General features: G+C 46.9%; 1 long non-coding RNA gene and 2 pseudogenes across 1 annotated transcript; 2 read left to right on the plus strand and 1 right to left on the minus strand.

Annotated features, from left to right (window-relative positions):
• Positions 1-21925: 21925 nt before the first annotated feature.
• LOC123149817 (uncharacterized) lies at positions 21926-24604 on the minus strand (annotated as a pseudogene).
• Positions 24605-37185: 12581 nt separating this feature from the next.
• Positions 37186-41831, plus strand: LOC123149818 (putative disease resistance protein RGA4; annotated as a pseudogene).
• Positions 41832-42039: 208 nt separating this feature from the next.
• On the plus strand, positions 42040-43585 carry LOC123149819 (uncharacterized). The gene is made up of 4 exons (XR_006474854.1): positions 42040-42524; positions 42621-42745; positions 42845-42932; positions 43027-43585. It is a non-coding gene; the product is annotated as an uncharacterized lncRNA (long non-coding RNA).
• Positions 43586-72089: the final 28504 nt, after the last annotated feature.

The following is a 72089-nucleotide window of genomic DNA, read 5'->3' on the forward strand; positions in this document are numbered from 1 at the left end:
GTCAGCATCCTTCTCAACGGGGGATATGTATCAACAAGAGACAGTAAAAAAGGTTTACGCAGGGTCTTAATCTAAAAAGAATCCTTGGAGCGGGTCCCTGCTGCACGTCTGTGCCTGTGTCTCCGTTGTGCCGTATCCTGGACGGGTGTAGCACGATGATCGTCTGTAAAAGAGAGGAAGTTAAGTGAAAAAGTTGTCGTGCAAAAAGATAGTTTTTAAAGAAACCATGTATAATTGAAGATGATAAGAAATTGCCACTTGTCTGCGCGCTTGAGCCCCTTGTATTGACAAATAGGGGTGTGACCACTTATTCGGTATAAATAGCGGCACCGGACTCTCAATGAAAGCACCAATGTCGGTGTCAAAACCGGCGGATCTTGGGTAGGGGGTCCCGAACTGTGCGTCTAGGCCGGATGGTAACATGAGGCAAGGGACATGAAGTTTTACCCAGGTTAGGGCCCTCTCGTTGGAGGTAAAACCCTACGTCCTGCTTGATTAATATTGATGATATGGGTATTCCAAGAGTAGATCTACCACGAGATCAAAGAGGCTAAACCCTAGAAGCTAGCCTATGGTATGATTGTTGTTGTGTATGTTGTCCTACGGACTAAAAACCCTCCGGTTTATATAGACACCGGATAGGGTTAGGGTTACATAGAATCGGTTACAATGGTAGGAGATCTACATATCCGTATCGCCAAGCTTGCCTTCCACGCCAAGGAAAGTCCCTTCCGGACACGGGACAGAGTCTTCAATCTTGTGTCTTCATAGTCCAGGAGTCTGGCTGAAGGTATAGTCTGGCTATCCGAACACCCCCTAATCCAGGACTCCCTCAGTCTTCCTCAAATTGCCCTAGGTCTTCATGAGCAAGCGAGTTGGATGCACACCCACTTAGTTTCTTTTTGAGCTTTCATATAATTATAGCTCTAGTGCATCCGTTGCATGGCAATCTCTACTCACTCACATTAATATCTATTGATGGGAATCTCCATAGCCCGTTGATAAGCCTAGTTGATGTGAGACTATCTTCCCTTTTTTCATCTCCTCCACAACCACTATTCTATTCCGTCTAAAGTGCTATGTCCATGGCTCACGCTCATGTATTGCGTGAAGATTGAAAAAGTTTGAGAACACCAAAAGTATGAAACAATTGCTTGGCTTGTCATCGGGGTTGTGCATGATTTAAATACTTTGTGTGGTGAAGATAGAGCATAGCCAGACTATATGATTTTGTAGGGATAACTTTCTTTGGCCATGTTTGTGATGGCCTGGCTTATTAGGGATGATAGACTACTCATATCAATAAGGAATACCTTCTTTTCCGGGAGCCCATTCGGACAAACTCCAAAGTTAAGTGTGCTCAGCTTGGAGTAGTGTCAGGATGGGTGACCGACCGGGAAGTTGCTCCCGGGTGCGCACGAGTGAGGACAAAGTGCGCAGAAAAGACTAGTATTGATCTGTGGGGCCAGTCTAGATCCCGCCAGGAGTAACGACCACCGGCGGGTGTGTCCGGGGTGTTACAAGTTGGTATCAGAGCCGACCCTCGCGGTTACACGGATGGTTGCGGACAGGTGCGTGGTCATGTTGTTCATGACATTTGTGACCCGTCGTGGCACCTGACATGGCACATGTACCGGACTGGAAGCACAGACGTTTGTGCCAAGAGGGAACGTTCCGGTGGCCCGACGAGGACGTCGGTTCCTCTGAGTGGGGGTGTATGTGATGGCCTGGCTTATTAGGGATGATAGACTACTCATATCAATAAGGAATTCCTTCTTTTCCGGGAGCCCATTCGGACAGAACTCCAAAGTTAAGTGTGCTCAGCTTGGAGTAGTGTCAGGATGGGTGACCGACCGGGAAGTTGCTCCTGCGTGCGCACGAGTGAGGACAAAGTGCGCAGAAAAGACTAGTATTGATCTGTGGGGCCAGTCTAGATCCCGCCAGGAGTAACGACCACCGGTGGGTGTGTCCGGGGCGTTACAATGTTATTTTGAAGAGACATAATTGCTTAGTTAGTATGCTTGAAGTATTATTATTTCTATGTCAATATTAAACTTTTATCTTGAATCTTTCGGATCTGAATATTCATGCCATAATTAAGAAGAATTACATTGAAATTATGCCAAGTAGCATTCCACATCAAAAATTCTGTTTTTATCATTTACCTACTCGAGGACGAGCAGGAATTAAGCTTGGGGATGCTTGATACGTCTCCAACGTATCTATAATTTTTTATTGCTCCATGCTATATTATCTTCTGTTTTGGACATTATTGGGCTTTATTATCCACTTTTATATTATTTTTGGGACTAACCTATTAACCGGAGGCCCAGCCCAGAAATGATGTTTTTTGCCTATTTTAGGGTTTCAAAGAAAAGGAATATCAAATGGAGTCCAAACGGAATGAAACCTTCGGGAACGTGATTTTTGGAACGAACAAGATCCAGGAGACTTGGACCCTACGTCAAGCAACCACCAGGGAAGCCATGAGGTAGGGGGGCGCGCCTACACACACACACCCCCAGGTGTGCCCTCCACCCTCGTGGGCCCCCTGTTGCTCCACCGACGTACTTCTTCTTCCTATATATACCTACGTACCCCCAAACGATCAGATACGGAGCCAAAACCCTAATTCCACTGCCGTAACTTTCTGTATCCACGAGATCCCATCTTGGGGCCTGTTTCGGAGCTCCGCCGGAGGGGGCATCGATCACGGAGGGCTTCTACATCAACACCATAGCTTCTCCGATGAAGTGTGAGTAGTTTACCTTAGACCTTCGGGTCCATAGTTATTAGCTAGATGGCTTCTTCTCTTTTTTTGGATCTCAATACAAAGTTCTCCCCCTCTCTTGTGGAGATCTATTCGATGTAATCTTCTTTTGCGGTGTGTTTGTTGAGACCAATGAATTGTGGGTTTATGATCTCTATGAACAATATTTGAATCTTCTCTGAATTCTTTTATGTATGATTGGTTATCTTTGCAAGTCTCTTCGAATTATCAGTTTGGTTTGGCCTACTAGATTGATCTTTCTTGCAATGGGAGAAGTGCTTAGCTTTGGGTTCAATCTTGCGGTGTCCTTTCCCAGTGATAGTAGGGGCAGCAAGGCACGAATTGTATTGTTGCCATCGAGGATAACAAGATGGAGTTTTATCATATTGCATGAGTTTATCCCTCTACATCATGTCATCTTTCTTAAAGTGTTACTCTGTTCTCTTGAACTTAATCCTCTAGATGCATGCTGGATAACGGTTGATGTGTGGAGTAATAGTAGTAGATGCAGGCAGGAGTCGGTCTACTTGTCTGGACGTGATGCCTGTATACATGATCATACCTAGATATTCTCATAACTATGCTCAATTCTGTCAATTGCTCAACAGTAATTTGTTCGCCCACCGTAAAATACTTATGCTCTTGAGAGAAGCCACTAGTGAAACCTATGGCCCCCGGGTCTATCTTCATCATATTAATCTTCCAACACTTAGTTATTTTCATTGCCTTTTATTTTACTTTGCATCTTTATCATAAGAATACCAAAAATATTATCTTATCATATCTATCAGATCTCACTCTCGTAAGTGACCGTGTAGGGATTGACAACCCCTTATCGCGTTGGTTGCAAGGATTTATTTGTTTTGTGTAGGTGCGAGGGACTGGCGCGTAGACTCCTACTGGATTGATACCTTGGTTCTCAAAAACTGAGGGAAATACTTATGCTACTTTGCTGCATCACCCTTTCCTCTTCAAAGGAAAAACAACGCAGTGCTCAAGAGGTAGCAAACTCCGCGGCGTCAGACATACTGCGCAGCAGATCCGCAAACGCCCCTGGAGAACTCCGAATCCGGGTTAGTAAGAAATACTTCTTCGCATATTTGCTTTGCATACTTAATGCCTTACCCGCCGTGATTTTCTTGGCCTCCTGGATCTCCTGGAGGGCGCCCTGGGCCTCAACCCAGGCCTCTTCCGCGCTTTGGCGGGCCTTAGCGAGTTCGGTCTCTTGAGTCGAAACGTCGCGCTCCAAGGATTCGCATTTCTTCACTTCATCCTAGAGCTCTCGCTGGACCTCATCAAGCCTGGCCTCGTGCTTCTCACGGGCGGCTTTTTCCTTGACAGCTCTCTCCCCGGCCTCGACCAGGGCCTCTTTAAGGACCTCGACCGCGGTCGCCGCTCCTACACATATCATGGCACTACGGTCAATACACATCATTTATTCTTTCCAAATATACAACAAATCATATCATACCTTGCCTGTCTTCTAGCTGCTTCCTCGCTTGGCTGAGCTCCTCCTCGGCCCGCTCCAGTCTCTGCTTTAGTCCGGAGACTTCGGCAGTGTGTGAGGTCGCGGCCAGCAACGATGCTTGCTTATTCATATAAGAAATTTAGTTAGTTTCCTGCGAAAATAAATTGATCCTCTATCCGGATCTTCTTTCCAAACAACGGACAGTGTCTCAGGGGCTAGTGTCTATATTGGGACTTTTTCTTTTACGTCGCTTACCTCAAAGCCTGTCAGCAGGCTGCCGCAGGCTTCGGTCAGTCCGCTTTTGATGGACTGAACCCTCTCAATCACCATACCCATAAGGATACGGTGTTCATCCACAATGGAAGCGCCTCATAGCGCTTCCAGCAGACTATTCGGTGCCTCTGGTTGGACAGAAGTCACCGGCGGAATGGGCACACCCCCTTCTTTCGAAGGAGGTTGCTCGCCGGATTCTGGAGCCGCATAGGTCTCTGGAATCGTATTTGGCTGGGGGGCATACTGATCCAGGCCCCCATCCATAGTCGCCATGGGGGTCTGCTCCCCCATGTGTCCAGCAGCCAAGGTTCCGCCCTCTGGCGTCACCCTGGCAGCCTCCTGAACCTCTCCCTGGCCTGGGAAGGTCCTTTGGGACAACACCTCGTCGTCGTCCTTGGCGGGGGAGAGTGAGCGGCCGGCGGTGACTCGCTGGCCATCGCCTTCGAATCCAACGAACCTCTTGATGAGGATCGCTGGGAGCTGTCGTGGGCCGGACTGCAATGGCATCATTTAAACATATTAATATCAAAGCTGTTAATCCAGCTCTGGAGTTGTCGAGATGTTAGCATGCGGAATTGGCCGGCCTTGTGTGATAGAGTCCGTCAGCTTAATAGCCGATGAGGTGTGCGGCTTGACGGGGCCGCTTTGTATTTCGGCCACAATGGCCGCGGTATGCTCCTCAGACGGAGGGAGCGTTCCATGTTTCCATTAATGGTAATGATGCATCATGGACCGGGCATCTTGAGCTTTAGATAGGCATAGTGCGGAACCGCATTAAAGCGGGCAAAAGCGGTTCGTCCAAGCAGTGCATGATATCCGCTACGGAAGGGGACGATATCGAAGATCAAGTCTTCGCTTCGGAAGTTGTCCGGCGAACCGAAGACGACTTCCAGTGTGATTGAGCTCATGCAGCGGGCCTCTACACCAGGTATTACTCCTTTGAAGTTAGTTTTAGTGGGCTTGATTCTTGACGGATCAATGCCCATTTTACGGGCAGTGTCTTGATAAAGTAGATTGAGACTACTGCCGCCATCCATAAGGACTCGCGAGAGATAGAATCCGTCGATGATTGGATCGAGGACTAGAGCTGCCGAACCTCCATGACGGATACTAGTTGGGTGGTCCTTTCGATCGAAAGTGATCGGACAAGCCGACCATGGGTTGAATTTTGGGGCGACCGACTCTATGGCGTAGACGTCCCGTAATGTGCGCTTGCACTCCTTCTTAGGGATATGTGTGACATATATCATGTTCACTATTTTTACCTCGAGGGGAAATTGCTTCTGTCCCCCCGTGTTCGGTTGACGGGGCTCTTGGTCATCGTTGTCGCTGGGCGGCCCTTCCCCCCTGTGTTCGGTTTTGATTTTGCCGGCCTATGTAAAGACCCAACAATTCCTGTTGGTGTGATTGGCGGGTTTATCAGGGGTGCCATGAATCTGGCAAGGCCGATCAAGTATTCGGTCTAAAATGGATGGGCCATCTTTGTTTGCCTTGAATGGCTTCTTCTGTTGACCGGGTTTGGAGCCACTGAATCTGGCGTTGACCGCCATGTCTTGGGTTCCTTCATTATTGTTTTGACACTTATGCTTGTCGTGTTGTGGCTTGCCATTGCCGTCCCTGGTTTCAGAGGTGCCAGGGTCGCTGGTGCTGTTGCTTCTATGAGCAAGCCAGCTATCCTCTCCCGTGCAAAAGCGGGTCATCAGTGTGGTAAGGGTTGCCATGGACTTCGGCTTTTCTTGGCCGAGGTGTCGGGCGACCCACTCGTCTCGGACGCTATGTTTGAAGGCCGCCAGGGCGTCGGCATCTGGACAATCCACAATCTGGTTCTTTTCTATTAGGAACCTAGTCCAGAGCTGCTGGGCCGATTCCCTAGGTTGCTGGATTATATGACTAAGGTCATCGGTATCTGGGGGCCGAACATAGGTACCTTGGAAGTTGTCTCTGAATGCGTCCTCCAAGTCTTCCCAGCTACCGATAGAGTTTTCTGGTAGGCTTTTCAGCCAGTGTCGTGCTGGCCCCTTGAATTTTAGGGGGAGGTACTTCATGGCATGTAGATCATCACCGCGTGCCATGTGAATGTGGAGAAGAAAGTGTTCAATCCATACTGCAGGATCTGTTGTGCCATCGTATGATTCAATGTTCATTGGTTTAAACCCTTCTGGGAACTGGTGCTCCATTACTTCATCGGTGAAGCATAGGGGGTGTGCGAGCGCCTCTGTATAGGGCAACGTCATGGTGCAGTTTGGATGAAGTCCGTATGCGGTTTTCGGCCCTGGTTGGGTTGTGTTTGTCGCGCCAGGCCTGATGGCCGTCTTGTCGCGCTTGGGCACGCCCCCTTGATCCGTAGATTGACCTGGTCTGGCCGGCTCTATTGTCCAGGTCCTGACGTAGGTCATAAGTCTATCCTCGAGCTGTTGTTTCTCTGCTCTTACGGTGAGGTGGCGGAGGCTGGTGTTCGGCTTGAGTTGTCGTTCTGTCCTGGCCATCTGGTGGTCGGTCAGGTCCGCCAGCCGCATTATGTGCGGGTGGTATGGGCTCCAGCGCCTCATCGTCGAATTGGGCTAGCAGTTTATGCTTTGGGTAACTCTTCGTTGGGTGTTCGAGGCCGTATTCTTTGGTTGCCAGGACAATAGTCCATCTGTCGTTGAGCAGATCTTGGTCAACTTGAAGCTGCTGTTGCTTTTTCTTTAGGCTTCTATCAGTGGCTATTAGCTAGCGCTTAGGCGCTCTTGTTCGAGGGGTTCCTCTGGCACGATGAAATCTTCATCGCCGAGGCTCACGTAATCCTCGAAGAGTGGTAGGTAGTTGCTATCCTCCGAGTCTTCGTTCCCTGCTTGATCGTCAGGGTCAATTTGCCCATCCTCCCAGTCATCTTGTTCGGATGTTGGTTCGATGGGGTCTTCTTGGTCTTCGGCGTTCTCTGGAGTGTCATCGTCTCTGGTGCCGGTATTGCTGTTTTTTCCGCGACGAGATTTAGAGCGGCGCCTCTGTCGTCGGCGCTTTGTAGGTATCTCAGGAGGTTCGTCCTCGACTGGATCCTTCTCATCATCGCTGTCGCCCTTTTTAGGTGTGTCCACCATGTACACATCGTATGAGGAAGTGGCCGTCCAGCATCCGGTGAATGGCGGGTTTTGGGTTTGTTCCTCTCCAGCATCGTCGTTCGTACCGTCGATGTCTTGGAGGCATAGTCGAGCATGTCGGTTAGGTCCTTGACAGTGACTATAAAGTGGGTGGTGGGTGGGAAGTAAAATTCGCTATTTTCAGCACCTAGTCCGGGCTGGACGCAATTCGGAAGCGGTTCCTCTGTGATGGCGAGGGATCGCATTAGGTCCAGAGCCTCATTTAAGAGCGAGGTTTGGATGGGGACCGAAGTTCCCGGGCCGAGCTCGCAAGACACAGACTGTGATGGTCCGGAGCTAGTGTCCGGAGAAGAGTCCGGCTTTGTGATGGCTGCCGATGGCGCTATCCTCTCCGGTTCTCCTGCGTTGAGCTCTATAGCCGCAAATAGTCCGGCGGGATCTAGACTCCCATCTTCGGACCTGGTGAGGCGCTCCGGATCTAAGGCCCGAGCAGTGGTTGGAGCCGCGAATCCTTGGAAGATCAAGTCTCCTTAGATGTCGGCGACATAGTTCAGATTTCTGAAATTGATCTGGTGACCAGGGGCGTAGCTGTCGATCTGCTCCAGGTGGCCAACCGAATTGGCCCACAGTGCGAAGCCGCTGAATACGAAGATCTGGCCGGGGAGAAAAATCTCCTTCCCGGCAGCATTGTTGTAGATGATCGATGAAGCCATCGAGCCTTTCGATGACGGCACAGTGGAACTCTCAATGAAAACACCAATGTCGGTGTCAAAACTGGCAGATCTTGGGTAGGGGTTCCCGAACTATGTGTCTAAGGATCGAAGGTAACAGGAGACAGGGACACGGTGTTTACCTCTTGATGGAGGTAATACCCTATGTCCTGCTTGATTGACTTTGATGAGTATAGGGGTTAAAAGAGTTGATCTATGACGAGATCGTAATGGCTAAATCCTAAATGTCTAGCCTATATGATTATGATTGCCTCTATGGACTAAACCCTCTGGTTTATATAGACACCGGAGGGGGCTAGGGTTGTACAAAGTCGGTTTATAGAGAAAGGAATCTTCATATTCGCATGCCAAGCTTGCCATCCATGCAAAGGAGAGTCCCATCCGGACATGGGAAAAAGTCTTTCGTCTTGTATCTTCATGGCCCATCAGTCCGGCCTAGGTCATATAGCCCGGACGCCCGAGGACCCCCTAATCCAGGACTCCCTCAGCGCCTCCTTACGCCCGCTACTCCACGGCTACTTCCTTGACACCGGGTACCCCGACTCGACATCAACTACGACATTCTTCGCACGTCTACCTTGACTACGGCTACACCACCCGCGCTCTTGGCTACCTCGACAAACGACACAAAGGGCTACCGCCTTGCGTGAGCAACCTCGTCGGTTTTCCCTCCAACCACGACATGCGCGATGCATCGATCATTACCACTATGGGCCGGGGGGGGGGGGGTGTTCGTCGGCTTGCCTTCGGATTCTTCTCCAGTCTCACCGTCTGCGTCGCTACCGTTGTTACTGCAGAGGGATGTTGACTATATTGATTATTAGGAAAGACGAGATAGACTAGAATTTGTTCCTTCCTTGATTTATACTCCGAGATGACCATGTACTCCTATATATATGCCCACGAGGCTCAAGCAATACAATCAACTATTCCACCAATCCTCTCTCTCCCTTCTAACAGTGTTTATTGCAATACATACACAACTATAATATTTTGCATTGGGTAATTTGAAAAACTACTAGTTGGGATTGATTTGAATAATGAGTCAGACTCTCCTCGGCGCAATTGGACCAAATGTGGGTTCTTTATTGTGAAATCAATGTAAACACTTATCTTGAGCTCAGTAGTTGACAAACTGACTATAATTGCTTGGGTGACAGAGCCTTCAGCTAGTCTAGGCTTCAAAGCTAGTCTGATGTTCTAGAGGTTTGAAGCTATCATTGTATGGTAGTGAATAACCTGCACTTGAGTTCACATGTAACTAGGCCCCCTAGAGATGCCATGAGCTAGATAATTTTGTGTCGATCTATGTTAAGCATCTTTTCTTATCTTTACAAGATTGGGATCTCGGTCAGATGGTTTTGTCTAGCCAACCCACTGCTGTATAAAGCATATAATTTACTTCATGTGCTTTTATTCCCGACTGCCTACTTAGGAGATCGCTCTTGCTAAATTGCCCTACCTGTAACAAAAAAGCAATCAACCGAACACCAACAGATACTACTACTAACCATGTATCACTCCAGCGGGTAATTAAGGTGCAAGGGGTTCTGGTCGAAGGTGGCCTGGTAATGTAGATGAACGAATTTTACAGAAACATATAATTAAGACACAATAACCATGAGTATCTCCTCACTCATGCACCTCCAATAAAACTGTAATACCGTTATAACAATGATCTGGTAGGAAAGTGAGCACGCAGGTCCGGTAGGAACGTGATTAAGGAGGCTGCAAAGTAAAACATTGCTGCGGCATGATACACATGTCGTGGAGCTCATCGACTAAGAAATTAAGCTCTTAGGCCAACTACAACGGCAGACTCTTGACTAGGTACTTAGAGCATCTACAGCTGACTTCTCATACCCGTCTTAAACGTCCGGGTAGGTCATCCGGTTATTGACCGGTAAAAAAGCATCGACCCAACCGAACCTCTCAAGTCCGGACAAACGCTCGGGCTGACCGACACCCCTCATATCCATCCCAAATATAAATGGGGCAGTCTAGGCCTGCCCGGACGCGTCCGCCTGACAGACCCGGCCCACCACCGACCCCACAACTGCCCCACAAAAACACCAATCCGGGTGCCTTCTCCGATCTCTAGCTCACTCTCTCTCGCTCCATCCTCTCCTCTCCCTCTCCGATTCCGATCCCATACACTACGATGTCCAGCTCCGGCACCGACTACGGCTCCGAGCTTGACTACGAGGAGTTGGCCCTCCGCATTGCGTTGGAGTGGGTCAAGCTGAAGACCGGTGGCAGCTCTGGATCTGGAGCGTGGCCACAGCTCTCGTGCCGGCACAGTGCAGACAATGGAGCCGGACCCTCCCGGTCGTGCCCAGCGACGCTAGGATAGCGCAGTCCGCACCGCCCCCGTGCTGTCTCCTTCCCCTACTGGCCACTCCTCCACGCGGGCAGCGGTGGGTGCAAGTGCCCGTGCCGCCGGCCCGCACGCACACTCCGAAATAGGAGGAACGTGATGCGTGCCGTGAGAGCAGCGTGCACGAGAGAGGGTCGCATCTGAGCAGTCCGCGCGCGGCTCCTCGCATGGGTATACCGCCGGTCCCCCATGACGGCGGAGACGGACGCTCGCCGCCTCCGACGGAAGAATGCCAAGGCGCTCCGGCTTGCTATTGAGCAGTCGGAATGCGAGGCGAAGGAGGCAGTGGCAGAGAAGGCTCGGGCCACTAAAGTTAAGCGGGGGTACAGGGCGGTCCGTTGAATGAAGGGTCATTGTCCTCTCTGACTCCGACTGCGACGACGGGGACCGCGACAGCTGCACCTCCTCCTCGGACGATCAAGACCCTCCACCAGCTGCGGATGCCTACAGCTGCGCCAGCGACCGGAAGGGCAAAGGCCCGGTGGGGAAGTGGTGAAGCTCCGCGGTCTCCGTCTTTAATTACAATTTTTTAGTAATCTAGTTTAAACTTGTCAGTCGTTTATGTGAACTTTGGTGATCTTTTGGAGATCCGTTGGTGATCTTTTGGTGATCGGAATACACATTCCTATGTTTGATTCTATGTCTGTTCGATGATCCAATTGGTTTAGTTCCATGTTGCATGCATAGTATGGATATAGGGTACCGGATATGAGATACACGGACGTGGACGACAGGATGTGAAGAGCGTCCCGTCAGTGCCCGCGGACGCGCCCAGGCGTTTGAGGGCCCGGATTTGCCAATCGGGGTTGTAGATGCTCTTATCGGAGAAAAAGTAAATGTTACTGAAATAATAAAAAAATCTAAGCGGTAATGGCAGACGCTGATAGCTGGAGCTAATTGAACCCTAATTGAACAGCCTACGAGCCTGCGGTAGAAAAAATGACCTAGCGTCTGTTGTCTTTCTTTGCGCCGACATGGCATCTGACGGAACAACTGCCAATCAACAATGAAATTGGTACGAAATCTATCCTCACGCCTCTCCAAGTGCCCAGCGGTAGACACGGCCTTATGATGGCATGCGATGGGTGTTGGGCGTGGTGAGATTCGTAACAAGATATGATCGCAAGTTGATCCTCGACTAGGTATAGTTCAACTTATCTTGCAGGTGAAGCTCAATTTTATCCAGGATCAGAGGCACCCACATTGCAGGACATGTCGGCTCGATCTGACCTCGATGGACGCTGGTATGTTGCTTGATGCATGATGCTAGCTGCAACGATACCAAAAATTGTACTAACTGGTACTACGAAAGATTCTTTGTATGCTTAGATCTGAAACTGAAGTACGAGTCAGCTGCACAGGATGAAGCTCGATTGCAACTACTCCCTCTGTTTCTTTATTTTTTTTTAGAAAAGGAGGATGACCCCCGGCCTCTGCATCTGGAAGATGCATACGGCCACTTTATTAATTATTCTCAAGGACCTTATAAAGTATTACAACAATGTGTCTGAATCCATCATCTTGGCAGCATATGCCACTACTCCTATTCAAAATGATGAAGGGGTGCTAGTTGGGTCACTACCCAAACCACTCACCTAAGCCTAACATCAAAAGCCGGAAGCCGAAACTCATTCGGAAGCCCCAACCAAGCCACATACCGGGTCTGGGACACAATCCGGGCAGACGCACTCGTGTGTCGTCGCCGCCATCTTCCATAGGTCCGTCTTCATATCATATTGAGGCTTCTACCTTGTCTGGCCACTCTGCCATCGACGTCACCATGACGCCAGACAACAACCTCCTCCTGCGCGAGTCCATCTCCATGCATCGGACGCGGAGCCTCCACAGCGCCATGCCGCCGATATCCGCCGCCATCAATGTGTGAGATGAAGCAACGCTCCACCATCCCCCTAGCCAGCACTTACTCCAAAACGATGCCCCCAGGAGGGAAAGCGATAAAACGCCATCATCGTCTGATCCGGAAGACCCAGATCTAGGGTTTCCCCCGGAGCATCCCGAACCTGATGACGCAGACTACAATGACGATGCCTCGACAAGGGAACTACATCTAAGACGCCGCCATCGTCCGCCATGACCGTAGTCGGCGCGATTTTTATCGGCAGTTGCTCCACCAGACGTGCGCCGCCGACGTTGCTGGTCCCTTCAACCGGAGCAAACTCCAAAACAATGCCCTAAAGAGGGACTACGACGCAAAAGCGCCGCCATCGTTCGATCCCAAAGAGATCTAGGTTTTCCCCCGGAGTTGCCCGCCCTGTCAAGGACCAAACAAGGATAGAATCCCGCGGATCTGCCCAGCTGCCGATGAGTCGCACCCACCACCGTGCCGACGGCAGACCAGCGATCAAGGCCCACGCATGGGCATAGATCCGGCCGCGCCGCCGCGAACCGATCCGGTCACGCCGCCGCCGTCCTTGGCGGCCGCGACGCACCAGATCGCGAGACCTCCTGCCGCGGGGAAGCGAGGTCGCCGATGCGCCGCCATCCACAGCCTACCGCGCGGCCGATCTGCCGCCGCCTCGAACCACCGGCGTGCGCCGCGCTGTGGTGCCCCATCGCTGCCGCACCACACCTCGGAGCAGCCACGTCCGCCCGCGAAGAACTGCTGCACGAGGAGGCAAAGGGGGCCCCGCCGCCGCCGGCGCCGGCCGGGCTTCGCCCGGTTGCACCCTGTGGCGGCGGCGAGGGAAGGGACGGGAGACAGGAAGCCTGCCGGCGGGGATTTGGGGGCGCCTCCCGGTCGCCTCGCGGGGGCGACTCGGGAGGGCAGATAAGGTTTAGTTTTCCTCCTTTTCTAAAAAAAAAATCCATCAGAGTTTCAGTTCCAGTTTAGCAGGTTCACGCCTGTTGGCCAACACAAAGTAATGAACTGAGACATTTAAATTTAAATTAGACGATGAGTTCCATTTACCTTAGATAATTTACTCGGATTCTGCAGAACAATCTGTAGCCAGCAGTCGATTCCGAAGCTGGTTGCTCCATCGAGAAAACAAAATTAACAAGTGAGCCGGTGCCTTCATATCTTGACGGAGTGCCGCGTAGTTTTGCATCGACCCTGTCGAAGGTACTGATTACATCACATGTGCTCCGTGTTGCGTGATGAATGATTTGGGTTTTTGGTACTGATTTGTTTCATATATGTGGTGGCATGCATCATGGTGCAGGTGTCTGTCAACCAGGCTCCTTGGTGATGAACCTGAAGTCCTCAACCCTGAGGGTACAGTGACGCAACTGCCCCGGCGCCTTGCTGTCTTCACGTCCCGGGCCGATCATTGCCCTTCAGGCACCCCGTTCGCTCACCGCTGCCGCTGCCGCCGCCGGCCAGCTCCCCACCCAATCCATCTTCCTCCACCTCCTCTCATCTTCCTCCCCTCTCCTTGTTACTGTACATGCTGGCTCAGTCCGTCGTCCGTGGCAGAGTTTGCTAGCTGCACCAGCCTTATCTGCTCAACTTGACGAATAGTCAGTATCCTGTTTGGATTGGATCTCTCAGAAATGTCTCCTTTGTAAAAGCATGCGTGTCTTCCCTAAGTAGTGTAACAAAGTTACTTACTTGAAAGGCTTGAATTTGACTATTGCAGTTCCAGCTTCACCTAGTGAGCAGGAACCTGAGAAGAAATTCTAATTCCAGTCTTGTTGTAACTGCTGCTTGCTTCAGTTCAGTCTGGACATCCTAACTTGTAGTAGTAGTAGTAGCAGTCTGGAGCAGCGCTTCTTGTTCAGATGTGTACTTGTATAATTATTAGTGTGAAGCAGCACACTCTTAATAAATAAATTGTCCATTCTTGGATTGTGCACATGGATTTCATACCCTCTCTTTAGCCTTGTCAGCATTATTCTGTTGCTTTGCTTCCATACGAGAATGTGATTATTTGCAACACAGTAATTCCAGGCTGGGCTGGGCCCCGCAACCTAAGAATCCAGTGTGGTGGGGCTAGTAAAGTCGCGTGGGCTGGACCGTATCATTGCCTTGACAAAAAATTCCTTCCAAGCCATTTTGTTTCGCCGCGGTCGGCCGCCTCCCACACTGGCGACGGTGACCTCCTCCTCGTCGGCGACAGGCTCGCTCCCCCCTCAACCTTGATAGGAGATCTGAGCCCTCCGCCCGCCGCCAGCCGTCTGCATCACATCCCCTGCCCCACTTCCTCTGTACACGGACTAGCGTCATAGCAGTAGTCGGCGCGCAGGACATGGACCGCCGTTGTCTTCTCCGACTCCGGCCTACTCTGTCATTTTCGTCGATCCACAAGATGTGAGGTGAGCACCTGGTGCACTGAAGGTGCCTTCTACAATGCGTAAGCGATCATTCTCCTAGCTAGGGAGCGGGCTTCATGGGAAGGCTGCATCGTGCGTCTCCTTGCCTGCATAATGAGTAACAGAACGATCGCTTCGAGGACCTCATCCTCGGTCAAGCCTTTTTTCCAAGAGGTGTTGGAACATTGTCAAGGCCGACCTCATGCGGGTCATAAACCATTTTGACTCCCTTCACACGTCAAACCTGCAGTGGCTCAATTCTGCCAACGTGGTGCTTTTGCCTAAGAAAGATGGGGCGGAGGGAATTGCCGACTATAGGCCCACTGGCCTACTCCACGCGATCGCGAAGATTATTGCGAAGGTGCTCTCCTTAAGGCTTGGCCCCCACATGACAAAGCTCGTTTCCAACGCCCAAAGCGCCTTCATCAAAACAAGAAGCATCCACAACAACTTTTTATATGTCCGTAACCTCGCTCGGCGCCTGCACAAGAGCAAGACCCCTTCACTTCTCTTCAAGCTTGACATCCACAAAATCTGATATTCTTGATGGTCTTGAACCACATCCTAATCTTCAAACACTTCACATTATAGATGGTGGTCGTAAAACTAGCCCTCCACGTTGGTTGTATGCTAGACATTAGTGCATACAAATGCTTCATTGCCTCCACCTAGAGGGAGTGTCTTGGGGCACTCTTCCACCTTTTGGACAGCTACTGCATCTCAGGGAACTCACATTGATTAGCATTTCTGGACTTCGTCAAATCAATCCTGGCTTTGGCGACCAAATATTTATGCGCTTGAAGCATATTGTTCTTGATGATTTGCCAGAACTTACCGAGTGGGGTGGGGTGCCTGGCACGCGTTCATTTTCAAGGCTTGAATATGCACGATGCAATAATTGTCCTGAACTGTTTGTGTTGCCCTTCCTGAACTCCTCTGGCGGTTCTTACATCAACCTGTCAATGCTTGATATTCTTGGTTGCCCCAAATTGGCTATCCCTCCCATGCCTCACACTCCCACACCAATACATTTTTCTTTGGCATGTGGTGCTGCCTCAAAGTTTTATTATAGTGGGAAGAAGTTGCGGATTGATGGGTATGAAGGTGAGTTGGCATTGCATAACCTGGATAAAATGGAGACTATGAATATTAGAAGGGTGTCACACATTTCATTGACAGAGTTCAACAAGCTTAAAGCCCTGACAAGACTAGATGTTAGCCACTGCAGCATGGTCACGTGCCATGGACTCCAGGACCTCACGTGGCTCGAGTCATTGAGCATATATAGGTAACCGTGGGAACTTCTTCCGGTGGCCCGTGGGAGGCACCATCAAGCCTTTCCCTTCATCCCTCAGGGAGCTTGAGGTTCGAGGAGAGCCAAGCATGCAGTCATTGGCTCTCCTCTCAAACCTCACGTCTCTTGCCACTCTACGACTAGTAGATTGCGTGAATTTAACAGTGGATGGTTTCGATCCTCACATCACGGCCAACCTCAAGGAGCTTGTCGTCTACAGATGGGACGGAGATCATAATCCGCAATCTGTAGTACTCCCTCCATTTTTGTATACGAGGCCACAAACTTGGATTACAGGTACTAATGTAAAATTTAATGCCTGCTTTATAAGTCAACTTTTTTTCTTGTTTACTGGAATCATTAATACTCCGCATACATGCAAAGAAACTGAGTGAAGGAAGTAGCTGACTGTCATTATGACTGGATGCATGCAAGTATTAAACAGGTTGTTAGTACGAGAAAATATCATTAATTTTGTCTCGATTACTGTTGGTGGCCTTGTATAGATGTAAAATGTATATTCCATAGTGGCCTTGTATATAAAAATGGAGGGAGTAGCGAATATTATCTCACAAATATTGCCACCTGCAACAGCTGCAGATTCATTCTTTTTCCAGTTAGAAATACTTGAAGTGGATTGCATGTCGGCAGTGCTTGTTGCTCCCTTCTGCAGCCTCCTTGCAGCTATCCTCCACACATTACGAATCAGTTTTGATCATCAGATAGAAAGCTTCACTGAAGAGCAAGCGAAAGCACTTGAGCTCCTCACCTCCCCCCAGAAGCTAGAATTCCTTTGTTGCTATGCTTTGCAGTCAATCCCTCAAGCGTTACATGGCCTGTCCTCTCTCAGAAAATTACGGGTCAGCGAGTGTCCCAGATTTCGATTGCTGCACGAACAGCACCTTTCGAAATCACTGCAATTGTAGCGCAGAGGTAAATGAGGAATTAGCTGTGGGGATCAAAGAAAGATACCCTGATTTAAGGGTTCACCAAATGACCAACTCAAAGTAATGACCTATATCATGAGTTTCCTTGCATTGCTAAATTTCTGACCTTGCATTCTGCAGAACCATCACAGCCAACTGCCAGTTTTGCGGTTGGAATTCAGAACTATATTGCTGCATCCGAACAATAACTATTAACTGTCTTGATCTCCTGAAGGAGCTGCCCAGTCCTTCATCAACCATCTATGTCAGAGGTCAGTTGGTCGTTCTTTCGCTTCTTTCAGAAAGGGAAAACAAAGATCCGTACTAAAGCGCTGGCTTATTTCAGATATTCCCTGGTGCGTGCACTGGCTTCCCAGCGACTGCCACATCTTGTGTTTCACAAGAATAGCTTTGGGTGGAAGAGCAGTTGACTCTCTGGTATGTTCATCTCTCAGTAGTTAGTTTTGAATGATAAGCATGCTTGTTACTGACCCCTGTATTCTGACTTTCTGAGTAGTTCCTTTGCTCTATTTTTTTGTAGGTTTAAGGCAGGAATGTTTGCTTAGACGTTTTCCTGAATATGTCTCAACTCTCAACAGTCAACCCTACTTATAATACGTTTCGTGAAATATAGGAACATGCTTATTATTTATGCATATAGTCCATGATAGCCTCGACCGCCGACTAGACTCACTGTCAACCTTCACAGTTTTAGTTCGTATTTAGCAGGTTGACCTGTTGACCAACGAGTCAAGGTAAGGACTGAGCAACAAGATCCATGATGGTTTTCGTTAATTACCTTGTTCATCATTTTTTGACCTTACATTCGCGACTTGGATTCTACAAAACAATAACCGCCAACAGTGAATTCAGAAAATTTCATTCAAAGCTCGGCTGTTCAATCCAAACAACAACATTGATGGATGCAGTTGCATCGCCGCCAAAATTACTTCCCATGGTGGATTTGGCATTCAGGACTTAATTGGTTGCCCGAACCAAACAATAGCAATAAGAGTAACATAAGTATCATCAAGAAGAAGCTATGCAGTTCTATTAAGACAGTTCAAAGGTCAGTCGATCATCCTTTCCTTCTTTTCTTCCTCTTATTCTTTAGTTTATCATCTCAGTGGTGGTGCTTGTTGCTCCTATCTGCAGTTTAGTTGCCACCAACTACTCTCCACACTTTGGAGTTTTGGAATAATTATGGGGTGGAAATCTTCACGAAAGAAGAAGGGAAGGCGCTTTGCATATGGTGTAAGCAGCACACCCTATTTGTTCCATTTTTGGTGGCATAATGCAACTATGTTTCCTCACAATTATCTGAACATCTCAATGCTAAAACAGGGTACGCTATTTTACATGCTCTTGGTCATTCCATGGTACCACCCGCTGCCAACTGCATCTTGTGCACATTGTGAAGATTGCATCAATTCTTACTTAGCAGGTTCGCCAACTGGCCAACTCAATGTAATGAATTAAACCAATGAGTTAGCTAACCTTGCTAGTTTTCTGATGTTACATTCATTACTTGGATTCCGCAGAACCATGATAGCTAACTGCCAATTTTGCAGTTGGAATTCAGAACTTGGTTGTTCTGTCCAAACTATATGACAGTAATAGAAGCATGTCTTTCTGTCCTGAAGGAGCTTTTTTCAGACCATCTCAAAAAGGTCAGTTGGTCGTATTTTTCACTTCTTTTAGAAACGGACAAAAATTATCCCTACTAAAGCACTGATTTGTTCCAGGCATGTTCCTGCTATCCACTGCGTGAGTTGGCTTCCCGGTGACTACTGATTTGTTTCACAAGACTAACAGTTTGGGTGGAAGAGCATCTGATCTTCTGGTATGTTTTACTTACTGTATGCTAGGGTGTAGGCAGCACCTTCTTCTCTCCACTTTTGTTGGTTTATTAAAGGGAAAAAATGTTTTCTGAGCTAATCAAAACACGTTTCATGAAACACTGGAACAGGTTGATTATTTGTTCATACAGTCCATGGTACCCGCAGCCGTCGACTACATATTGTGCACATTTGATATATGGTGATGTTTCACTGTCAACCTTCAGAGTTTCAGGTCCGAAATTTCAGATTCATCTATGGACCAACGACTCAACGTAACGACTGAGAGATTGTATCCATGATGATGAATTGATATCCATTACCTTGTTCACCATGCTAGAAATATAATTGAGTTTAAGTTAGAGATAAGGAGATAGAGATAGAATTAGTTTAAACCACATGTAACTTGTCTTGTACTCCAAGTCTCTACCCCTCTTGTACTCCTATATATACCCTACACAAGGGTCAGATCAATACAACATATAATTTTAGGGTTTTCATATTTTCTACATGGTATCAGAGCCAAGAGGTCTTGAGTTCAAGACTCTGCCAAAGCAGTATTAAATAAAAACGATTCTGCGGCGTACATCGATCCCACGTCTAAGGACTAAAATATGCTAGAGTGAGGGGGAGTGTTGAAATATATTGCCCGCCTCCCTCCATCAATTCGGACTTTTGGATGAGTTGGTTGGAGCATGAATTCAATATGAATTTCCAGTAGATTAGTTTCCTGTAGCCACCACCAATAAATCCCTCAACCCTCCAATAAATCCCTCAACCCTCAAATTCGGTGAGAAAGTTGTGTAAAATCCTCGTCCAGATCACTTCAGGCCGCATGCGCGGCTTATACGGCCGCGACTCAAGGCGGCGCTGTCTCGGCACCTACAGAGACCGCTATGGCGAGCTTGTCGTGGAGGTGGATGCACACACGCGCAGTGCTCCATCAACAGATGCACACGCATGTGATTCATGCACTTGGCCATGTGCATGCGCAGTCTCCCAGGACGTGGGACACGAAGCAACCAGCAGCCCGAGGTACGTGCATGCACTCAGATGAAGCTTCAGTCTCGTCTACACGTACGCGTCTACGGACGAGTACTGGCGCCTTCGATCAATCGGAGCTCCGATCCTCGGCCATGCCTCCGGTTGTACACGGATCGTCTCTACATCGACTTCTGCTTCGGGACTACGCCAACAACGATTTGCACCGCGACGGCAAACTGCATCAAGCGATTGAACCATCTGCATCAAGCCCACAAATTACGATCTGCATCGACTACACTGCACGCGCACGGACGCGATCTCCACCAGGCCGACTCCATCGACCTCCTGCGCGCCAACAAGCCGAACTACACCAAGCCGAACACATCTACATCGAGCTGGCCTGCTGCAATTGCATCGACATCTACACCACCGATCGACACCTCTGCATCGACCCCGTGCCACTTCATCGACATGTACGACTAGCCCGTCCGCGAGCCAACATACTTCATTAACCACACCTACGAGAAGCGACCTCAATATGCACTGTTCACACGCCAGGCCGGTGTGAAACGAGATGCAATTCTTCATCGACTTCTTCAGCACGACACGACATCAACACCCCGTCGCCACGAGGGACGCCTCCAAGCGATGCATCATTGTCGACATGTCGCTGCACCGCCGACACTTCATTGCCAAGGTCTTCATCAACATGGTCTTCACCAACATCATCGTCGACACACCGCCACCGCCTCGTCCACAGGATGGACAACTAGCGTCCTCCACAGATTTTTTCTGCAAGACGCGACCACGACGACGGCATCGACCGCGTCATCCACGACAACACAACTGCATCGACACGGCGTCACTACAGTGACGACCCTGCACGGCCACACGGTTCTGGCAAAACCGATGTGTGCTCGATGGGCTTCCTCCGGTCTTGGCAAAACCGGCGGACTCATCGCCGACGGCACCCTCTGACATCCACAAGATGTATCGTCCACGTCTGCAGCCCCGTCATAGCGCATTTTTTTGCGCCTCCGGCTTTGTGCGGCTTCATCATCCACGACGCCCACACCATCGACCACGGCTACATCACCCTGACCGGCTACCTCGACATCGACCACACGGCTACGTCTACAGCAACTCATCGGCAACAACCCCAGTCAACAGCGTCCGCGTCGTCACTAGCGTCCGCGCCACTTCCGCTGTGACTGCGGGAGGGAATAGAGGAGAAGGCATGAAGGCACCAGAAGGGGACGCAGTCACCGCCCTAGGTGCCAACCCATCAGAGACGCAGTTGATGATGGCGCGGCGGAGAAGACGACGAAAGCGCAAGACTTCAAATCCAGTCGTACTCGTCTGCTTCACTCCCGCTACGACTGAGGGGAAATGTTAGAAATATAATTGGGTTTAAGTTAGAGATAAGGAGATAGAGATAGAATTAGTTTAAACCACATGTAACTTGTCTTGTACTCCAAGTCTCTACCTCTCTTGTACTCCTATATATACCCTACACAAGGGTCAGATCAATACAACATATAATTCTAGGGTTTCATATTTTCTAGACACCATTTTCTAATTCTTAGGTTCGTTACTCTGTTTCGGCAGAAAGGTTCACGTCCAACAGTGAATTTTTATAAAATCAGGTTGGTACGCAGAAGTGACCACTCGGAGTGCGCCTCTGTCTTGGTGTCTTGACGGAGGGCTGCGAAATTGTGCATCATCGGCCATTTCAGAGGTAACTCATGGCATCAAGTGGTGGTTAAAGAAGTTACATCTGAAAATTGTGGGTGTTGCATGATGGACGATTCAGATTTTTGGTAGTACTAATCTGTTTATTCCAACTATGTCAGGCCAGGCCTGCTCCCCTCCCCTGTCGATGAACCCCAAACGACCCTGATGATTCAAGATAGAATAGAAGCATAGCGCCTCCCCTCTTGTGCAGATTACCGTTCAAAAAGGAGAGAGAAAACATCATTGAAGTGCGTGATGTTTCACTGGCATCGGTGAGAGCTTGAGTCCCAGTTTAGCAGGTTCACGCCTGTTGGCCAACTCAAAGTAACTAACTGAGGCATTTAAATTTAAATTAGACGACGAGTTCCCTTTGCCTTGTTCGCACTTCTCTGACCTTTGATAATTTCCTCGGATTTTGCAGAACAATTTGCAGCCAGCAGCCAATTTAGAAGTTGGTCGTCCCGTGCAGTGCAGACAACAAAAGTAACCAGTGAGCCTGTGCCTTCAAATTTTTCGACGGAGTGCTGCGTAGTTCTGGATGGATCAAATTGAAGGTACTGATTACATCACATGTAGTCCGTGGGTTGCGTGATCGATGATTCGGGTTTTCGGTGCTGATTTGTTTCATGTTTGCTGCTGTGGCATGCATCGTCGGGCAGGTGTCTGTCTGTCAGCCTGCCTCCTTCATGACGAACCTGAAGACGTGAACCCTGAGGAGGAAGTTACTATGGTTCAGTACTGGAAAGCAGTCTTTCTTCGGCCTCTGCGACTGCATCCTCCTTGGCCACATTCGTCGTCGTCGGGCAAGGCCCGTGCACTGAACTTGGGCCAGCATCGCTGAGTTACCTTCGTCCTCCGCCCCCTGATCATCATGGCAAATCGATCAGAGAGGATCAGCATCTGCAGAACTTGGCACGCAGTAGATAAGAGCGTGTTTGTGGACGATGATGATCAGCACATCAATTCTTCCCTACTGTAAACTTTACTCCATTTCAAAGGCTGGACTTCAACTAGTGCAGTTCAGCTCCGGCAAGCAAGCAACAACCTGAGAAAAACTTGTAGCGTTGCTGCTGCTTCAGTCTGGACAAATTAGCAGTAGCTTGTTAACCCTGACGAAACTGGAGAACTACAACTAGTGCAGTGCAGTTCAGCTCCGGTAAGCAAGCAACAACCTGAGAAAAAATGTGAAGAAGACCTGAGGCTCCAGACCTTCCAGTGCTATTGGGTTGGTTGTTTTCACCATTTCAGCTTTAGATGGAAATCTAGTTGTAACGAGAACCATGTTGCCCTTGGTGTCCCCATTGATGAATGGTGCTAACAAGTTTTCCCAACCTTCACTGTTGCATTCCCATATATCATCAAAGACAATCAAAAACCTTTTGGACTTCAATTTCCTGGTGATAGATTCTTGTAGCCCGTTCAAGTTGGTTGTTTGATTTGCACTTGTGTTGCTTTCTTCTTTTTCAGCTCCAAGCATGCCGTCATAGATACGCTTGGTGAGCTTAAACACATCAAAATCAGTTGATACACACACCCAAACCTTAACATCAAAGTGTTCTTCCATTCTTTTATCACTATAGAGGTGTTGGGTGAAAGTTGTCTTTCCAATACCCCCTGGACCAATTATAGGAAGAACAGAAAGGCTGGTTTCCGAATGATATGTACCAATGGTGATATCATCTAGTGTTTTCTTGAAAATAGTTTCCCTTCCGTAAAGTGTATGTTGGGTACTGATTGATCCCATGGGAGACCGTGTCAGGGTCACACTTGCTATGCTACCATGGTGTGGAATTATGTTGAGCAATTTGGAGACAGGGTCACACACTTGCTATGCTATCACAGACTTAATTTTCTTGGACATGGCCACTCTGTCAAACTGAAGCTTATCAACTGGAACGGGAGCATCATTACCATTGCCAGGGTTGGTTGGTTTATGTGGGTTCTTGGTAACAGCAGCAGAATCATCCACTTCTTTACGGCAACAAGAAAAGCAGGGAATCCAATTACCGACAGTGTGGCGAACACCATGGCCACCGTGTTGTGCTTGACAACGGAGGCCCTCGCCCAGATCCGGCACCGCGTACTGGGTGCCGTCAAGCTGGTCCTGGATGATGAAGTAGTGGAGCTCGTCCAAGGTGTCTTCAGCCTCGTCGGCCTTGCCGCTGAGCTGCTGCACCAGCCCCTGCAGACCAGGATTGTCGCTCACCCCCCTCCTCTGGGCCTCATGCAGCAGCCCTTGCGTCAACATGAGATCCTGTTTTATCTTCTTGTAGTTGAGGCCGAGCTCAGAGCTGGCAACATACGCCTCCACCAACTTATCAGAGAGCTTATTCACCACACTGCCGATGAGCCTGCCTGCGGCCCCAATCGCGGAGCGAACTGCTGCGCCAATAGCCGCCTCCATCATCTCCTCCGGCTCCGGCAGAATTCGTTTGGTGGTGGTGTTTTTAGGCGAGAAAGGCTGTGCAAAGCTGTTTGTTCGTGTGTCTTTGGTGGATGGATCCTTTTATGGAAATAGCTTCGTACTTTCTTCAATCAATAAGGAGTAAGGACAAAAGGTATGTGGTCATTTGCACACTGAGCCATGTCTCTTCTCTGTTATTGGGCATGTTAGGTGCTGAGACACAATGATTTGTGTTGCCTCTTGAATGAAGTATAATATTCAAAAGGCCGGCCATCCTCGACGCTTCGTTCTAAAGAGTAGCTAGGTGTAAAGTTGAGTGTGACAGTCATCGAATTCACAGTAGGACAGCAATGTAAGGGTGGTCAGCAACTTAGAATTAGCAAGGAATGATGAATTAAATATGAAGACTTGATCGATTAATCGGTGACTTATCCAGTTCATAGGGATGGAACTTTAGCTTTTGGTGGCTTGTTGAGCCATTGGAGATTAGAGACCATCATCAAGCTGACGCGGCCAATGATGTACTTGACTTGCACATACGTACACAGTCTTCAGTTACATAGTCGTGTTTAGTTACTAGTTAATGTAATCTTGAACCATTTCTTTTCGTTATTGGTAATCCCTACTGCTAGTACAAAGGTAGGTCTAAAACTCGAGTAGTAGGAGCCAGTTGAGTAATCGAGTCTTCAGTCAAATTAAGGCAGTGGTAAAGTTTGCCGACGAGATTAAAATATGCTAGTACTACGTTCTTCTTTCTTGGTAAGAACTCGGGAGAGACTGACCTGGATTGACTGGGTGTGAGTGTGACCATCCATCCGCGGCCGATTGAGGAACGCCATTGCCGCACCTCCGGCCGGATTGGGGAACGAAGATGAGGAAAGCTCGCGGCGTCCGGCCCCTCTGCTGCCTTTGTCTTATGACTTGTGGACCCGCGCTCGTGGCCCTCCTCTGCCATTGAAATGTGCAAATTTTTTAACACAATTTCTTAAAAGTGCAGCTGCACACTATTATGAAATGGAGCGAGTACTATAAGCAAGATCTGAAAGCGAAGTACGAGCCAGTATAAAAAAAAAACAGGAGCTCGAGGAGGAGACAGTCCCATTTGCAAATTAAGATGTACGTATTCGAGGAGTATTTGCTTAGGAAGAAGAGAGTGACCTGCAATGGCTCAAAGGAAATCGTACTGTTGCGGGCGCTAGTTGATGGTGCCTTAAGATGAGGGTCAATGATATTTCCCATGCCATCGGCGAGCGTCTTAAGTGTGTACCTTTGACGGAGCTCACCCAGCTCCTTGGCGAGGTTCTTTTTTTTTTTTTTGAGGGAGCCTTGGCGAGGTTCTGAGCATTTTGTATGGCGTCAGAGATCTGATGGAGAGCCTTGCCTTTGCTGAACAATTTCTTGGTTCTCTTGAAGAACTTCTTGATTCTGTTCTTCATGTTGTTGAGGCCAAGGTCACCATGGCTGCCATCGTACATGCGGACCATGTAAGAGTCCACGGCATCCTCCACGTCGTAGGAGAGCTCCCTGACCTTACCCGCCCAGATCCGGACCTGCGGGTCCAGGTCGTCCGGTGGCACGTCGCCCACTTTGTGGAGGAAGACGTACATCATCTCCAGCTCCGTACGGAGGGACTTGACGCGCTTCTTCACCCGTTCGGCCAGGGTGAATTCAGCCACGAGAAGCTCACTGAGCTTGCGGAGGAGAGGGCTCATCGCCCCAGCTGCAACCTCCATTGCTCTGCTCGATTGGACGAGGGTCGGGCGTCGGCAGCTCTCTCCGGCTGAGTTTTCTTTAGCCGCTAGTAGATAAAGAGCCTTTAGTCCCGGTTCATAAGGGTCTTTAGTCCCGGTTCTGGAATCGGGACTAAAGTGTCGTTACTAAAGCCTCCCTCTTTAGTCCCGGTTTTTATACGAACCGGGACTAAAGGCCCTCCACGTGGCCGTTGCCTGGAGGTCCACCTTTAGTCTCGATTGGTAACACCAACCGTTACTAAAGAAAATTTTATGATTTTTTTTTTGAAATTTTTTTTGAATTTTTTTTATTTTCAAATTTTGAATTTTTTTAACCATTAATCTATAATCACCCCTCATCACTGCTCAATTTAACCTCTAATCTCTAATCACCCCTCATCATTCCAAATCATCTAACTTGCCGGACGATCACCCATCCTCTCACTACTCCAGCCTGAGCACGCTTAACTTCCGGGTTCTATTCTCCCTCGTTTTCAAGTCTGCACTTGTTGTTTTCCTAACAATAGTAAGATGTCAATCCTATTAACCCTTAGGAATTTAGCTTGAGCATGAAGTTACACATTTCACTGTTTGAGTTTGAAACTATTGTTCTAAAAAATAATAATTATTTAGTAACACTAATATTTTTCGAATAAGTAGTTTGACCATAGTTTGACCACAATTTGACCATAGTTTGACCAGATTTGACCAAAATTCAAAAAAACTGAAATAATTATTTAGTATCACTAATATTTTTGAATAATTATTTAGTAACACTAATACTTCTTGAATAAGTAGTTTGACCATAGTTTGACCAGATTTAACAAAAATTGAAAAAAAACTGAAATTTGAGCATAACTTTTTTTCCTTTTAGAATTTGAGCATTCTAAAAATTTGCAATCAGGCCGTAGGCCATCCCCATTAGATGTGAATTTTCGTGCTGAACATTTTGATATATTATACATTTTTTTCTGACATCGCATGCAAAAGTTATAGCCGTTTTACGTTTTCCCTGCACTTTTTGCAAAACATGTCCAAATTTAAGTTTTTAAATTTTCCTAACTAGTAGATGTGATAACATAACTACATCTCAAAGGATTTCAACTTTTGAAGTTTTTATCATTTTTTTTTGCTTTTTACAAAACTGAAAAGGCGATACACCGGGGGGGGGGGGGGTGTTAGGGGTTAGGATCTGAAAATTGCACCATTAGTATCGGTTCATGGCACGAACCGGTACTAAAGGTCTCAACCCCCTTTAGTACCGGTTCGTGCCACGAACCGGTACTAATGGGCATCGCACCCTTTAGTACCGGTTCGTGGGACCAACCGGGACTAAAGGTCCCATTTGAACCGGGAGTAATGCCTTTCCGACGCCCTCGCCGCTCGAACCGGGACTACGGTTCGTAATGAAACCGGGATTAATGCCTTTTCTGGCCTGAACCTTTGCCCCCTTTTCTACTAGTGGGTGTATTTGCTCCCGGATCTGATTTGTGCTGTGAACTGGGGAGTGGTGAGGTCGTAGTAACGAGAAGTGAGGCGAGGGTGAGGAGAGGTGTGTCGGTAGGTATCAGGGGTCGTGTGTTTGGGGTGAATTATGAGGGGGTGAGGTAGTAGAGTTTTAGTCTGTGTGCGTGGATCAGTGAGCTGCTTATAATTACATGGTCTGGTTTAACTATGGGCAAGGGAAACTTGGACCATAATCCATGATTATTTGTTTCGTTGGCCGCCATAAAAAATAGCCAAACAAAAAAAATGATCAATGGCATTCCTCTTTACTCCATGCGACCTCGGCCCCAACAACAAGGTAGCCATAATCCATGATTTTTTGTTTCGTGTAACTATGGACTTCATTTTTCATATAGAATTAATCACCCACGAGTGCTACATTTTATCTAAAGAACTTGTACACGGGCACTTCAATGGCATTCCTCTTTAACAAAAAATATGCATTTGTGGGCTAGAATATCAACGGATAATATGTACACGAGAAGACCAAAGCTAAGAGTTGCATGTTGCATTGATCGTACTTCAAGCTATTACCTTTTACCTATAGCATCGCGTCAGGATCAATCAAAACAATATTCACGGAAAACGATCAATCAATTTAACCACAATCAGATTACCGAATAATGGAGATAGCCCACCAGGGGACACACCTCACATGGACCGAGCTGTGCATCCCTGAAGAAACTCATCCAAGGGAGGTAGGACCTCGACATCATCAGTGGCCTTAGTACAACCGTGTCAGCCAGCAACACACGGTGTGGAGCAGCCTGCTCGCGGAGGTGTCGAGTGCTGATTGCAATAGCTGTCGCTCGTCATGTCTGCTACAACTCAATAAACGAGGGCGATGATTTCTTTCTGACTTTCAAGCAAAATAAAGCACCTGCCGTCTTACCACGTCAGTTGAGATTTACACTAAGTTCATCAGTGGCATTAGTATGACCTTGGCAGTTGGCAACACACGGTGCCGAGCCAGGCTGATCGCGGATCTGTCGAGTGCTGATTCCAGTGGCTGCCGCTCGTCATGTCTGCTACAACTCAATAAACAAGGGTGATGATTTCTTTCCAACTTCCAAGCTAAATACTGATCACGTGATCATGCTGGTTGAGATTTACACTATGTTCATCAGTGGCCTTAGTACGACGGTGTCGGTCAGCAACACATGGTGCTCAGCCAGCCTGCTTGCAGACGTGTTGAGTGCTGATTGCAATGGCTGCATCTCGTCATGTCTGGTACAATTCAATAAGTGAAGGTGATGATTTTTTTTCATGATATTCAAGCGAAATAAAACTCCTGCCGCCTGATCACGTCGGTTGATATTTACTGTGTTCGTTAGAGCCATTAGTATGACAATGTCAGTCAGCAACACACGGTGTCGGGCCAACCTGCTCGCGGATGTGTCGTTCTTCATGTCTAGTAAAACTCAATAACTGAGGGCTCGGCCAGCCTGCTTGCAGACGTGTCGACTGCTGATTGCATTGGCTGCCGCTCGTCATGTCTGGTACAATTCAATAAGATTAGTCACAATGGGTAGTAACATATGTGTGGTGGCATGTAACATTTCATTTATTAGATTGTAAACTCATCTTGTCTTGGTATGTGTGATGTTGCAGTAACTAGCTATGTTACCACATGCACCTATTTTCTCATTAATTAGTCGCCACATCATCTATTTTGCCTAGAGATGTGTGATGCTACCACCTATGTTACACCCACTGTGGGTTGTCTAAGTGAATGTGATGAGTTTTTCATGACATTCAAGCGAAATAAAATACCTGCCGTCTGATCACGTCGGTTGATATTTACTATGTTCATTAGTGCCATTAGTACGACAGTGTCAGTCAGCAACACATGGTGTCGGACCAACCTGCTCGCGGATGTGTAAAGTGTCCATTGGAGTGGCTGCCATTCTTCATGTCTGGTACAACTCAATAAACGAGGCCGATGATTTCTTTCCGACTTTCAAGCAAAATAAACACCTGCCATCCGATTTAGATAACCAATTTTCTATGAGGTCATGGGTTCAAGTCCTGGAAACAGCCTCTTACAGAAATGTAGGAAAAGGCTGCGTACTATAGACCCAAAATGGTTGGACCCTTCCCTGGACCCTGCGCAAGCGGGAGCTACATGCACCAGGTTGCCCTAATATTTTATCAACAGAGAGGTGTATATATTAGCAAAGATGGAATTTATATTAATGAATTCATACCTCTTATCCTGAAGAAATATTCTCAGTTCATCGATGAATTGTTGGTTGCCTAACAGCTTCATTGATGTTTGAAAACTCAGTAATGTCAAGTCCATACAACATCTTCTTAAAAATCTTTGTGATGTCAGGATTTCGCGACACGGAAACAAACACTCCACAACTGAACTGCGCCCTGATCTTGTCGTACACCGCTTTGGCAAAGCTGGTCTTCCCCAATCCACCGAATCCAACAATAGACAGTGTCTTGAGTTGCTGCTTGGACTTCACATCCCCATCAACGAGCTTTTCGATCTGCTCATCCCGGGTGGCCTCGATGCCTACAAGCTCCGTGACATCTCTATACACAGCCTTGAGGCGAGGATCAATGGCATTCCCCACACCATCCGCGTATGCCTCGAACCCATACCTTTGACGGAGCTCACCCAGCTCCTTGGCGAGCCCTTGAGCATCTTGGACAGCGTCGCAGATTTGGTGGAGAGCCCTGCCCTTGCTGAACAGCTTCTTGGTTCGCTTGAAGAACTTCTTGGTTCTATTCTTCATGTTATTGGGGCCCAGTTCACCATGGCCGCCATCGTAGACATGGACCATGTAGGCATCCACGGCGTCCTCCATGTTGTAGGAGAGCTCGTGGACCTTGCCTGCCCAGATCCGTACCTGCGGGTCGAGTTGCTCTGCCAGCACGTCACCAACTTTATAGAGGACGACGTACATCATCTCCAGCTCCATAAGGAGGGACTTGACACCCTTGTTCACGCAGTTGTCCAGGGTGAACTCTGCCACGAGCAGGTCGCCGAGCTTGCGGAGGAGGGGGCCCATCGCCCGGTCCGCAAGCTCCATTGTTCTTCCTGCACGACTTCTCTCTGTCCGCTCGTCTCCAACACGGCTAGCTATTTGCTCGGGATAAGAATTATATGGTGAACTGGTGAGTGGTGAGGTAGTACCGGACGGAAGGGTGAGGTAGATACTAAACTGTGCTGAAGGACGAGGTGGATAAGACGGTCTCGTATCTTGTGGACGTCTGCGTGCATGATTTTTTTTCTTTTCTTTTCTTTTTTGCGAGCATGGACTCGGTTGACTAACTCCGCCTATGTCTTCTAGGCATAGCCGGTCCCAAGCCCGGGTAAAGGAGGAGGGTTGTGATAGGCTTGGCGAGCCAACGTAAAAACTAGCCAGTCCCATAGGTATGAAACCCATTTGAGCGAGAATAGTACTAGGATGGGTGACCTCCTAGGAAGTCCTCGTGAAAGGGTTTCATATCTAAGGGTTGTGATAGGCTTGGCGAGCCAACCGTAAAAACTAGCCAGTCTTTTGGGTATGAAACCCATTTGGGCGAGAGTAGTACTAGGATGGGTGACCTCCTGGGAAGTCCTCGTGAAAGGGTTTCATATCTAGCCTACCCCAACTTGTTTGGGATAAAAGGCTTCGTAAGTAAGTAAGTAAGTATGAACTCGGTTGACTCACCAATTGTTGCTGCTTACATTTTTCATCTTGAATCTTTGATCCTTTTTTTTTTGGCCCCAGTATACAAGTCCATCCTTTGACTAACGACTAGGCTCGACTTTTTCCGCTTCAGTTATAAGTCCACCATCGACTCGCAAATAAGGTTGACTTTTTCCCCGTTTGCAAGCCAACCATCGATTTGAACTGGCCCTGACATCGATTTTTCTTTCTCCAGATGATGACTTATAAAATGTTCACCTGGTTTAAAAATTAATTCATCGCATATTTATAAAATGTTCATTATGTATTTATCAAATTTTCATTATGTATTTCCAAACAAAATGTTCACACCATCCCAAGAAATGTTCTTCATGCATTTAAAAAATTATCCTGTGTTTATTAAATGTCGTCCTGTGTATCTGATTTTTTATATTAAAAAACGTTTTTCCAATTTGTGAACTTTTTGCAAATTCATGAACATTTTTTAAGTTCTCAATCATTTTTCAAATTCATAAATATTTTTTATATCAAAAATATTTTTCAAATTCGTGACCAGTTTTAGAATTTTTCGAGTTGATGAACATTTTTTAAATTTTGGAGCTCTCTTTTGCAATTTCTCGAAATTTTTAAATTTGTGATGTTTTTTAAAATTCATTAACATTTTCATGTTTGCATTTAAAAAAAGAGTCAGGAACACATTTTCATATTCGTGAACATGATCCAAACTCATGGACACTTCATAAAAATAGCATTTTTACCCCAAATACACCAATTTGTTTGCAAAGGAAAAAAAATACGTGACCATGTAGATGCTATTTTTGCGTTCCCATAATGCTATTTACATGCTAGGAGTATTTACGTAGCTACATGGGCACACTCTAGTTTGACTCGCAGCTCCTGTACGGCTGTAGCTAACTCTTGTCCATAATGAGCACACCCTGACCACGCGCGCGATGTTCAAACTATCAAACGTTTCATGACCAACGATGATTAGCTGCAGTAAGTAATGTCATGCACATGCAGTAATAAGGGAGCTGATCATCCAGAGTGTGTTGGGCTAGAGAACGTGGACGACTAGGATAACAACATCTAAAAACAGAACAAACAACGACAGTGTCTCCAAAAAAAAAAAAACAGGGCAAAAGGAACTCATTACAAGCCAACATATACAGAATGGTCTCGTACCACCCCCTAATCTTCAAGAACTATCCATTACAAATAATGTTTGCACAACTTGTCCTCGTTGGTTTTGTGGTGACATTAGCACAAAAATGCTTGTCTCCCTCTACTTGGATCAGGGTGTTATGGGGCACTCTTCCACCTTTTGGTCAGTTTCCGCTTCTCACGACACTCACACTGATGCACATTTATAATGTTCGTGAGATTAGACCTGACTTACCGGGTGGGTTGGAGCTCCTAATGCTCATTCCTTCTCCAGGCTTGAATACATCAAGTGCAGAGAATGTCACAATCTCTGTGTGTTGCCCTTCCTCCAGGAGTGCTCTGGCTCTTCTTATACCCATCTGTCGCAAATTAAAATTTCTGATTGCCCTAAGTTGTCTCAACCGCCCACTCACACTCCCACATTAACTTTTTTCTCAGTGCCATGTCAACATGGCACAAAATTGTGTTATCTTGGAAAAGATTTGGAAGTTAAGCAGTATGATGGTGAGTTGGCCTTTCATAACCTGGATAAAGTAGAGACCATTTCATTGACACGGTCTAACAAGCTTAGGCCCTTAATAAGGCTAAGTGCCTGGTCATTTTTTTTAGAAAAGGTCTGCATTTGGGAGATGCATGCGGCCATTTTATTGATTATTCTTGAGGACCTTACAAAGTAGTACAACAATATGCCTGAATCCGTCATTTTGGCAACATTTGCCGCTACTCCAATCCATATGATGAAGGGGTGCAAGCTGGGCCAAATACCCAGACCTCTCACCTAAAGCCGGAGGCCCCGACCGAGCCACATACCGGGTCCGGGGCACAAACCGGTCCGACGCACTCACATGTGTCGTCGCCGCCATCTTCCACTGGTCCATCTTCAGAGCAGATTGAGGTGCCAACCTTGGCAGGTGCCTCCGTCATCGACGCCACCATCACGCCAAACGACGACCTCCACCTACGTGAGTCCATCTCCAAGCAACGGACACAGATCCATGCTAGGACAGGGCCGCACCACCGCCGTCACCCACCACCCACAAGCACCACCCAGCCCCAAGGTTCCCAAAGCGGCGCCTTCAAGAAGGAAACGACGCCATGAGCGCCGTCGCCGCCCAACAAAGTTAGGGCTTTCGTCCGGGAGACCTAGGGGAAGGGGAAGTGAGGGGATCAGTCCATACCGACGCCTCCAAGGAGGGGAATGGCGCCCTCAGGCGTCGCCGTCGATGCGGCCGGCCATGGCCGACCAGGGATTTCTCCCGAACTAGATCCCCGCCACCAGCAGCGTCTCATGTACAGAACCGGCGACCCAAGGAAGCGCGGCCCAACGAGATTGGCCTGCATGCCGAACAGGGGAGGAGGGGAGGCGCCAGATCGTGCGCACCGGCCACCACAGGCCGCCGGCCGCCAACGACCACCGGATCCCGCCGCCCGTGCGACCGGGACGCCAGATCCACCGCCCGCATGGCTGCTAGCCGGCCGTGCCTTGCCAATGGAGCCGCCGCTCCAGATCCGGGGGTCCCCACATAGAGGCAGGGCAACCGAGGCCCCGCCGCCACCATCCTTGGTGCCTTGGGCTTGCCCGGCGGCTGCCTCAGGCGGCGGCGAGGAAGGGAAGAGGACGAGGGGCGGCTAGGGAGGAGGAGGGAGGAAGAGGGGCGGCTAAGTGCCTGGTCATGCGGCAACGGCATCATGTGGCATGGACTCAAGGACCCCATTTGGCTCTGATAATCTACAATATACAAGTGTGGTAACTTCTTTGGGTGGCCGATAGAAGAATCTAGAGAAGGAGCTAACACCATCAAGCCTGTTTTCAATGCTTCGCTCTGGGATTTTTCAGTTACCTCACTGTAGAAAATTTATCATAGCTTATTTTGTCAAAAATTCAACATTTTATCACATTCTGACTTTTCTAAAGAATTCACGCAATAGCATGCAACTTTCTGTTTTGAGACAGCAACTCATATACATACAAACTAAGCATGGTGAAGGCTATCCTTGACACTTTTATTGAAATAAAAGATAAAAACCCTATTCTAAATAACAGCAAGCAGATACAAATTAAAGAAAATGACGCTCCAAGCAAAAACATATATCACGTGACAAATAAAAATGTAGCTTCAAGTAAGGTTGCCAATAATGTTGAAGAGGATAGAGGGGATGCCTTCTAGGGTATCCCCAAGCTTAGTTCTTTGGGTCTTCCTTGAATATTACCTTGCGGTGTCTTGGACGTCCCTAAGCTTACGGTCTTGACACTCCTTATGCTCCTCATACCAATATCTTACCCAAAACTTGAAACTTCAATCACACAAAACACAACGGAACTTGACATGCTTGCTAAAAAAATTTGCCATGCTCGAACAACATAACTGCAAGCAACGTTCGCCAGGAGAGTGTAGCAAATCAAATGTTTTTCATGTCAAATTATGTTGTCGTGAGGATGGCAAATCGAATCATAAGAATAACTCAGTAATGTAGTTTTCCTTTTAAGCTCCGTGATTCGAAAAACAACTTGATCATCGGTCTCAACCCCTCATAAAAGCAGGCTACATGTACTCACCCATGCTATTACTTTTTTTCTGCGAGGACCCATGCTATTACATTGTTTTGGTGAAATAAGATGGTGGTGTAGTCGCATGGTTTTGTGTTGTCTTGTTGACTAGTGGAAGCTTCGTGCCCTTTGTACATACTAGATTTTGTCTAGTTTTTACTAATTAGCTAGACAACTCTATTTCTTCTTGCTGGCGATGAAAATGCAACGCGCTTGCTCGGGAAAAGAACAAGCTGCAATTCTTGCCTTATACACATGAAATCTAGGAGAGCACAACCCATGTGGTCACGTAGCAATGTTGCAATATTAATGTTCTACAGTACTGCAATATTAAAGTTCTACAACGTTTTGTGTACAATCATGCATGGTCGTACAATCACTGAACATGGAGTGCAACAGAAGCATTGAAAATTTGTGTCTGGTATGCAAATCATAGCCTTCTATTTTCACACATATATGGTCCAGTTGGTTAGCAGTCACCACCTACATCTGCACACTAAATTAAGCAACCAACCTTGTACCCTACGATCCTTCCCTTCGAATATGATACTTTGACTCGAGTCAGGTAACTTTGTGGTGCCTGACATGTGAGCCTGCCTTCAAACTGACCCACATATCAGTCATGCAAAGTCATCTGACTTAAGTCTGCATCCCTTTCCTTTCAGTCGCTTTCTTATTTCCTTCTTAAAATTTCAGTACATGCAATGCAACGCATCAATAATTGCATGTTTCCAGTGTGGCGCAGTTCGTGCGTGAACATCAATCAAGCTGTATCAGTTAAATCAAACCAAACTCTGTTGGCAAAAAAAAAGTATAGCTCTAACCCTGGGGAACATATCTAGTGCACCAAGGCAATTTGTGCTACCGGTGCACCGGACCCCATTGCACATTCAAAAAAATTAGAAAAAATGCGGAAATAATTTAGTGTATTGACACAACATCAATGCATGTTGTCACAAAAATTGAAATCAAAATTCAAAACAATGCTCAAGATACAAAAATGACAAATTTGACCTCAATGTGCTAATGGGCCAAAACTGAAGCCCAACTTGTGTTACGTACTATTCAGTGTCAAATTTGTTATTTTTGTGTCTCGAGCAATGTTTCAAATATTGATTTAAATTTTTTGTGATAACGTATATTGATGTTGTGTCAATCCACTAGATTTTGTTCTGGGATTTTTTCGAACATTTTTGAATGTGCAACGGGCGACCACTGCACCGGTAGCACAAATTGCCCCGGTGCACCAGATACATTCCCTCTAACCCTGACCCCAATAATTCCAACAAGGGGAACACCAAATGGGCTGTTCATTTCTTGGAAGGCATTCAAGGCAGTAGGCCCCTGGCACCAATGGTCTTAATGTGGCTCGTACAAGAGTCGCCATGGTATAGAGGGTGCGGGCCGAGCCCGCTCAAGTACGTGTCGAGGGCTGCTCATAGTTGGTGTTGTTCATGGTGTGACGTGATATGAAGGGAGATGACTTTTTCACATGAGATTTTCAGTCGTCTTAGGCGTTCACATTCGTAGGCAGTGTCCTCTGAAAGCTCCATTTCATTTACAGATGACAATAAACACATATGATGAAACAAACTATCTCTTCTTGTTATCTCTTGCGGATAATGGTTGTATGCTTCTAAAGTTACGTGGTGGTTGTAAAATTAAATTAGGAAGTGCGTGACTAAAATATATTTCGTACACTGGCGGAGAACTAGTGCCCAAGATTTTTTGTCATGTCGCATAGCCACTCATGTTTCTCGTTGATGAACAAGCCTCTGTCATTTGCTCATGTTTCTCGTCATCACCGATAACTGGTACTAGCCGAATTTTATGGCTACACCAAAGTTATGTGATCGTAGGTCACAGTGCTCATTCGTGCAACTCGCCTTAGCTTGTTCCAATTCCTAACCACGGCACACCAACCAACTCTTCTCGATGTGGACCTTGTGTTTGATTTTTATTCTAGTTCATTTGTGTATCAGCAGCAGCAGCAGCAGTATTTGTTTTTAGAATAAAGGGGGCGATTGAATAGTAGTCATTTGTTGTATGGAAATCAAATCCATTTTATGTGGAAGCAAATAGACAAATAAATTGAAAGCAATTCTCGGGCTGATGGAAACAAACTTTTGGTACGCTAGAGGAAAATTCTGAGAAACATTTTTCTCTCTCAGTTGGGCTCTAATGTTTTTTAGAGAACAAATTCAGCTACACAAGCCATGATGAGTACACGTACGAACTAGTAGTAATTTGTGACTCAAGGACAGTCCTTTGTGATGTGAACTTGACAGGCAACAGGTACACGAATTGAAAGATGCGTATAATGTTTATTTTTATAAACAAAACATAATAATGGAAGACTCCGGAGGCAGATGAACAGGAATCGTCCCATGCTATAAATTGACCATCCATCCATCTATCAACTACCCACAAACATATAGCTCTTGCACACAAAAAACGCCACACCCCTGTCCAAAAGACCACCAAAACTCACCTCACAAAAGCCCCCCCAAAAGTTGACCCTGCAGGCGCCAAGGACGATGGAGGCGGCGATTGGCGCGGCACGTGGGCTCGTCGGCAGGGTAGTGAATCTGCTGTCCAACGACCTTGTGCAGGCCTATGTCGCCAGTGCTGAGCTCGGCCTAAACTCTGAGAAGATCAAAGACGATCTGATGCGCACACAAGTGGTGCTGCAGGAGGCCCAGCGTAGAGGCGTGATCAACAACCCTAGTTTGGAGGAGCTACTGCACAAGCTCCACACCAAGGTCGGCAAGGCGGAGGACGCGCTGGACGAGCTTCACTACTTCATCATCCAGGACCAGCTCGACGGCACTCAGTATGCTGTGCCGGATCTGGGCAATACCCTCTGGGGTCATGCTCGCCACATCCGTCATGCCATTCACCATACCATCGGTAACTTCATCCTTCCATTCTTTTCTTGTTGGCTGCTGCAAGATGATGATCATGGTGCTGCTGCTATGAATGATCCTCACAATACAGCCAACCCTGGTAGTGGTAATGATGGTTCAGTTACTAAGTTGTCATTCGATAGAGTGGCCATGTCCAAGAAAATCAAACAAGCAATAGAGGAAATGCACTCCCTGTGTGACCAATTCTTGGAGTTGCTCAAAATAATCCCAGACCATAGCACCAGTACTACAATTGTCAACCTAAAACGACCTCTCACAGGATCAATCACTGCACAAGAAAATTTGTATGGGAGGAGAGACCTGTTTGAGCAGACCATAAAAGATCTCATCACCAATTGCACAAATAGCAATAAAACTCTTTCAGTTATGCCTATAGTTGGTCCAGGGGGTATTGGAAAAACAACTTTTGCTCAACACTTGTATAAGCATGAAAGGGTAGAAGAGCACTTCCCTGTCAGGGCTTGGATATGTGTCTCAACTGATTTTGATGTGCTCAAGCTCAGTCAGCAGATCCTTAGCCAAATAGAAGAAAAAAACAGCGCATATAAAATATCAAGTTTAAACCAGCTCCAGAAATCCATTGAAAAGAGGATCAAGTCTAAAAGGATTTTAATTGTCTTTGATGATATATGGGAATGCACTACTCAGGACTGGGAAACCCTGCTAGCTCCTTTGGGAAAGGGCGAAACCACAGGTAACATGGTTCTCGTCACAACTCGGTTCCCGTCTAAAGTTGATGATGTGAAAACAACCAACCCCATTCCGCTGAAAGGCCTTGAGCCGAATGGTTTTTTTAAATTCTTTGAAGCATTAATATTTGAAGGAGAAAAACCTGAGAATTACAATGATGAATTAACTGATCTTGCAAAGGATATTGCCAAGAAATTGAAGGGTTCACCTCTAGCAGCCAAAACAGTTGGTCGGCTATTGAAGAATGACCTACGTAAGGAACATTGGATGGCAGTTCTCGAAGATAATGAATGGCAAAAACAAAAAAATAATGATGATATTATGCCATCTTTAAAGATTAGCTATGATTACCTTCCTTTCCAACTGAAAAAATGTTTCTCGTGTTTTTCCCTATTTCCCGAAGACCATAGGTTTAGCAATCTAGAGATTACATGTTTTTGGAGTGCATTAGGGATCATTGAAAAAGATGAAAATTACATGGAAGAACTTTCGAAAAATGGTTTTCTCGTGAAGGAGAATGATCGTTGGTCAAATCAACAGTACTATGTGCTGCATGATTTATTGCATGAACTAGCTCAGAGTGTCTCGTCACAAGAATGCCTAAATATATATAGCAATGCAAGTTTTAGAGCTAATGATGTCCCAAAATCCATTCGTCATTTGTCCATCACCATGAAAGACAAATACGTTGAGACTTTTAGGACAGAAATGATTAAATTAAAGAGCAAGGTAGACATTGCAAATTTGCGTGCTCTAATGATTTTTAGAAAATATGAGGAACAAATTGATGAGGTTATAGAAGACACATTCAAGGAAATGGAGGCTCTTCGTGTTCTTTTTATCGAAGTCAACTCCCCAGAATCTTTACCACATTACTTTCCAAAACTTATCCACCTATGATACCTAAAAATTAGTCCATCAAATTTTGGTTCAGAAGTGACTTTCCCTAGCACACTTTCAAGATTTTATCACTTGAAATTATTGGACCTCAGTGATTGGTATGATCAAAGTATTAACTTACCTAAAGACATTAACCACCTTACCAATTTATGCCATTTTATTGCCGAAAGAGAAGTCCATTCCAATGTTCCTGAGGTAGGAAAGATGAAGTATTTAAAGGAGCTTAAAGAATTCCATGTCAAGAAAGAGAGTGATGGATTTGAATTAAGTGAGTTGGGGGATTTAGCAGAGCTTGGAGGAGAACTCAGTATATATAATCTTGGAAATGTGGCAACCAAGGAAGAGGCCAGGAAAGCCAAGCTTGTGTCAAAAGGTGATTTGAAAGAGTTGAGGTTGGTTTGGGGAGAATTGGATGCATCAGAATCATCTGATGGTGCATCGGAATCATCTGATGCCCTTGATGGTCCAACAGAATCATCTGGTGCCCTTGATGGTACAGCAGAATTATCTGATGTTCTTGATGGTCTTGAGCCACATCCTAATCTGCAATCACTTGGCATTATAAACCATGGTGGTTCAGTCGGTCCTCATTGGTTGTGTGATCACATGAGCATAAAGATGCTTGTGTCTCTCCACCTAGAGGGTGTGTCTTGGTCCATTCTTCCACCTTTTGGGCAGTTATTGCATCTCAGATCACTCACATTGATTCACATTTCTACACTTGTTCAGATCAGGCCAGGCGTTGTTGGGGTTACGGCCAGAAGTTTTACGCAGTTGAAGGAGATTGTTCTTGATTCTTTGTCAGAATTTACTGAGTGGGTTGGGACATCTAATGCCCATTCATTTTCAATGCTTGAAAGAATTGTTTGCAGAAAATGTCCCAATCTCTATTCACTGCCGTTCCTACAGGATTGCCCTGCGGGCTCATATAACCATCTGTGGAAACTTGAAATTACTGGTTGCCCAAAGTTGCTTATGCCCCTCATGCCTCACAGTTCCACACTAACTGAAGTTACTGTGTCTACTAGCCGTACTGGGGATATGGTGTACGCCAACCGTAATTTGTATTTGACGAGGTATAGCAGGGAATTAGCCTGGCACAATATGGCCGGCAAAGTACAGAGCATCACATTTAAAGCTGGATCAACAATCCCATGGATAGTCCTCCAAAATTTAACCTCCCTCAAGAAACTTGAAATTGAAGGAGACTCAAGCCAGCAGTCGATGGCTTCGGTCTCATACCTCACGTCTCTCACCAATCTAAGAATACAAGATTGTAAGAATTTCAAAGTGGGTGGGTTCAATCTTCTCATGGCTTCCAACCTCAAGATTTTGGCGGTCCACAACATAATTGAATATTACCCTCGCTCTGTAGCCGCAGATCTTCTCTCGGAATTGGCGGTGGAAATAACAAGGAGTAAAAAGTTATTACCACCTGCAGCTGGCTCTTTACTCCAGTTGGAAAGACTTAATGTGGATAGCATCTCGGCTGTGCTTGTTGCTCCAGTTTGTCGACTACTCGCTGCTACCCTCAAGGAGTTAGTGATCACGTGTGATCGAGAGGTGGAGAACCTCACCAAAGATGAAGAGAAAGCGCTTCAGCTCCTCACCTCACTCCAAGAACTAATTTTTTGGAGGTGCCGGCGTCTGCGGTCCTTCCCTCAAGGGTTACACGGCCTTCCTTGTCTCAGGACACTAAAAGCCATCAGCTGTCGAAAAATCCGATCGCTGCCCAAGAAGGGAATCCCCACTTCTCTGCGGGAGCTATCAATAAATGATTGCAGTCGCAAGCTACACAATCAAGCCAAGAAACTAAATCAAAGAAATTTGTCTGTAAGCGCCTAGCCCAAGGTAACACGCTGGCTGTTCTTATCATTTCCATTCTTCTCTGTTTATTACTACATATATAGTACTAACTTGTGAATTCTGACAGGCTTGCCCGCACAGCTACGTACTATGTCAGGCATTCAAATTTCTAGCTCGGCGAAATGTACATATATTGTGAATCCTTTCATCCTAGGTAGCTACTCTTCTAGAGATGGCCATATATCCGCAGAAGGATGAGTTATGTCCGATGCATGCATGTGCAACAAGCTAGGTTCGCCAATACATCGCAGAAGTAAAATTAATGATCAGGCTAGGAAATTCGGAGGAACAAAAGACCCAGATTTACGAGTACAAATTCAAGGTAACACTTCCGCCTCCAAAGATTCACTTCATTTTTTATTTTCATGTAACTAATTTGCAACTGAAATATGCATTGTGGTTGCTCCTGTATGCAGAGTTTCCGGATATTAGGATGAAGAAGACCATGGTCCTTGATTACGGTTCTAAACCTATTTGACAGTTTTTGCATGTTAAATTTTGAAGAGCAAGGGGACACCCGATCGACAGGCATCGAGGTGAATGCCTATTTTCTTGTTTCTGTTTAGTCTTGAATATAATCTTATCGAATGAAATTCTGCAGGCTGCAGTGACTAAATACTGCCAGGACCATGCAACACCAGGTCCAACCACCTATTTTAGTTCAGCAGCTTTATTTCACTTGTTAGCAAGAGGATATTCAGGTAGATCCGCTGTTGCTTACGTAGTTCTGTTTGATGTTCATCTCATAACCCTTTGTCGCTTACTCTTCTTCGACACGAAGCTTCTTTTAGGAGAACAACAATCTGAACCTTGCAATTGCATCCTGTTCCTCGTGAAGTCTGCTGGTTATAAGTGGTAAGCAGTGACAGCCGGCATCAAGCAACGGTGCGTATGTCCCTAGACAGTAAATTTTCATGCTTTTGCAGCATGCAAAATCGATCAACGTACCTAATTATGATGATAACCGCTGAATTACTTGAATAATTTGTCAGAAGGCTCTTGTCAAACAATTACTTGTAACTTGTGAGCGTCACACCCTCAAGCACCTAATATGTCGCGGAGAATAAAATTTTATGAGATATCATACAGGAATTTTTGTATAGTAATACTCCCTCTGATCCATAATAATTGTCGAGGTTTGAACTTAAACCCCGACAATTATAATGGATCGAGGGGAGTATAATGTAATCGTTTTGTTTTCTCCTGACATGCAGTATGACGATTACCCTAACCCTGACGTTATCGGAACACTGCAGGACATAGATCACACATAGATGCCTTGTGTTTCATGATCAAGATTAACAGTTTGCGTGGAAGGGCAGTTTCTCTTTTGATATGTTTACCTATCTAAGCAGTTTTAGATTACAACTGTGCTTGTTGCTGTATATGGTGTAGGTAACACACCTTTTCTTCATTCTTGTTATTACTTCCTTAGACTGTTCTGAATATCTGAATGCTAAAACAACTACGTTTTATGCGATAATGGAACAGGTTGACTATTTGTTTCTTACGAGTCAGTTCCATTGTACCTCAAGTCCAACAACCACCAACTACATCTTGCCTTGTGAGTTTCAGTTCCAGCTTAGCAGGTTCGCCAGTTGACCGGCGACTCAAAAGTAACGACTTGATCATTTTCACTTGATTTTTTTTAAAGAAGATAATTTTCATTCGTGTTTTCTCATACCTTGGTCATTTCCTGACCTTCCATTCATTAGTTGGACTCGAAGCTTGGCTGCTCTATCCAAACAACGGTGATGTCCCGACGGAGGGTTGAGCGGTTCTGCATAATCCACCATTTGAAAGGTACGTCTAGTTACTTCCAGTGGTGATCCACGCGTTTAAACAAGTTACATTACATATTTTCGGTGCTGATTCGTTTGGCATCATGATCGTGCAGGTGTGTCACCCTCTAGACGAGCCTGAACCCTGTTTCAAGACTTGAAACAGGGCGTTGGGCGCCAACCACCTCCTCTGTTTTTGTCTGTCGCCTCACCAACTTTTCCCCTTCTCTCTGCGCTGGTCTTCTACAGAATATAGGCGACCGCCTACTCCTCTGTCCACACCGCCATCTTTTTCCTCAACTTCTGCTATGCCGTGCGCTCGCTGTCGTCTGTGGCTGCCGGCCAGCTCCACACCCGCTCCATGCATCTTCCTCCTACTTGTTAGTTAGTGTACGTGATCGCTAGGCACAGCATACAAACTCTGTAGCGTGCTAGCACAAGGTACCTACTTGGTAGGCTAGTCGTTTAGTTAATCCTGCTGCTTATTGTTGCACTAAGGAAGCTTTAGCTATAGAGGATGTTGTAACATACTCTGATGTAATCCCTGGCTTTCTGAGTTGCTCTTTGCACTCGGACATGCTACTGCTGAATGAATGAAATATGGAGAGCAGAGTTATAAAAAAGAAATGACTTGGTATAGCCAGTGATTTCTTAAACAAGTTTCATCCTGTACATGTACATAAACACACCTTTGATCATCGATACGAAATGTGTTGGATCTCTTCTCTCTTTAATTACACCCCCACGATCATCATGCCGGATCGATCCACGGTACAGCATGGCCAGAAATAGGTAGGAACTCATACAAGACATGATGACAGTGACGACGGCGTTGGATCTTCCTACTGTCAACTTACTTAGAAGGCTGAAATTTATTTATGCAGTTTATTAGATTGATTGATGGAAGCGTTCCTACTCTTCAAGGGGAGAGCCGCGTTGCTATATATTGATGCGGACAGAAGACCTGTCGTAGATTACAAGATAGAACGATCACTAGGATTCATCCCGTTACAAGAGAAAGAGACAGATAAGGATACAAGATAGAGGGAGAGATAGTTGAGATTACATGGCGTATAGCATTCACACTTCTAACAACCTCCCTTAATCTAAACTATCCTATGTTCAGGTTTCTCTTGAACTCTTCAAAAGGCTTAACTGACAAAGCTTTAGTGAACCCATCTGCTACCTGATCCTTGGACGGAATGAATCTTATGTCCAATTTTTTCTCTGCCACTCTTTCTCGTACAAAATGAAAATCAATTTCAATGTGTTTAGTTCTACTATGAAAAACCGGATTAGCTGAGAGATAGGTGGCCCCCAAGTTATCACACCATAAACATGGAACACGACGTTGCTTGATTCCCAACTCATCAAGTAATGATTCCACCCAAATGATCTCAGCAGTAGCATTTGCCAATGACTTGTACTCGGCTTCTGTACTTGATCTTGACACTGTAGCTTGTTTCCTGGCACTCCAAGAAATAAGGTTTGAACCAAAGAACACTGCAAATCCTCCAGTTGATTTTCGGTCATCACTACATCCTGCCCAGTCAGCATCAGAAAAAGCACTAACCAGTGAAGAATTAGAGCGTTTGAACTGAAGCCCAAACTCACATTATGCTTAATGTACCGCACAATCCTTTTGACAGCTGTCCAATGGGTGGAAGTAGGAGCATGCAGATATTGACAAACCTTGTTCACGGCAAAGGATATGTCTGGTCGTGTCAAAGTCAAGTACTGTAGAGCTCCAACAGTACTCCTATATTTTGTGCTTTCCTCTTCCTTAAGTGGTTCTCCTTCATGCGCTGAAAGTTGTTCTGAAGAAGACAAAGGTGTGGGCGAAGGCTTGCAGTCTTTCATTCCCATACGAGTTAGAAGTTCAGTGGCATATTTTTCTGGACTCAACATTATGCCATCTTGAATCTTCTTAACTTCAACACCAAGGAAGAAATGTAAATCACCAAGATCCTTCAAGGCAAATTCGGAACTTAAATCATGCAAGAGAGCATTAGTGGCATTTTGTGAGGAGCTCGCAACTATGATGTCATCAACATAAATGAGCACAAACATGACCGTATTTGCCTTACTATAAATGAAGAGAGACGTATCAGCCTTGGACGCAACAAAACCAACATGCTTCAATTGTGAGCTCAGCCGTGAGAACCATGCTCTAGGAGACTGTTTCAGACCATAAAGAGCTTTATCAAGTTTGCAAACATAATGAGGTGTTTGTTTATTTTCATACCCTGGTGGTTGCCTCATATAGACCTCCTCTTCCAGAACACCATGCAAAAACGTGTTCTGAACATCTAGCTGTCTAAGACTCCATCCTCTAGAAATAGCAATAGCCAGCACAAGTCTGATGGTGGCAGCTTTCACAACAGGACTAGAAGTGTCCTCATAATCAATACCATACCGTTGCTTGAAACCTTTTGCAACCAGACATGCCTTGTACCTATCGATGGAGCCATCCGCTTTTCTTTTGATTCTGTAAACCCATTTGCAATCAATAATATTTTTACCTCTTTGACTTGGTACCAAGTGCCATGTTTTATTCCTCATGAGTGCACCATATTCTTCATCCATAGTCCTTTTCCACTTAGGATCTCCAAGTGCATCACTCAATCTTGTTGGTTCACCTGAAATACACAACATACCATACGGGATAGTACCATATGTTCTTACTTTGGGATTTCTAATCCCTTTTTGCAATCGAGTCATAATCCTTGAAGTGGTGACAGGTTGTGGCTGTAGTTGTACAGAAGACTGCTCAATGTGACCAGCCGCAGAAGATCCAGAAGATCCTTCCAAATCTGTAGATTGAGAGGGCGCAGAAGATCCAGTGGCCAATGGTGTGGTCGAACCTGGAGTGAAGTCTTCCGCAGAAGATCCTGAAGCTGCTTTTGCTGTCGGCTGCATGCGCGCGCGCCCGCTACCGCGTGATGATGCGGCGCTCGTGGAGTGGCCCGCCGCTTGGCTCGACGCGGCCTGATCCACCCGAACGGGCTGTCGCCCCGCGTGCGATCCAAAACAGACCTGCGCGCCTAATCCAAGGCCGGCTGACGCACTGGCGTGGCAGGCGCAGCCAGGTCCTCCTCGGGTTCTGCACCGGCTCCTCCTTCTTCTCCATTGACATGAAATAATAGATCATTTTGAGCCAAATTTTCATGATTTTGATCATTTTCTCTGCTGTTTTCTTCAGGTACCTGCATATGCATAATACTAGGGGCAAGTAGAATATAGTCAGATTGGTTAGTACAATTGTTATCCCCCCCTTGATCAAAATCTAGAAGAAGAAGAATTTCTTTGCGAAGGAGTCCTCTGGCATTTGGATGGAGAGACTCAAAAGGGAAAACTGATTCGTCAAAGACAACATCTCTAGATATATAGACCCGGCCAGTGGAAACATCAAGGCACTTAACTCCTTTGTGCATAGGGCTATAGCCTATAAAAACACATCTTTTTGAACGAAACGCAAGTTTGCGTGTATTGTATGGCCTAAGATTTGGCCAACATGCACAACCAAATATACGAAGTGATGTGTAATCTGGAGTGACACCAAAGAGTCGTGTTATAGGATTCTCAAATTTGATGACTTTGCTAGGACGAATATTGATAAGATAAGTGGCAGTAAGAAAAGCTTTGTCCCAGAATTTGAGAGGCATGGATGCATTAGCTAACAATGATAGTCCTACTTCAACAACATGACGGCGTTTTCGCTCAGCAGAACCATTCTGTTGGTGAGCATGTGGACAGGAAACATGATGAGAAATTCCAATCTTTTGAAAAAAAGAATTAAGTTTCTCATATTCACCACCCCAGTCAGTTTGCATTGCAAAATTTTTGGAGTTCAGTTGGCGTTCAACAAGACTTTGGAAATTGCCAAAAACTTGAAAAACATCAGACCGTTTCTTTAGCAAATAAATCCAAGTAAATTTACTATAATCATCAATGAAGCTTACATAGTATGAAAATCTACCAACTGAAGTAGGGGCTGACCCCCATACATCTGAAAAAATAAGTTGCAAAGGAGCAGTGGATACACTAGTAGAGATGGGATATGGCAATTGATGACTTTTAGCTTGTTGACATGCATCACAAACTGACTCAACACTAGAGTCATAAGGAAGTTTATTTCTACTAAGAACATGCTGAACAATAGTTGAAGACGGATGACCTAAACAACTATGACACTTTGCCGATGATGGTTTGGTGACACTCCAAGCTTGTTTATTTGACCATGATGAAGGGGATGATGATACGAGTGGATAAAGACCTCCCTCGCATCTTCCTCTAAAGATGACTCTCCTCGTTGCCAAGTCCTTGATAACAAAAGAGTAAGGATAGAATATTATGAGAACATTGTTGTCAAGAGTGAAGCGATGAACTGAAACAAGATTTTTTGATGCATGAGGGACATGTAAGACACGATTTAGATGCAAATTTTTCCCGGGGGCTTTAACAATTGAGTTTCCAATATGAGCAATATCCATACCTGTTCCACTTGCCGTGTGCACTTGATCACCTCCGTGGTACCTTTCTCACGTTGTGAATTTGTCAAGTTCCCCCGTGATGTGCTCGGTGGCGCCAGAATCTGCATACCAATTAGTATCAATCCCATAGGAGTTGGTGATGAGATTGGCCTTCTTCTTTTCTCCATGATCCTCGTCATATCGGTGCCAACAGGCCCTTGCACCGCCGGCATGAAACTTGTAACATATTTGGCACTCGGGATAATCTCCCTCATGCTGTTGTTGCTGCTGGTGTGGTGGCGGTTGTCGTTGGCGCTGTTGGTAGCTGCTGCCTCCACCACTGCGAGCAGGAGAGGGAGAGGCACGATCACGACCGCGCCCTCTGTTCCCTCGCCCGCGTCCTCCTCTCATGCGGGATTGCCCGTGTCCTCTGTACACAGCATTTGCAGATGAGCGAAAACCGGACGGTCCATCGCCCAACATCTCCATCCTTTGGCCGAACCCTGAAATCTGCGAGAAAAAGTCATCAACAGTGATGGAGTTTTTGATGGCGCCGACCGCTGCAACAATGGGATCGTAATCCCGATCGAGTCCGGCGAGGATGTAGTCGACCATCTCGCCGTCGGTCACTGGACGACCTGCGGCTGCAAGCTCATCTCCTAGACTCTTCATCTTGGCGATGAAGGAATTGCTTGACATGTTGCCCTTCTTGGTGTTGGAGATGGCGATTCTCAGATTTGTTATCCGAGATTGGGACTGCGTAGCGAATAGTGTGGTAAGAGCAGTCCATAAATCATGAGTGCTTTCCTTACCAATGACCTGCGCCAAGATTTCTGGAGTTAACGAGTTCAACAGGTAGCTCAGAACCTGTTGATCTTTCGCCAACCACGGACCATACAGCGGATTGGGCTCGATGGCCGTGGTTTTGTCCGCCTTGGGGACCTCCACCGTTCTTGCCGGTGCGGCATCTGTGCCGTCAAGGAGGCCGGTTACTTGGGCACCTCGAAGCGCCGGCATTACCTGCGGAGAAGATAGTTCCCTCTCGTAAGTTTTTCTGTTGGAGGGGCGTCCAGGTTGAGGGCGACAGCGCTGGATCCTGCCATGGTGACGATAGGGCTTGGGCTTCTGCGTCGCTAGATGGGATCGGGGGGTTTGGGTTTCTGGCGCTGATTTTTGGGATCGCTAGACGATAGGGGAAGAGGCTAGGCTCTGTATACCATATTAGATTGATTGATGGAAGCGTTCCTACTCTCCAAGGGGAGAGCCGCGTTGCTATATATTGATGCGGACAGAAGACTTGTGGTAGATTACAAGATAGAACGATCGCTAGGATTCATCCCGTTACAAGAGAAAGAGACAGATAAGGATACGGGATAGAGGGAGAGATAGTTGAGATTACATGGCGTATAGCATTCAAACTTCTAACACAGTTCAGTTCTAGCAAGCAATAACCTGAGAGAAAGCTTCAGTGCTACACTGCTTCTTCAGACTGGACAGCTAACCGTGACATCCTAGCTAGCCTGTTCAGAACTTCAGATATATAAATAATAATATTAAGCTGCAGCACGCTTGTATAAACTGTCCATTATTGGATTGTGCACGAGGATATATAATTTCCGACCATGCAGTGAGTGTCCAAAACAGTGAGAAAATAGGAGAAGGTCTCAAGCAGAGGAATGACATTTTTCGATAAAGTGTGGATTTTATTGGATTAAAATGAAACATCAAAAGGATACAAACTCAGTGAGCACACACCAGGCGTCCAGGCCTCGACATAGCTAGGATGCACACAACCAACGTCAACACATACAAAATATGTCAGCAAATAACAAAGTCAGAAACAAGCAAAGCTACGTGTAGGCGAGTAAAAAAAACTAGAAGCGATCATATCCACGGTCACAAACTACAGAAATGACCATATCCGCACCAATCATCTAATCAAACTACGAAAAGCAAGCTTACCAATAAGAAACAGCTGGCATGGCAGTATCTTCTATATCTTCTATAATGAACCATGATATTCTTCAACAACGAAAGGAAACGACACTCAAGTGTCGCCTCATCGGTCAGGGTGGACACGGTCCGGGCCGGTCCGGTCCCGGTCCGAGCCGTCGTTTGGACCGGCCGCCGGCGGTCCGGTCCGGACCGGACCGAGCAGTGCGGCGGTCCCAATTTCAGGGACTGGACCGGCAGATGCAAAGCTCGGTGCGGACCGTCGGTCCTCACGGTCCTGACGCATACCGTCACTGCCATGTAGGCCCAGGCTGTCGGAGCGGTACTCGGCGCAGCAGCACGGTGGCCGGAGACGGAGAAGACGAACGTGATGCGCGGCGGCGCGAGGGACAGAGACGGAGAGGCAGAGGCACGGCGGCCGGCGGCGCGGCCTGGTGCTAGTCCAGCCCGCTGGTGGAAGGAGCAGCGGCGGCGGCGCAGTGCGTCCTGGTGGAAGCGGCGGCGCACACACGCACGAACGGGATGCTGGATGAGTTTAGGTCAGGCACACACGCACGATCTATATGTGTGATGCGTGATGGGCTTCCTGATTAGCTCTAATTGGGCTGGGCCGTCGGTCCTCCGAGCCGGACCGAGCTAAGACCGGACCGGACCGGTCGATTTTCGGGCCGAAATTGCCAGCTCGGACCGGCCAGTTTTCCTAGCGGGCCGGGACCGATCGGTCCGGTCCTGGTCGGTCCACGAGCGGGCCCAAAAGCCCGCTCGCTACGTCCAGGCTGACTCATCGGATCCAACCACCATGGCCAGAATCTAGGTTTTCACTCTGAAGAACTAGTCTAAGCATATCAGAGCAATGCCTTGAACAAAATAACGACGTAAGAACATCTTCATTGCCAGGTATAACCACCTCAGGTCAGACTTAGGCTTTCACCCCGGAGGTCGAGACCGTGTGCTCGAGTAGCACCACCATCGATGTTATCCATATGTTGTCACCACCGCTTTTTCCACGATCCTAACAGCTACATGCGATGTACCACCACCACCACTGCGTCTAGCCATGATCTGTAGTTTGCATCTCACCGTTGAAGTGAACCATCAGATCTATTAGCTAAAGCCAACTAGGAGAAGGTAAACTGATCATATGACAACCCCGCCAGATTCAGCTTCAACTTCTGCCACTGTAACATGAAGAAAACAACATGGTAAAGGTAGCTGCATAGCCAGCTTGGACAAAACGAAACACATAAACGGAGTTTCACATCCCACACGTACCCAAGGTAAGCTGAACACGGCCTTCATCTAACTCGACCTCTATGAGGCTTCATCTAACTCCATCACTTTCAACTCTGACATGGGTACGTTCATCTCCTGGTGACTGGCTTCTGCCATTGACAATAAATGACGGAAAAAGGCACAGTAAAAGCGAGTGGAAAGGAATTGAAGGAATTTTCGTCTAAAACGCATCCTCTAGGCTTCGTACCTGTGCATATTATTCTTCTTTCACATCCTCTTCCTCCTCCTCTTGCTTCTTTCTGTTCCTTGGGTAAAGCTTTGAGAAAATAAGGAATGAGCATTAATTTGTATTGCTGGGACAGATATAATTAAGCTAGTTAATTCTGTCAAAGCTTACACATGGCCTGGCTGTGTGAGAGAAAGAGTTATGGTTCTGATTCCAACGAAATGTCGGACAGTTGGGATAGGTGTCCAATGCGAGCTCCAGCATATCAACCGCCTTTTGCAGTTTGCACTGCTGGCAAGTAGTTTTCCTCAGACCAAATAACTACCGTGACTTTCTATGTAAAACGTAGGTTTTGGGGGAACTGGCTCAACCCTCAAAGGGGTGGCCTATCACATATATATAATAATGATATACAAGTCCAATACCAATAAGGTATGATTTACACAGTAGGGCTACAATACGAAGTCTAACACCCTCCCTCAATCTCAACTCACTCCTGAAGTATCTAGGAGGTTGAGATTGTGCCTACAGACCTCAAACATGGGAGAAGGTAGAGGCTTGGTGAAGATGTCTGCAAGTTGATCTTTTGAAGAGGTAAACCTGACTTGTTGTAGCTTCTGCGCAACTCGTTCCCTCACAAAATGATAGTCAATCTCAATGTGTTTAGTCCGTGCATGGAACACTGGGTTTGATGACAGAAACGTAGCACCGATGTTGTCACACCAAAGGACCGAAGAATGTGGCTGAGCAACTCCTAGCTCTCGAAGTAGGGACTCAATCCATATAAGTTCGGCAGTCGCATTGGCAACCGACTTGTACTCAGCTTCTGTGCTGCTGCGGGAAACAATGGCTTGCTTGCGTGCACTCCAGGTGATCAGATTAGGACCCAAGAACACAGCATGCCCCCCCCCCCCTTTGGATCGCCTGTCATCTGGACACCCAGCCCAATCAGCATCAGAGAATGCAGAAAGAACTCCGGAGGAACTGGGGCGCAGTTGAAGACCAAAGGAGACAGTGAGACACACATAACGCAGTATGCGCTTCACAGCAGACCAGTGTACATCAGTAGGAGCATGAAGATACTGGCACACCCTGTTAACCGCAAAGGAGAGATCAGGACGCGTGATCGTCAGATACTGCAGGCCACCAACAATACTCCTATACTCAGTAGCATCCTCAGGAGAGAGAAGAGCACCATCAGCAGCAGAAAGGGTGTCAGTGGAGGACATGGGCGTAGGCGATGGCTTGCACTTGAGCATACCAGCACGGCGCAAGAGATCAAGAGAGTACTTCTTCTGGGTGAGAGCCAAACTGCCACAAGACTGATGAGCGACCTCAATACCCAGGAAGAAATGAAGTTGTCCCAAATCCTTAACTGCAAAATCACGACCAAGTGCAGTCACAAGAGCATCAGCAGCCGTCGGAGATGAGCTCACCAGGACAATATCATCCACATGGTCACACTCAGCCGCTGAAACAAGAACAGTGAAGTATCAGCCGTCGAAGGAATGAACCCATGAGTGTGTAGAGCTGAAGCCAGGTGAGCATGCCAGGCACAGGGAGCCTGCTTCAGTCCATATATGGCATTCGTCAGATGACAGAGATGATGAGGCTGAGTGTGATCAACAAATCCAGGTGGCCGCCGCATGTAAACCTCTTCTTCAAGCAATCCATGAAGAAAAGCGTTCTGCACATCAAGCTGGCGGAGAGACCATCCGCGAGAAACTACCAGAGACAGAAGAAGTCGAATAGTGGTAGGCTTGACAACTGGGCTGAATGTATCCTCATAGTCCAGACCCTGACGCTGTTTAAAGCCCTTAGCCACGAGGTGCACTTTGTAGCGCTCAATGGAACCATCTGCATGTTTCTTCACCTTGAACACCCACTTCGAATCAATGATGTTGACGCGAGACGGAGGGGGAACAAGTGTCCATGTCTTATTCTTCATAAGAGCATGATATTCTTGTTCCATAGCAGCCCTCCAGTGCGGAATACTCATAGCGGCTTGATAACTGCGTGGTTCGGCGGTTGGATCATCCACAACATGAGCCAGGCAAGCAGCAAGATAGGTGACCGAGCCATCGATGCGCTCCTTGGGACGAACAATGCCACTGCGGCTGCGAGTGTGTGGACACCGTGAAGGAGCAAACACAGAGGCCGGCGGGATGTCCGGAGCAAGTGAGGCCGGCGAAGAAGGACCGGGTGACAGCGGGCCGGGCGACGGTGGAACAGGCGACAGCAGGCCAGGCGACGTAGGCCCCAGTGGCGTGTGAGCCGCAGCAGACCCGGGCGTAGTAGGCACCAGGGTCGCCCGCGCGGATGGCGAGGGCGATGATGGAGGGGAGTCCGGGCGAGGAGGCGGCGACGGAGACTGCTCAGAGGAGGCCGTCGCACGCTCTGGCCCGGTCGCAGTAGCCAGCATGGGATCCGGCCCAGGCGCGGTTGGAGACGGGGCTCACGGTGTGGGGTCGAGGGTGGGAGACGGTGCATGCACCGGACGATCGACATGCACCACAGGCGTCATAGCGGGTCCGTCAGGGAGGAGTTTCAGGCGAGCTCCACGTCCAGTTCCTGCACCATGATTAGGTAACAACACAGGCGAATATGCAACATCTTCAAATTGACCAGGCATAAGAAGAGATGAATGCATAGATGGTGCTGTGGTGGATGACTGAGGCATGGCAGAAAAGGGGAAGACGGTCTCATCAAAAAAGACATCCCGAGATATGTAGACTCGATTGGTTGGGACATGGAGACACTTGTAGCCTTTATGGAGAGAACTATACCCTAAGAACACACACTTTTTGGAGCGAAACTCAAGTTTGCGATCATTATAAGGACGAAGATGAGGCCAGCAGGCACACCCGAACACCTTAAAAAAGGTATAGTTAGGAGTTTCACCTAAGAGAAGCTCAATAGGAGTTTTCATATTAAGAACACGTGTAGGTAATCTGTTAATAAGAAAACACATGGTAGCAAAAGCATCACTCCAAAAACGAAAGGGTACAGAAGCATGAGCAAGAAGTGTGAGGCCGGTCTCAACTATATGGCGATGTTTGTGCTCAACAGCGCCATTCTGCTGATGTGTATGCGGGCATGATAAACGACGAGAGATCCCAAGCTTATTAAAGAAAGTGTTGAGGTTGCAATATTCGCCCCCCAATCTGACTGAACATGGATAATTTTATGCTTGAGTAGACGTTCAACATGAAATTGAAACTGTATGAATATATCAAACACATCATAGTTGCGCTTAAGAAGATAAAGCCAAGTGAAGCGACTGTATGCATCAACAAAACTGACATAATAGTTGTGACCACTAACAGATGTTTGTGCCGGACCCCACACATCAGAAAACACAATTTCAAGAGGGTTCTTTACTTCTCTAGTAGATGAAACAAAAGGTAGCTGATGACTCTTGCCTTGCTGACAGGCATCACACACGGACATCTCTTTATTGCTAGACACTAATGGCAGCTCATGATGGTGGATTATGTGGCAAACGATGGGTGTGGCGGGGTGACCAAAGCGAGAGTGCCACTGGGAAGGCGACACACGAACACCGCTGAAGACGCATGGGGCGGATGGGTCCTCCAAACGGTACAAGCCTTGGCTCAACCGGCCACTAAGCAGAACGTCTCGGGTTGCTCGATCCTTAACAAAAAGATTAAAAGGGTGAAATTCACATAGGACATGATAGTCAAGGGTGAGCTTAGGGACAGATAGAAGATTACGAGTCACCGAGGGTACCCGTAAAACATTACGAAGATGGACCTGCCTAGAGGGATGACTAGTTAAAAGAGATGCTTGACCAATATAAGAGATGGCATACCTACACCATTGGCGGTGTGAACCTGATCTTTCCCGTAGTAGGGCTGGTAGCTGGAGAGTTTGTTGAGCTCGTTCGCCATGTGATCCATGGCGCCGTTGTCCATGTACCAGGATGGACCAACAGGGTAGGATGGTGTGTATCCCTGCTCGACGCGCGGGTCCTTGCCCTTGGCGGCGATGTGGGCAGACAGGGCGGCAGCGATGTGGGCAGCAGGGGCGGCGGCGGGAGGACCAAAGTCTGCCATGGCAAACTGGCGCTCGTTGCCCTTGCCGTCATTGCCGATGCCAAGGAAGCTCCTCTGAAAGTGGCGGTGACACTTGGAGGCGACATGGCGTTCACGACCACATAGCTGGCACACCACCCTAGTGTTAGGCCCCCCACCCAAGGTCGATGCAGGTGGCGGGGCTGCCTTGCCGGGTGACGGGGTAGGGGGCGCCGGCTGAGCGGTGATGGTGGTGGAGGAGCGACGAGCCTCGACGCATTGCTCGGTGAAGAGGAGGCATGAGTAGAGCTCGTGAGGAGGCATCGCAGGCTTGGCATTGTGAACGGCCTCAGCAAGATTGTCGTAGTCGGCGTCGAGGCCTTTGATGACGAAGCCGGCAAACTCCTCGTCGCTAAGCGGCCGACCAATAGAGGTGAGCGTGTCCGCCAGCACCTTCATCTTGTTGAAGTAGCACTAGTAGAAAACAGGGCTTTGGTCCAGGCCGGGTCAGCCCATTAGTCCCGGTTCAGTCCAGAACCGGGACCAATGTGGGCATTGGTCCCGGTTCATGAGCCCAGGGGGCCGGCCGGGCCACGTGGGCCATTGGTCCCGGTTCATCTGGACCTTTTGGTCCCGGTTGGTGGGATGAACCGGGACCAATGGGCCTCGCTCCTGGCCCACCACCATTGGTCCCGGTTGGTGGCTTGAACCGGGACCAAAAGGCTCCCCTTTAGTCCCGGCTCATGTCACCAACCGGGACCAATGAGGTGCCTATATATACCCCTCGCTCGCGAGCAGAGCACCCAAGTGCTCTGTTTTTCTCTGGCCGAGGGGGAGAGGGCTTGGTGGTGCTCCTCCTATGCGCACAAGGTGTTCGATGGAATGCCCGAGCCACACTACTTAAGCTTTCTCCTCTCCAAGCTCGACCTCCAAACTCCATTTTCCATAATATTTGTCTAGTTTTAGCGGTCCGTCACGCCCCGTCCCCGTCTTCACCGCCGTCGATCACCCGCGCCGAGCTCATCACCGGCACCACCGTGGTGAGCCTCTTGTTCTTATCTTCTTTCTGAAAGGAAAAATATTCTTACTTGTGTGTTTACATAGATACTTGTATTATTTTCTTACTTTTATTATTGCATCTTATATAGTGCGATGGTTTTGGTATCCGCCCCCGTCGCCCCTCGTCCTGTCTATGATTCGGATGTGGTATATATATTATCTTTATAACTATTGGTTCATTTATTGTTTATGAAAATTATGCCGACCAACGTGACATAGATTTTATTTATGTAGGATGTATGTGAATCGGAAATGCCAACCGACCCTATTGTCGAGAGGTTAAATTTAGTTGAAGAAGAAAACAATTTGTTGAAGGAAAAAAAAATTGAGGATGAGAAGATGATATTGGAGTTGCATGTTGCGGATGTCGTCGATGATCACAAGATCAAGATGGATGCAATGCGCTTGAAGATTAGAAAGATTAGAAAATATGCCATTCATACCGAGGCTTGGTATCATTATGCCGTTGGATCAATTGTTACCTTGGTTGCGATTATGATCGCATTTGTTTTCGCATTGAAATATTTTACATAGTTTCAATGTATGATTTAATTAATTAGATGCTCTGGAGAGCTATATGTTGTTAGATGAGAACTATGTATGCACTTTGGTTTTAATGTGATGATGAACTTCTATTAATTTGGACACTTAATTATATATAAGGCACGCAGATGAACCGGCAATGGATGTACGGTGACAGACACACCTGCGAGTGCATTAAGGGCGTGCATGAGTTTCTCGATGCGGCTGAGGCAAACAAGCAGAATGGTTTTATGTGTTGTCCATGCACTGAATGTGGGAATACGAGGTCTTACTCTAACCGGAAAATCCTTCACTCCCACCTGCTTTACAAGGGTTTCATGCCACACTATAATGTTTGGACGAGGCATGGAGAAATAGGGGTTATGATGGAAGACGGCGAAGAAGAAGAGTACGATGACAACTATGTGCCCCTTGAATACGGTGATGCTGCAATGGGGGGAGCTCGTGAAGATCAAGAGGAACCAGACGATGTGCCCAATGATGCTGCAACGGGTGAAGCTGCTGAAGATCAAGAGGAACCAGACGATGTTCCCGATGATGATGATCTCCGCCGGGTCATTGTCGATGCAAGGACGCAATGCGAAAGTCGAAAGGAGAAGATGAAGTTCGATCGCATGTTAGAGGATCACAAAAAAGGGTTATACCCCAATTGCGAAGATGGCAACACAAAGCTCGGTACCGTACTGAAATTGCTGCAGTGGAAGGCAGAGAATGCTGTGGCTGACAAAGGATTTGAGAAGCTACTGAAAATATTGAATAAGAAGCTTCCAAAGGATAACGAATTGCCCGACAGTACATACGCAGCAAAGAAGGTCGTATGCCCTCTAGGATTGGAGGTGGAGAAGATACATGCATGCCCTAATGATTGCATCCTCTACCGCGGTGCATACAAGGATCTGAACGCATTCCCGGTATGCGGTGCATTGCGGTATAAGATCAGACGAGATGACCCTGGTGATGTTGATGGCGAGCCCCCCAGGAAGAGGATTCCTGCGAAGGTGATGTGGTATGCTCCTATAATACCACGGTTGAAACATCTGTTCAGAAACGAAGAGCATGCCAAGTTGATGCGATGGCATAGTGAGAACAGAAAGAAAGATGGGAAGTTGAGAGCACCCGCTGACGGGTCGCAGTGGAGAAAAATCGAGAGAAAGTACTGGGATGAGTTTGCAAAGGACACAAGGAATGTATGGTTTGCTTTAAGCGCGGATGGCATTAATCCTTTCAGGGAGCAGAGCAGCAATCACAGCACCTGGCTCGTGACTCTATGTATGTATAACCTTCCTCCTTGGATGTGCATGAAGCAGAAGTTCATTATGATGCCAGTTCTCATCCATGGCCCTAAGCAACCCGGCAATGAAATTGATGTGTACCTAAGGCCAATAGTTGAAGAACTTTTACATCCGTGGAATGGAAATGGTGTACGTACGTGGGATGAGCACAGACAGGAGGAATTTAACCTTAAGGCATTGCTGTTCGTGACCATCAACGATTGGCCCGCTCTCAGTAACCTTTCAGGACAGACAAACAAAGGATACCACGCATGCACGCACTGTTTAGATGACACTGAAAGTATATATCTGGACAAATGCAGGAAGAATGTGTACCTGGTCCATCGTCGATTTCTTCCGACCAACCATCAATGTCGAAAGAAAGGCAAGCATTTCAAAGGCGAGGCAGATCACCGGAAGAAGCCCGCCATGCGTACCGGTGATCACGTACTTGCTATGGTCAATGATTTACACTATGTAATCTTTGGAAAGGGTCCCGGTGGATTAGCTGTTCCGAATGACGCGGAGGGACACGCACCCATGTGGAAGAAGAAATCTATATTTTGGGACCTACCCTACTGGAAAGACCTAGAGGTCCGCTCTTCAATCGACGTGATGCACGTGACGAAGAACCTTTGCGTGACCCTGCTAGGCTTCTTGGGCGTGTATGGGAAGACAAAATATACACCTAAGGCACGGGAGGACCTGCAACGTTTGTACGAAAAATACGGCATGCCTTCGAAGCAGTATAGAGGTCCTACCAGCTACGCTCTTATGAAAGAAGAGAAAGAAATCTTCTTTGAATGCCTGCTCAGTATGAAGGTCACGACTGGCTTCTCGTCGAATATAAAGGGAATAATAAATATGCCAGAGAAAAAGTTTCAGAACCTAAAGTCTCATGACTGCCATGTGATTATGACGCAACTGCTTCCGGTTGCATTGAGGGGGCTTCTACCGGAAAACGTCCGATTAGCCATTGTGAAGCTATGTGCATTCCTCAATGCAATCTCTCAGAAGGTGATCGATACAGAAATTGTACCAAGGCTAAGGAGTGATGTGGCGCAATGTCTTGTCAGTTTCGAGCTGGTGTTCCCACCATCCTTCTTCAATATCATGACGCACGTCCTAGTTCATCTAGTCGACGAGATTGTCATCCTGGGCCCGTATTTCTACACAATATGTTCCCCTTTGAGAGGTTCCTGGGAGTCCTAAAGAAATATGTCCATAACCGCGCTAGGCCAGAAGGAAGCATCTCCATGGGCCATCAAACAGAGGATGTTATCGGGTTTTGTGTTGACTTCATTCCTGGCCTTAAGAAGATAGGTCTCCCTAAATTGCGGTATGAGGGGAGACTGACTGGAAAAGGCACTCTTGGAAGAGACTCAATAATATGCAGGGACGGATATTCTTGGTCTCAAGCACACTACATAGTTCTACAGAACTCTACCTTGGTGACCCCGTATGTCGATGAACACAAGAACAGTGTGCGCTCCAAACACCCAGAGCAGTGCAATGACTGGATTACATGTGAACACATCAGGACTTTCAGCAGTTGGTTGGAAACACGTCTCAGAGGTGACAACACTGTTTGTGATGAGTTGTACTTGTTGTCCAGGGGACCATCTTTGACTGTATTGACTTACAAAGGATACGAGATAAATGGGAATACATTTTACACGATCGCCCAAGATCAAAAGAGCACCAACCAAAACAGCGGTGTCCGCTTTGATGCAGCAACCGAGAGCAGAAAGGACACATATTATGGTTACATAGTGGACATATGGGAACTTGACTACGGACCTGATTTTAAGGTCCCTTTGTTTAAGTGCAAATGGGTCAATCTGTCAGGCGGCGGGGTACAGGTAGACCCACAGTACGGAATGACAATAGTGGATCTAAAAAATCTTGGGTACACTGACGAACCGTTCGTCCTAGCCAATGATGTGGCACAGGTTATCTATGTGAAGGACATGTCTACCAAACCGAGAAAAAGAAAAGATAAGGAAGCGAATACATCATACGATGAGCCAAAGCGCCACATAGTTCTTTCAGGAAAAAGGGACATCCTGGGAGTGGACGGCAAGACAGACATGTTTGAAGATTATGAAAAGTTCCATGAAATTCCTCCCTTCAATGTCAAGGCTGACCCAAGCATCCTGATAAACAATGAAGATTATCCATGGTTACGGCACAATAAGCAAATGACACAAGCGAAGAAAAAGTGAAGACTTTCTCCCGCAACTATTATGATGATACCATGCCAACTTTGTAACACACGAACATGCTACCATTGTCCATTTTGTACATGCACATGCTATGTGGGTGAAATTATGATACCATGCCAACTTTCAACTTTTTCAGAGTTAATTTGAAATGCTTTCATGTCTTATGGTTTGGCCCTCGTAATACCATTATTCAAATTTTAACTATTCAAATTAGAAAACTAATGGCACTAACAGAAAGTTTATATTTTTTTCTAAAACTGATGGCACTAACAGAAAGTTTATAATTTTGCTGACCTAAAAGCAAAAAAGAATTAAAAATGCAAAAAAAAAGAAAATAAATAATGCAAAAAACAAATTTTTTTTGGAAAAAGTAAAGTTAATCACAAACTTGTGATTCAAACAAATATCAAAGAATTCAAATTTTAACTATTCAAATTTGAAAACTAATGGCACTAACAGAAAGTTTATAATTTTTCTAAAACTAATGGCACTAACAGAAAGTTTATAATTTTGCTCCTCGCCGCTGGCCCATGACCATTAGTCCCGGTTTGTGCCACAAACCGGGACTAAAGGGTTGGTCCTCGTTGCGGGCAGAGTTTAGTCCCACCTCGCCAACCGAAGGGGGCTCACACCGGTTTATAAGACCTTCCCTCTTTGTCTTGTTGAGATCCTCTCAAAGTGAAAATAGATGCCCTAATAGATAAAAGTTTAACCTAAATTCATAGTGAATTTCTCTGAAATTCATAGAAATTTAGTAAGAATTTAGGTTGAATTTTCTCTATAAGCGCATCTATTCTCATTTTTTTAGTAAGTTAATCACAAACTAGTGATTCACACAAATTTCAAAGAATTCAAATTTTAACTATTCAAATTTGTAAACTAAATGCACTAACAAAAAGTTTATAATTTTTCTAAAACTAATGGCACTAACAGAAAGTTTATAATTTTGCTAACCTAAAAGCAAACAGAATTAAAAATTAAAGAAAAACAAAAGAAAATAAATAATGCAAAAAACAAAACAAAAAACTGGAAAAAATAGCAACAATAAGTATTTTGTTGTAATTAGAAACAAAATAAAATAAATAAAGCAACAAAGAAAACAAAAAAACAAAAAACAAAAAAAAGTGTTTTCAAATTTGAAAACTAATGGCACTAACAGAAAGTTTATAATTTTTCTAAAACTAAAACAAAAAAGAATAAAAAAATAAAGCAAAAAACAAAAGAAAATAAAATAAAGCAACAAAAAAACAAAAAAATGCCACCTACTGGGCCCCCACTGCCTGAATACGACTAGAAACCCTTCCAAGGGCCAGGATTCAGGCCCGCATGAGGCCCAGTAGGCCCACAGGCATAGCAGTGACAATTAGGCCCGTAAGCCTGCAATGGAGAGAAGCTCGAGATGGGTGCCGCAGTGGGGCTTATAAACCACTGCGCACCCCTCTCAACTAGCGAGGTGGGACCAAACTTTCGACGCAGCAGCCACACAAGGCCTTTGGTCCCGGTTGGTGGCACCAACCGGGACTAAAGGGGGGGATTGGTCACGGCCGCTTCCCGCCCTTTGGGCTGCTGAAAATAGGCCTTTGGTCCCGGTTGGTGGCACCACCCGGGACTAAAGGGGGGCATTGGTCACGGTTTGTGCCACGAACCGTGACCAATGCCTTTGCTATATAATTAGCACTTGTGATAATTTCCATTCAGTTCGTCTTCCCCGCCCGACGCCGCCAGGCTGCCCCTCCGCGCCTCGCCGTTGCCGTCGTCGCCCCTGCCTCCGACGCCGTCCTGCGCCGCCCAAACATCGTCGCCACCCCGCGCTGCCCCGACTCCGTCGCCGCGCGCCACCCCACGCCGTCGCAGTCACCTTCCCACGCCGTCCCGACGCCGACGCCTTCGACGCCCCGCGTCGCGCCCCTACGCCGTTGCCGCCCCGCGTCGCCACCCCGACGCCATCGCTGCCCCGCCTCTGCCTCGCCGTCGCCGTCCCGCGCCGCCGTCGCCTCTCGCTTTGGTCAGGGCCGGCACCACCCCCCTCTTCCCCCCTGTTTTTAATTTTTTTGCAAATTCATATATGTTTTTTCCTGATTATATGTATATGTATAGTATATGTATGTGTGTATATGTATGCAAAAGATAGATTAACAGAAAAAATAGTATTTTTTTCTGTTCATAGTTTTTTTGGTGATATTGATTATTGTAAATATGCAAATGTTTGCATATTCATATGAACAATGAATTAGGCAAAACCTTTACTTTTTTTCTAAAATTTCTATTTGAACATTATTTAAAAAAAACAAGCAATACTACTTCATGTATTTTTAAGAAGGAAGAAGAAGAAAAATAATGAGAGGAAAAAGGAAATAAGAAGAGGAAGAAAGGAGAAGAAGAGGGGAGAGGAAGACGACGAGAAATAAATAAGAAGAAGAGGGAGAAGAAGAGGAGAGGAAGAAGAGGAAGTCTTCTCCTCTATTCTTTCTTCTCTTCTTTTTTTTCTTCTTCCTATATGTATTAGTTTTTTTATTTAGGTTGTTAATTAGTAGATATTAATTTTGTTCATATATGTATGGATGCATGTGATATGTATGTATGTATCAGGTATGTCGTTGTCGATATACCCCCTACCCGATAACTTCGACATGAGGGGGTTGAGAGGGGGTCTAGGGTCGCCGAGGGGTCGAGGGTCGTCGAACATGAGAGGAAGAAGAGGATAAAAAAAGAAGAGCAAGAAGAAAAAAAAGAGGAGAAGAAAGAATAGAGGAGTTCTTCTCCTCTATTCGTTCTTCTCCTCTTTTTTTTTCTTCTGCCTCTTTATTTTATCGGGAACGAGGGTCGTCGAGGGTCGCCGAGCGGTAGAGGAAACCCTAAATAGGAAGTATCATCGGTGTGAGATACATGTACCGTCGGTGTCGGACACTACATCCACGTCCCACAAGTGGCGCGGGCTTCGACGCCCACGTCACTTGTGGGACGTGGATGTAGTGTCCGACACCGACGGCCACATGTATCTCACACCCACGATACTTGCTATTTAGGGTTTCCTCTACCGTTCGGCGACCCTGACCCTCGATGACCCTCGTTTCTCTTTTTTTTCCTCTTTATTTTATCGGGAACGAGGGTCGTCGAGGGTCGCCGAGCGGTACAGGAGAAACCCTAAATAGAAAGTATCATCGGTGTGAGATACATGTACCGTCGGTGTTGGACACTACATCCACGTCCCACAAGTGGCGCGGGCTTCGACGCCCACGTCATTTGTGGGACGTGGATGTAGTGTCCGACACCGATGGCCACATGTATCTCACACCCACGATACTTGCTATTTAGGGTTTTCTCTACCGTTCGGCGACCCTGACCCTCGACGACCCTCATTCCTGATAAAATAAAGAGGAAGAAGAAAAAAAAGAGAAGAAGAGGAAACCCTAAATAGAAAGTATCGTCGGTGTGAGATACATGTGGCCGTCGGTGTCGGACACTACATCCACGTCCCACAAGTGGCGCGGGCTTCGACGCCCACGCCACTTGTGGGACGTGGATGTAGTGTCCGACACCGACGGCCACATGTATCTCACACCCACGATACTTGCTATTTAGGGTTTCCTCTACCGCTCGGTGACCCTCGACGACCCTCGTTCCCGATAAAAAAAAGAGGAAGAAGAAGAAAAAAAGAGGAGAAGAAAGAATAGAGGAGTTCTTACTCCTCTATTCTTTCTTCTCCTCTTTTTTTTCTTCTTCCTCTTATTTTTTTATCCTTGAAGCGTTGTCGAGGCCACCCCAAACTCTAGAGAAGCAGCGTCGAGGCCACCCCAAACCCTAGAGAAGCAGCGTCGAGGATACTAATTAATATTAGTTCTACGTTTTCCACTAATATATCCATCTGTCATGTTTGAATAATAATTGCCATGTTGTCAATATTTGTAGAAACTATGGACACCGCCCGAGACGAAGTACAAGAAGAGTTGTTGGGGGACATAATCGCACGAGGAAGTGATGCCGTCTGCTCGTTGTTTCTCAACGACACCGATGGTCTGGAAGCAGCTGGCTATGATTATGATGGCTCCGGTGACCTAATGCCGGTGCAAGAAGGAGACCGTGAGGACGGCTCCGGTGACCCAATGCCGGTGCAAGAAGGAGACCGTGATGACGTCTCTGGTGACCGAACCAAGTCCGGCCAGGTATATATATTAGTTAAGCTTCTGCTGACTAGCTAACTGATGCATTCATTGTTTTGGTATGTACACATACTAATTAAGTCTTTGTTCTTTTTTCTAGCCCTCCGGATCGAGCACAACTTCGGTAAAGAGACGAGGCCCGAAGAAAAAGTTGAGCTCGGATGAAAAGTTTGAGATCATAGCAATCGCGCCCGACGGCCAACCGATTGAACCCCTCCGGACAAAGAGCGCATTTGTTGCTCAGTGCAGGGTTTTGGTTAGGGACAAGATCCCGGTCAGCATCCAGCAATGGTTAAAGCCGGCTACAGAAGACCCTGAGGTGTCTTATGTCAATGATATGCAGAAAAATGATCTTTGGACTGAGCTGAAGTCAAATTTCACCCTACCGCCAGAGGATGATCTAGAGAAGCCAGTTAAAGAGCAATTAATCAAGTCTTTTGCTCTTAAGAGGATGGCAGAACTATTCAAGAGGTGGAAGAAAGAGCTGAATAAGTTTGTCGAAAATAATGAGACACCAGAATTCAAGGGCGGATATGAGAAGATCAGAGATCACTGGCCCGCATTTGTGGCCCACAAGACATCGGAAAAGAGTAAGAAGATGTCGGCGACAAACAAGCAAAATGCTGCAAAGAAGAAGCATCACCATCGCACAGGGTCAGGTGGCTACCTCGTAGCCCGGCCTAAGTGGGCCAAGACTGAGAATGATCTGCTTGATAAAGGGGTCGAACCAGAGATAATTAACTGGCCAGACCATAGCCGGACTTGGTTCTTCGGGGCTGGCGGAACCTTGGACCCTGTAACAGGGAAGTGCATTTGGACGAATGATCAAATTTACATACCAGTCAGGAAGCTTCAACAGTATATCGAAGCAGCGCAGCAAGGGACGTTCTTTCCAGACAGAGAGAACGACGAGCTCACAATGGCCCTCGGGAATCCTGAGCACCCTGGACGGACACGAGGCACGCCAGGCTCCATTCCATGGAAGGTTGGGTTTCCGGTCGCAGGCAGTTACAAATCCCAGGAGAGGAGGAAAAAAGTGCAGCAGACCCAAATGCAGGCGCTGCAAGCAAGGATACAAGCGATAGAAGAACGAGAAGCAAATCGCAGCAAACGAACTGCCGAAGCTTCCCCCGAAGTACCCCGCCATCTCAGCGGAGAAGCAGCGTGGCTTCCACCGAGCTGCTTCAGTCGGAGCATGCCTTGACGGCTCCTGCTAGCTATCCCGTGGATGCTATCACGGAGTCTCAAAATTGCCACCTTATGATGCAATGGATGAATTTGAAGGTCAAGGCGGCTGTTGGCTCTGTTTATCCTACTGAACCCGGCGCAACTTTTCACTGCCGGTCGATTCCAGAAGGATATGCTAGGGTGATGGTGGATGAAATAACGGAGGAATTTCAGGACCTCCAGCTTGACCACCCTACCGGTGAAGGGGAGGCTAGGCTGGGGTCTGCTCTGAAGACTCCATGCCTATGGCGGAAGGAGCTCATCAACCTTCCGAACTGGATGCATCCGCCTCCTCCTCCTCCTCCTCCGGCAAGTCAGGGCACTCCTCCTCCGGCAAGTCAGGGCACTCCGCCTCCTCCACCGCCTCCTCCTACGGCGAGTCAGGGCACTCCGCCTCCTCCACCGCCTCCTCCTCCGATGAGTGACGATTAGGGCACTCGACCGGCTCCTTCTCCAGCACGTGGAGGCACTCCACCTCCTTCTCTGCCTGCACCGACGCGCCCGAGCAGCCAGCCTCCTCCTTCTCCGCCTCGTCAGCAAGGGCGGAAGAGACCTGCCGCCGCTCCGGCTGCTCCGGCGCGTTGTAGTCCTTCTCCTCCGCCTCATAAGCAAGTAAAGAAGATAACCGCTCCGTCTGCTCTGCCGGCGTCTAGAAGTACAGCCAGATGCGGGAGGAAATACAGATTTGGTCCTTCTTTGAAGACTCCACAGAAGTTACCATACGAGAGGACCCCGGCGGAGAACGCCGAGATCGCACGAGAAGAAGTGAGGAACTACTTTGAAGGGGTGAAAGCAAAGAAACATCCACCTCCGAAGGAGAAGGTAGATCCGGTGAAAGCGAAGCACACTCTGGCTGCCCTGACAAAACCACCCAAGTCTCCGCCGAAAGGAAACTATGAGCGCATTATTGGAAATGAATTTGCCAAAGCGGAGCAGTCGGGAAGTACTGTCAGTGATCAAAGGCTGAAAGAACAATGAGCTGGGAAACAAATTGCCCAGCTCAGCGAACAAGTAAAGCAATCGTGCCCCCCGCTCAAGGTGCCTAGAGACAACGTCGCTAATGATCCGAGGATGGTGCCTGGTTATAGCAATCTTGGCGATTACCTGCCCGACGATGTACATTATGATTTCATGGAGGTGCAGATACAAAGATACGAGTACGGGAAGCCTCTCGTCAAAGATGAAAGATCTCGATCAACGATGATGCGAAGATTGCATGATTGGTACTTGAAAATCTGCAGAGAGTCTGGGGGGAGGAGTACTTTGTATGTGAAAGTTAAAAAGGAGCATGACCTCGTTGGAATTGAACTGTTGCCTGTTCCATTTGAGGAGTTCTTTCAGTTTTTCAATTAATTGGCCCTCGATAAAACAACGGTCGCCTGCTACTGTCTGTAAGTAGTACTACTTCTGTCATTAAGTCTCTCTATATAGCTCAGCTCTTTCATTGCATGTATTTATAATCATCCTCAATATATTATGCAGATTGAAGATCGCCGAATTGAAGAAAAGACAAGTCGGTGATATTGGGTTCATTAACACATATCTCATAGATGCAACTCAGGTTAAATTTCATGCCGTAGATATCGAGGCCAACTTGCTACGATCGTTGGTAATAAATGAAAACAAAGATATAATACTCTTTCCTTACAACTTCAAGTGAGTGTTACTGTCTTGTGCGTATTCAGTTTCCCTTATATATCAGTCAAGGTTATAGTAATGTAATTGATGAGTTATGCATGCGTGTGCAGTTACCACTATATTCTCCTAGAGATTAAGCTTGAGCAGGGACTAGTAACCGTCTTAGACTCAAGACGAAGAGATCCCCAGGACTATGCAGACATGACTCAAATGCTCGAGAAGTAAGTTAAATCGATCATTATCCACCATATCAGCAACTTTGTTCATTTCCTGATATATCAAGTAATTGTTTTCTTTGTCTGTCAGGGTTTGGAAACAATTCTCCAAAAAAGCTCTAGGACTCCCAAAGAAGCTGCAATTTAGACACCTGAAAGTAAGTACTATTTTAGCATGTTCCGCGCATCTCCTATTGATTCAAGCGCTAGTTTCATCAATACCATTTGGCATTCTTGCTTATCAGTTTGATTGACCTCTATTTCTTGTAAAGTGGTTGTGGGGGGAACAAGGGAATGATTTCTGTGGATACTACGTTTGCGAGTCCATCCGCCACACGACCTGTGAGCAGGGCTACACTGACGAACAATATGAAGTACTTAAATAACAACATTCACAATTTTATTTTATTACCATCATTTGTGTTGAGTTTCATTCATTCATATATATATATATGTATTGACCCCCTTCTTTAAATTAGATGTTTCGGAAGCGGGATGAACTCCTAGCACCAGCTCGCATGCGAGCAATTCAAGAGGAATTGGCGGCATTCTTTCTTGACCACGTGATCGCTGAAGACGGAGAATACTATGTGGACCATGAGTCCGTATGATTATATTTGTAAGAGATAATTATTGTATATATGTAGCTGGTAGTGTCGGATAGATATATGAGAACTTGTTGTTCGACCAATCTCTCGGAGAAGGAGAGGTGGTCGATATCACTTCTCTCTGTATGCATATATGTTCATGACGATCTTCTGTTTCCTTCATTTGCTTACTAGCTAGCTAGCGTGTCTAGTCCTCTCTATACGTATGTATAGTACGTAGCGTCGACCAAGCACGGACATAAGAGAGGACACTTCTCCCTATTAATTATAGCTAGCTAACACAATATATGAAACACCTAAATTAATCCCCTAAAACCCCCAACCCCTCCCCCCTTCAACAAAAACAAAAAACCCAGCCATAGAAATGCTGACGCGTGGATGCCTATTGGTCCCAGTTGGTGCCACCAATCGGGACCAAAGGGTCTCCTGCCCGGGCTCCGCGCACAGGCCATGTGGAGGCCCATCTGTCCTGGTTCTGGATTGAACCGGGACTAAAGGGACAGGGAATTAGTACCGACCATTTAGTCCCAGTTCAGGAATCAGGACAAAAGGCCCTTACGAACCGGGACAACAGGCCCTTTTTCTACCAGTGTAGGTCGTAGTGGAGGAGTTGAGCTTCTTGATGTCGGCGAGCTCGCTGCGAAGGGCCATCGAGCGGGAGGTAGAGACCTGAGCAAAGGCGTGCTCCAGGGTCGTCCAGGCGTCCATGGAGGTGGCGGCGAAGAGACATAGGCTAGCGACCCCGTCGCCAAGGGAACCCTGGATGGCAGAGAGGATCACCTGGTCCTGCTGCACCCACATACGGTGTTCCGGGTTGATGGCCGGGCCGTGGACGGTAGGGATGACCTGCGGAGGACACGATAGTGAACCATCAACAAACCCTACGAGAGACCGGCTGCGTAGCAGCGGTAGGACCTTGGCGCGCCAGAACAAGTAGTTGTCCGGCGTGAGTCGGATGGCGATCAAGTTGTCGAAGTGGAATGGCCCGGTGGGCGTGATTGCGCCAGCAGCAGGGACGGTTGGTGGCAGAGCCACAACAGGATCCAAGGCCGCAACCAATGCCGCAGGTGGCGCCGCGGGCAGGGGCGGGATCACGACCGCAGGCAGAGTCGCGAGCATGGCCGCGGGTGGCACCGCAGGCGGAACCTCCCCCGAGGCCGCCAGGAGAACGACAAGTGATGAGGAAGAAGCCGCGGGTGGCGCCACGGGTAGGATCGCTGTCGTGGCGGCTGAGGTTGCAGGCGACAGCGGCGGGATTGGAGCTGAGAACATGGAGCCCACAACGGTGGTGCCGAAGAACTGGGGCACCGACGGAGTCAGGTGTGAGATGGGAGGTTGAGGAGGGCGGCAAGCGACGCGGGATGGACCCAGAGCTGGCGGCGCCCGAAGCGGAAGCGGTCATGGCGTCGGTGGCGGCGGCGGCCCTAGGTTTTAGGGTTTTTGGCGCGGCGGCGGTGGCGATGGCGGGTAGGATGGAGGACCTAGGTTAGACTCGATACCATGTAAAACGTAGGTTTTGGGGGAACTGGCTCAACCCTCAAAGGGGTGGCCTATCACATATATATAATGATGACATACAAGTCCAATACCAATAAGGTATGGTTTACACAGTAGGGCTACAATACGAAGTCTAACATTCTGGAGGTAAGGGAGGTGTCCCATGTCAACATCCAAGTCACCACTAACGATGTGCGACGCTCGGGAAATAAAGGCACGGAATTCAAGCCTTGGCATATATCCTCGTGGAAACATAGATGGCCCTGTCTGAAATTTTTCGAATCTACACACTTTCAGGCAAGGGAATGCATCATCACCAATGATGAACCTTTTGACAGGAGTGTATTGGCTACTAGTGGTTCTCAAACATAGTGTAGGAAGAGCAGGCAATTTCCCAAGAATCTGTATGTCAACCTCTGGCCTCACTCTATTCACTCCTACATACAAGCAGATGAGGGTGGGAAACAAGGATGAATTAATCCATCTAGGCAATGTTGAGGTACAACCAAGAAAATGAAATGTGTGGAGGTGCTGAGGGGGCACCCAACTATCCCAGCTGACATCGAATGTCTCATACCCAGAATGATAAATCTTAAGAATATGCAATATCCTCAGACTGGCCAGGGACACCAACAAAGAATTAAACACACTCTCATCATGTCCTTGCCACCAAAGATCGAGCACCCTCACCTCCACTAGATTCCCTAGCTCTTTCTCAATCTCATCACTTTCACCCACCCACACACCATTTAGCTCTTCTAAGGACACTACCTTCCCTATCCCAACCGGCCATTTGGTAAAAGAATAGACATATAGGCACATCAATTGTCCTAGCTGAATAATACCTTGGATCAGGGTGTTATGGGGCACTCTTCAACCTTTTGGTCAGTTTCCACTTCTCATGACACTCACACTGATGCACATTTATAATGTTCGTGAGATTAGACCTGGCTTTGGTGGCGCTATGGATAAAAGCTTTATCCACTTGAACGGATTGTTCTTGAGAAGTTGCCAGAACTTACCGTGTGGGTTGGAGCTCCTAATGCTCATTCCTTCTCCAGGCTTGAATATATCAAGTGCAGAGAATGTCCCAATCTCTGTGTGTTTCCCTTCCTCCAGGAGTGCTCTGGCCCTTCTTATCCCCATCTGTCGCAAGTTAAAATTTCTGATTGCCCTAAGTTGTCTCGGCCGCCCATGCCTCACACTTCTACATTAAATTCGTTCTCAATGCCATGTCAACATGGCATAAAATTGCGTTATCTTGGAAAAGATATGGAAGTTAAGCAGTATGATGGTGAGTTAATCCTGATGCTCATTGTTGCACTAAGGAAGCTTTAGCTATAGAGGATGGTGTAACATACTCTAATGTAATCCCTGGCTTTCTGAGTTGCTCTTTGCACTCGGACATGCTACTGCTGAATGAATGAACTATGGAGAGCAGAGTTATAAAAAAGAAATGACTTGGTATATCCAGTGATTTATTAAACAAGTTTCATCCTGTACATGTACATAAACACACCTATGATTATCGATACGAAATTGTTGGATCTCTTCTCTCTTTAATTACACTCGCACCGATCATCATGCTGGATCGATCCACGGTACAGCATGGCCAGAAATAGGTAGGAACTCATACAAGACATGATGACAGTGATGACGGTGTGGGAAGATCTTTCATGTTTGATGTTGTTGATCAGTGCATCGATTCTTCCTACTGTCAACTTACTTAGAAGGCTGAAATTTATTAATGCAATTCAGTTCTAGCAAGCAAGAACCTGAGAGAAAGCTTCAGTGCTACACTGCTTCTTCAGACTGGACAGCTACCGTGACATCCTAGCTAGCCTGTTCAGAACTTCAGATATATACACTAGTGGAAAACGAAGGTCCCCGCTTTAGTCCCGGTTCAGCACGAACCGGCACTAAAGGGCCACCACGTGGCACGAGCCCGCGCCGGGGCGGGGAGACATTTAGTACCGGTTGGACAGACCAGCCGGTATGAAAGGTTTAGGGGGGTTTGGGTTTATGATTTCTTTTTTCTTTAATTTTGTATTTTCCATTTAATTATTTTTCATTTTCTGGTATTTTACGATACTACATATTGTACATGTTATGCATATATATATATAAAGAAAATTTCTCGTAGAACGACCGATCATATATATAAACACTATTCTGATCACGGGATCAGAATAATATTCTGATCACAACCTGACCTGCCCCACTAGTACTACGTTGAACTTCCCTGTGAACTAGGTTGAACTTCCGCCAACATTGCCCAAATGGGGCTTGTGATCTACCGTTGGAAAGCTATGGACCCCAATATCATGACCCAACTTAAATTTTTGGCAAAAAATAAGCGGTTTAAGACCAGTTTTGAAAACCGTTTTTTCTTCGCACAAAAAAGTGAATTGTATTTCCGATCGCATTTCTAAACTGTTTATCGGAATGAGGCATATAATTGTATTTCCGAACTTTCTAAGCTGCTGCAAAACCGTTCCTTCCACATGTTGAAAGTTTTCTCTAATTCCCTATGGTTAAAGAGTAATTTGGAAAAACGTAAAATTTCGTAAACCGAACAGCTGAGTTCTTTTTTTTGATGTCATTTATAAACGGCTAATCCAATGGAGGCATATGATACGGTGTTGGAAAGCTTATGAAAATGCTCTACTTTTTCAACTTGAAAGTTTTTTTTTCTAATTTTGAATGGTTTAAGAGTAATTTAGAAAATGGTCCAAGTCCTACCGAGTTAGTATTTTTGAGCTAATTTATTAATCGTGCGTCCGAATGCAGCAAATGATATAGCGTTGGAAAGCTTGAA

Source organism: Triticum aestivum, chromosome 7A (genome assembly GCF_018294505.1).
Source record: "Triticum aestivum cultivar Chinese Spring chromosome 7A, IWGSC CS RefSeq v2.1, whole genome shotgun sequence".
NCBI classification, from domain to species: Eukaryota; Viridiplantae; Streptophyta; class Magnoliopsida; order Poales; family Poaceae; genus Triticum; species Triticum aestivum.